The 72,089-nt window shown below is 36.5% G+C and overlaps 1 pseudogene; it reads left to right on the top strand.

Moving 5' to 3' along the window:
* The first annotated feature begins 41,943 nt into the window (after positions 1 to 41,943).
* Positions 41,944 to 43,692, top strand: LOC141582991 (testis-specific chromodomain protein Y 1-like; annotated as a pseudogene).
* The last annotated feature ends 28,397 nt before the right edge of the window (positions 43,693 to 72,089 follow it).

Raw genomic sequence — 72,089 nt, 5'->3', positions numbered from 1 at the left:
ACTAAATACAGTATGAAATTATTTGAACAGATTATGCAACCACTTCATAACTTAGGTTTTCTTCCATATCCTTATTTGTCTAATTATTTGAAGAACAATGTTGAAATTAAATTAATTTTGCTCTACTTCTGAATATATACTCCAAGGATAGAAAATTAGTAAGTCAAAGAGATATTTACACTCCTATATTTATGTTACCATTATTCACAATAGCCAAGACAGAAAAACAACCCAGGTGCTCATCAACAGATTAACAGATTGTGTGACACATACACAATGGACTATATTATACAGCCTCAAATAAAAGGAGGAAGTTCTGTTATTTATTTATGACAAAATAAATCAAGTTTGAAGTCATTATGCTGAGCGAAATGAAACAGGCACAGAAATACAAATATGGTATGATCACAAATATGTGTGAAATCTAAAATAGTTGAACTCATATGCCAGGTGTGGTGGTTCCTGCCTGTTACTCTAGCACTTTGGGAGGATGAAGTGGTTTTAACACTTCACATGACAAGTTTGAGGCCACAGTGAGCCACAGCTGTGCCTCTGCACTCTAGCCTGTGAAGCACAAGTCCCTGATTTTTCAAACACTCAAAGGGTAGTCAGGGATTGGAGTATGAGGTGGTGATGGTAGTGGTTAGGGAAAATGAAGATGTTCATGCAAGGGTAGAAAATTTCAGGGCGACATACAGAAGTTCTGGTAATCTGTTGCACAGAATAGTCATCACAGCTAATAAACATACATGTCAAAATTGCTGGAAACGCCAGGCATGCTGTCTCAGGTCTGTAATCCCAGCACACTTGGCAGCCATGGCAGGCAGATCACTTGAGGTCAAGAGTTGATATCATCACTAATTCCACAGAAATACAAACTACCATCAGATATTACTACAAACAACTCTATGCACACTGGCCAGTAAATCTGGATGAAATGGATAAATTCCTGGACAATTGCACTCTCCCAAGACTAAACCAGGAAGAAGTTGAACCACTGAATAGGCCAATAACAAAGAATCTATTGAGGCAGCAATCAATAGACTACCAAATAAAAAAAGTCCAGGTCCAGATGGGTTCACAGCCAAATTCTACCAGACATACAAAAAGGAGATGATTCATTTTCTTCTGAATCTATTCCAAACAATAAAAAAGAGAAAATCCACCCTAACTCATTTTATGAGACCAATATTATCCTGATAACCAAAACCTGGAAGAGACTCAACTGAAAAAGAAAACTTTAAACCAATATGCATTATGAACATTGATGCATAAATCTTCAATGAAATACTGACAAACAGCATTCAATGGCACACCAAAACGTTAATCCATCATAATCAACTTGACTTCATCCCAGCGATGCAAGGCTTGTTCAACATACACAAATCTATAAATGTAATCCATCACATAGACTGAACCAAATACAAAAACCACACAATAATCTTAATAGATGCAGCTAATGCCTTTGAGAAAATTCAACAATGCTTCATGCTAAAACTTTCAATAAAATAAGTAGGAATGATATAGATATCTCAAAATAATAAGCCATTTATTACAAACACACTGTCAATATTGTACTTAATGGGCAAAAACTGGAAGCATTTTCATTGAAAACTGACAAAATACAAGGATATCATCTCTCACTCACTACTCAACATAGTATGGAAGTTCTGGATAGAGCCATCAGTCAAGAGAAGAAAATAAAGAGGATTTGAATAGAAAGAGTGGACATTAAATTGTCTCTGTTTTCAGATGACATGATCTCAGTCCAAAATACCCTTAAGCTGATAAGCAACTTTAGCAAAGTCCCAAGATACAACATCAATGTGCAAAAATCACAGGCATTTCTATACACCAATAACAGACAAACAGGTAAATCATGAGTGAACTCCCATTCTCAATTGCTACAAAGAGAACAAAATACCTAGGAATATAACTGATAAGCAATGTGAATGATTTCTTCCAGAACTACAAACCACTGTTCAAGGAAATAAGAGAGGACACAAATGTGGAAAATCATTCCATGCAAATGGATAGGAAGCATTAATATTGTCAAAATGGTCATACTGCCCCACACAGTTTATATATTTAAATATATTCTCATCAAGCTACCAATGACTTTCTTCACAGAATTGAAAGAAAATTGAAAAAAAAAAAAAACAAAAAAAACCTTAAATAATCTTTTCTTTAGACATACTACATAATTAACCTTTAGACACACAAAATAATTAACTTCTATACAGTTAGATACTACAACTACTGTGACTTTAAGGATTTAGTGAGAAAAGCCTTAGAAAATCAGATAAGGGTGGCACTGGGTGAATGGGTTGAGAAAATGTACACAAATCGCAGACAAACCCCAGAGCATGTATTTTCACAAGTGGGAGCAGGTAAGACTGCAGGTAGTTGAGTGAACTAAATGTGAGAGGGAAACAGGCAAAAGCACTGGTGAGTTCTGCATTCCTTTTCTTAGGTTAACAGAAAACCACTGTCAAAATTAAATTAGGAGAGTGACAAGGTAAAATTCGTGTTTGTATATGAATATTTTGCTATTATTATGTGAGACCACCAGTGGTGCCAGGATGGATCTGTACTCTTCCAGGGGGCTGCACTGAGGAAAAAAGTGCACCATGCAAGTATATCAGCCAGGAAGGTAAGCTCTGTATCTGTTCAGAAAAAAAATATTCTAGATAGAAGGAGCTTGGAGTCATAATTGCTCTTTATATCTGCCAAGGCTGTGAAAGCTGAGAATGCATCTCAGGAACAGTTTCAGAGAAAAAACATTGGGCTAACATGAAAAGAAATATTTTTCTCCCAACTGGGGCAGGTGTTAAAGTGAAATAGGTCTATGGTTAGTACTTCCATGTAAATATATATATATATATATATATATATATTTTTTTTTTTTTCCTGATTTGGTAGGTATGTGGTGGTAACCTGGGACAGTATTCCTGCTCTTGGTAAAACAAACTGGGTGATTATTCACGAAGCTGTAAATCTAGCACAGCCAAAATTAGTGGGGAATTTAGTATGAAGAAAAGATATACTAAATACTATTGTAAGATTTCTAGTAGTATAAAACTATTGGAAAGTAAACGACTTTTTACTTAAAAATGAAAAGGTTAATATCATGTCACTAAAGCAGAGATGGCAACATCAAATTTCATTATAGAGACTAAATTCAACCCCAATATAGCTGGGTGGAATCTGTAAAACCAAGTGCCCAGGTAAGGTTAGAAATGCTATGTCGGTATTACAGGTGTCACATATGTATGACAGGCATTAAATTAGTAATTATATGTGTTATATTAGTTTTATTATCTCTTTGTATTACAAATGCTATATTACTGAGTGTTATGTGAGTATTACAGATGTCAGATAAGTATTATAGTTGATTTATTAATATCACAGTTTTTACATTTGTATTGTAGATGATATATTGGTATTATGAGTATTACAGTTGATTTACAGGTATCAGGACAGCATTACAGATGCTACAACAGTGTTACCAATGTTTAATTTGTATTGTGTATTGTTTATTTGTATTGTATCACAGTTTGATTATGGGTTTTAGATAAGTAGTATGATTGTTATATTTGTATTGTGAATGGTACACTAGTGTCATGAGTGCTCTTATGCATTTATGAGTATTACATTTCTATTAGGAATGTTATATCACTCTTACAGGTGTTACATTTGTATTATGCATGTTAAAACTATGGATGTTAAAAATATGGATGACCGAATAGCAACAGCTCTGGAGCCCAGTTTCCAGTGAGAGAGATGCAGAAGTGAGTGATCTCCACATTTCCAACTGAGGTACCAGTTTCATTTCAATGGGACTACACTAGGAGGGCAAAATAAGGAAGGGTGGGTTGCCCCACCTGGGAAGTGTAACTGATTGGAGGATCAGGAACTTTAACTTCTCGGCAATCTGGTTCAGATAGTGTGTTTCTTCCATGGCCATTGCAAACCAGAGTCCAGGATAATGCCGCTAAGCTGAAAAGCATCCTAAGTTACTAACACAGATCTTAGCAACAGCCATGGCTGGCCAGGTACCAAGAGTTCTTGGCACAGATCTGGGCAGAGGCTTTGACTAGTGACAAGAGCACCAGCAGAATGGAACTACCTGCCTCCCTGAAAGAAGGAGAGCTAAAGGCAGGGAGACAGGTGATATGGGTTGGCAGGTCCCACCCCCACAAAGACCAGTAAATTGAAGCCCTCTTGTTTGAGAGTTTCACAGCCAGCACAACAGTTCAAACTTGACCTGGGACAATCAAGCTCAGTAGGGAAAAGGGCATCCATCATTGCAAATGGGGTTCTAATCTCACCACTGCCTATGTAGCTAAAGTCAGAGGAAGCCTAAACAGAAGCTGAGCCAAGTCTGAAGCAGCCCAGTAACACCTCTGCAGGCAGACAAGGGACAGACTGGTTCCTCAAGAGGCTCCCTGACACTTGATAACAAAAAACCTCATTCAGCAGAGGAGCATGTTAGAAGAAAAAAATAAAATAAAATAAATAAATAAATAAATAAATAAATAAATAAATACTTCAATATAAAAGGAAAGAACATTCACTCACAGATTCCTTTTGAAATCACTAACTTCAAAAATTAAAAGCAGATACATTTGCAAAAAATGGGAAGAACCAGAACAAGAAGAATGAAATAATCAAAGTCCACAATGTCTCTCAACCTCCAATGAATCACAGCTCCTCAACAGCAAGCAAACAACACTAGATGGAGAACATATTTAATGAATTGACAGAAGCAGGCTTCAGAAGGCGGGTAATCACAAACTTCTCAGACCTAAAGAAAAATGTTCTAATTCAATGCAAAAACCTTTAAAAAATTAGAGAAAATGCTTATGAGAATAATCAAGTTAGAGAAGAACATAAATTACATGATGGAGCTGATAAACACAGCAAGAGAATTTCTTGAGGCATTCACAAGTTTCAACAGTCAAATCAATCAAGCAGAAGAAAGGATATCAGAGATTGAAGATGAACTCAATGAAATAAAACAAGAAGACAAAATTAAAGAAAAAAGAATGAAAAAAAATTAGTTCAACCATTGTGGAAGACAATGCTAATTTCTCAACGATCTACAAAATAGAAATTCCATTTGACCCCACAATCCCATTACTGGGTATTGACCCAGAGGATTATAAATTGCTCTATTAGAAAGACACATGCACACGTATGTTTGTTGTGGTGCTGTTTACGATAGCAAAGACTGGAACCAACCCAAATGCCCATCAGTGAAAGACTGAACAAAGAAAATGTGACACATATACACCTGGAAATAGTATGCGGCCATAAAAAATGATGAGCTTATGTCATTTATAGAGACACGGATGAATCTAGAAACTATCATTCTCAGCAAAGTGATGTAAGTACAGAAAACCAAACACTGCATGTTTTCTCTCATAAGCAGGTGATGAACAATGAGAATAGTTGGGCACAGGGAAGAGAACAACACTCACTGAGTAGGTGGGGGGAGGGGAGGAAAGAAGAGGGACAGAAGGAAGCAAGAATGATGAGGAGGGATAACACTTGGAGAAATGCCTTATGTAGGTGATGTCGAGAGGTAGGAAGGAGGCAGAGAATCACCATGGCATATATGTACCTATGCAACAGAAAACCACCATGGCATGTATGTACCTATGCAGGATGCAGGACTTGCACATATATGGCAGAATTCAAAGTACAATTAAGAAAAAAAAAAAAAAGAAAAAGAAAAAAAAAAAAAAAAGAAAAGAAATGAACAGACCTCCAAGAAAATGGGATTATGTAAAAAATCTTAATCTGCTCTTGATCGGTGTAACTGAATGTGACAGGGAGAATGACTCCAAGCTGGAAAACATTCTTCAGCATATTATCCAGGAGAACTTTTCCTACCTAGGAAGACAGGGCAATATTTAAATACAGGAAATACAGAGAATATCACCAGGACATTCCTCAAGAAGAACAAACTCAAGGCTTACAATTGTCAGATTCAACAGGGTTGAAATCCAAGAAAAAAAATGCTAAGGGCAGTCAGAGAGAAAGTTTGGGTCACCCACAAAGAGAAGCCCATGAGACTTACAGTGGATCTCTCAGCAGAAACCATACAAGCCAGAAGTGAATAGAGGCAACATCTTAAAATAAAAGGTTTCAATCCACAATTTTATATCTACCCAAAGTAAGTTTCATAAATTTCTCTTTCACTTATGAAGTGAATAAATGCAATTATTTATGGATAATCAGATTTTTTTACCACCAGACCTGCCTTAAAATAGCCTCTGAAGAAAACACTAAAAATGAAAAGAAACAAACAGTACCAGCCACTACAAAAACCTACCAAATGGTAAAGACCAATGATGCAATGAAGAAACGACATCACCTAATGGGCAAAGCAACCAGCAGTAACAAAATGGCAGGATGAAATTTACACATAATAATATTAACGCTAAATGTAAATGGCCTAAATGCCCCAGTCAAAAGACACATACTGGGAAACTGAATAAAACGTCAAGGCTCATCAGTGTGCTGTATTCAGGAGACTCATCGCATGTAGAAAGGCACAAACAGACTAAAAATAAAGAGATGGAAGAGTAGTTACCAAGTAAATGGTGAGCAAAAGCAAGAAGGGGTTGCACACCTCGTCTCTGATAGCATGTACTTTAAACCAACAAAAATCAAAAGAGACAAAGAAGAGTATGACATAATGATAAAACAATCAATTCAAAAAGAAGAGTTAAATATTCTAAATATGTATGCACCCAATACAGAAGCACCCAGATACATACAGCAAGTTTTTAACGACCTAAAAAGCGGTTTAAACTCCCATACAATAATAGTGAGAGATTTTAACACCTCACGACTGATATTAGACAGATCAACAAGACAGAAAATCAGAAAGGATATCCAGGACTTGAAGGCAGATCCAACCAAAAGAATCTAAAAGACACATACAGAACTATTCTCCCCAAATATACAGAATATACATTCTTCTCACCACCACATTGCACTTACCCTAAACTTGACCACATAGTTGGAAGTAAATTACTCCACAGCAAATGCAAAAGAATGTAAATCATAACAATCAGAATCTCAGACAGCAGTGCCATCAAATGAGAACTCAGGATTAAGGAACTCACTCAAAACCTCATAACTACATGGAAACTAAACAACTTGCTCCTTAATAAAGACTAGATGAAAAATGCAATAAAGTCAGAAATAAAGACTTTTTCAAAACCAGTGAGAATGAAGACACAACATACTAGCATCTCTGGGACACACTTAAAGCAGTTCTAGTGCTAGAGAGAAATTTATAGGATTAAATTACTACCAGAGAAGTGAAGAAAGATATAAAATTAACACCATAAAATCATGAATAAAAGAACTAGAGAAGTAAGATCAAACAAATTCAGAAGGTAACCAGAAGAAACAACTAATATTAAAGCAGAATTGAAGGAGAGAAAGACACACTAACAAAACTCAAAAAATCAATAAATTCAAGAGTTGGATTTTAAAAAAATACCAAAATCAACTCTTAGCCAGACTAATAAAAAAGGAAACCACAGAATAATCAAATAGATGTAATAAACAATCTTAAAGAAAATATCACCACTGATCCCACAGAAATACAAATTATTATCAAATATTACTACAAACTCCTCCATGCAAGTAAACCTGTAAATCTAGAAGAAAGTGATAAATTCCTGGACACTTACACCCTCCCATGACTAAATCAGGAAGAAGTAGAGTTCCTGAGTATATCAATAACAAGGTCTGAAGTTAAAACATCAATTAATAGACTATTAACAACAACAACAACAAAAAACAACAACAACAACAACAATAATCAGGAACCAAACAGGTTCACAACTGAAAATCAAGCTGATACTATTTCTTCTGAAACTGTTCCAAATAATACAAAAAGAGATAATACTCCTTAACTCATTTTATAAGACCAATTATATTCTGATGCCAAAACCTGGTAGAGGCACAGCTAAGAAAGAACATTTCAGGCTAATATCCACGACAAACATTGATGCAAAAATCTTTAATAAAATCCTTCAAACTGGATCTAACAGCTCACCAAAACGCTTATCCATCAGGATCAAGTTGGCTTGATGTCAAGCATGCAAAGCTGGTTCAACTTTCACAAATCTATAAATGTAATCCATCACATGAACAGAATCAAAGACTGAAACAACAAGATTATCTCAATAGTTTCATAGGAGACCTTCAATAAAATTCAATAGCCATCTTTGCTAGAACTTTCAACAAAATTCAGTAGTTTTTTTATGATTAAAACTATCAATAAATTAGATATGGATGAACTGTATCTCCAAACAGTAAGAACTATTTGTGAGAAACCCCCAGCCAATATCATACCTAATGAGCAAAAACTGTAAGCATTCATTTTGAAAACAGGCAAACAACAAGGATGTCCTCTCTCAACGCTCCTATTCAAAATAGTATGGGAAGTTCTGGCTAGGGCTGTAAGGCAAGATAAATAAATGAAGCATATTTGGATAGAAAAAAAGGATGTCAAATAGTTTCTGTTTGCAGATGGCATGCTTGTATATTTAGAAAACTCTGCTGTCTCAGCCCAAAATCTCCTTAAACTGATAAGCAACTTCAGCAAAGTTTCAGGATACAAAATCAACAGTTAAAAATAGCAAGCATTCCTATAAACCAATAATAGGGTCAAATCATGAGTTAACTTCCATCCACAATTGTTACAAAGAGAAGCAAATACTTAGAAATACAAATAACAAGAGACGTGAAGGATTTATTCAAGGAGAACTACAAATCACTGCTCAAGTAAATAAGAAAGAACACACACACATGAAAAATCATTCCATACTCATGGCTAGAAATAATCAGTATCAGGAAAATGCCCATACTGCTCAAAGTAACTTACAGATTCAGTGCTAACACCATTAAGCTACCAATGACTTTCTTCAGATAATCAGAAAAAAAAGATCCTTAAACTTCATATGGAATCAAAAAAGAGCTCACATAGCCAAGAAATTCTAAGGAGGGGTAAAAAAAGAACTGAAGCTATTACCCTACCTGACTTCAAACTGTATTACAAAGCTACTCTCATCATAATAGCATAATACTCATACCAAAAACAGAGATATAGTCCAATGGAACAGAACAGATGCCTCATAAAGAATGTCACAAAACTGTAACCATCTGATCTTTGATAAACCTGACAAAAACAAGCAATAAGGAAAGAATTCCCTATTTATTAAATGATGTTGAAAAACCTGCTGAGTCATATGCAGAAAGCTGAAACTGGATTCCACCATTAAACCTTATACAAAAATTAATACTAGTTGGACTAAAAGTTTATACATGAGACTTAAAAAGCACTTGAAGAAAACATAGGCAATGCCATTGAGGACATAAGCAAGTACTGCATGACTAAAACAGCAAAAGCAATGTCAATAAAATCCAAAATAGACAAATGGGATCTAATTAAAATAAGAAACTTCTGCACAGCAGAAGACACTATCAACAGAGTGGACCAGCAACCAACAGAATTTATATATATATATATATATATATATATATATATATATATATATATATATATATATATATATATATAATGCAATCAACCCATCTGACAAAGGGCTAATATCCAGAATTTAAATAACTTAAATTTACAAGGAAAAAAAACTCCATTAAAAAGTGGGCAAGGAACATGAATAGATACTTTTCAAAGACAGATATTTGTGCAGCCAGCAAACATGAAAACAAGCTCATCATAGCTGGTCTTCAGAGAAATGCAAATCAAAACCATATTGAAATACGATCTCATGCCAGTTAGAATGGAGACCATGAAAAACATCAGTATACAAGAGATGCCGGAGACAATGTGTACAAATAGAATGGCTTTTACACTGTTGGTAAGAGTGTAAATTAATTCAACAGTTGTGGAAGACAATGAGGCAATTTCTTAGAGATCTGGCACTGTTCACAATAGCAAATACCTGGAACCAACACAAATGTCCATCAATGGTAGACTGGATTAAAAAACTGCATCACATATACACCATGGAATTCTATAGAGCCATAAAAAATATTAGTTCATGTCTTTTGCAGGAATATGGACAAAGTTGAAAAGCATGATTCCCCACAAACTGACACAAAATCAGAAAAATAAGCACTGAATGTACTCATTCATCAGTGGGTGTTGAACAATGAGAACACATGGACAAAGCAAGGAGAACATCACACACCATGGCTTTGTGGTGCTATTGGACGAATCACAGCAGGGGGAGATATTGGGGAGGGATAGCATTAGGAGAAAAAGCTAATGTAGATGACAGGGCAATTTATGTAGGAAACCACTTCCAAAGCACGTGTATATCTGTGTAACAGACCTGCACGATCTGCATAAGTACTCCAGAACTTAAAGTACAATAAAAAACTTATATATATGTATTGATATATAGAGATATATGTATATGTGCATATATAAGAAATAAAATAAAAAATATATATTTTATTATACTTTTGGTTCTGCTATATATATATATATATATATATGTATATATATAGAGAGAGAATAAAATAGACATAGATAAGCTTATATATACATTTTTATATAAATAAATATATATATACATATTTATAAAAATAAATACATGTATTTATATATACATATATAAGCTTATGTATATAAATATATTTATATAAATAAGCTTACATATGTATATATACATATATTTATTTATATAAATATATACATATATAAGCTTATATATGTCTATATAAATACATATATTTATTTATATAAATATAAATAAAAGACATATATAAGCTTATATATATGTATTTATATATGTGTATATATGTATTTATATACATATATATATAAGATTATATATGTATTTTATTATATATCTATACCTATCTATCTCTATATGTTGCTGAAGAAAGGTAGAAAGGGTTATTAAGCCATATCTGAGTAATAATGCTGCACTCTAAGGTGGTGTGGCAGCCTGAAAGCCAGGTGGGTCTTGTAGCCAGAAGCCATTTTCTTTTTTTTTTTTTCAGTGAGTGCACAGAAAGAAATATAACCTAATCGCCAGTGTGATTTTAAAAGTCAATTTAGCAGCTGATGCTGGGTTGGCTGTGAGATCTGTAAACCACGCCTGCCCCCACAGTATTTGTTACACCATGTTGACCCTGCCAGAATCATGTGCAAATTTAGGCCACAACCTGAGCAGCTGCCTCCCCTCTGCTTTTCTCTGGCCCATAGGCAGGAGCAACTGTGGCTGCGGCATGTCCCCGTGCCCACGCATAGAGCTGAGCAACGATATTCCCAGTCTCAGCTTCTGGCCAGCAAGGATCAAAAGGGCCCAGGGGAAGTGCTGGCCTGCTTTGCCCAACAGGCACCTGCAGGTTTTTGCCCAGAGATAACAGTCACAGAGTAGAGAAGGAGCAGAAAGCAGAAAGCAAAGAGGAACACTTAGCTTTCCTGTGAGAAAGTATTTTCAGACTTTTGGTCTCTCACTCATGGGAGACGAAACCAGCATGGGTAAGTTAATAAGAAAATATCAGACTCCAAAAGGTTTTTACGGATAAATAATTTTTTTAGGACAAAAAAAAAGGCCGAGGCGGGGTGGGGGTGCCTGGGGGGAGGGGGGCGGGGGATGGACAAATTTACCAGAAAAAAACATTATCCCATTTAAAACTGAGCAAAGGATATAAACAGATAATTTTTAAAAGGAGACATATATGAGGCCAAGAAATATATATTTAAAATGCTTAACATTACTAGTCATTAGAGAAATGCAAATAAAAACTGCATTGAGATACCATCTCACACCAGTTAGAATGGTGACCATTAAATAATCTGGAGACAACAGATGCTAGAGAAGATATGGAGAAATAGAAACACTTTTACTTGGTGGGAGCGCAAATTATTTCAACCATTGTGGGAGACACTGGCTGTTCCTTAGGGCTCTATAAATAGAAATATTATTTGACCCAGCAATCCCATTATTGGGTATATACCCAAAGGATTAAAAATCATCCTCTTATAAAGACATAGGCGCACATATGTTCATTATGGACTGGAACATATGTGTTCCAGGCAAAGGCCTGGAACCAACCCAAATACTCATCGATGATAGACTGGACAAGAAAAATGTGGCACACATACACCATGGAATACAATGTAACCATAAAAACAAACAAACAAACAAACAAACAAAAAAAACGATGAGTTAGTGTTCATTGCAGGGACGTGGATGAATCTGGAAACCGTCATTCTCAGCAAACTGATACAAGAACAGACAATCCATCACCACACAGTCTCACTCATAGATGGGTGTTAATAAATGAGAACACATGGACACAGGGAGGGCTTCATTACACACTGCAGTCTGCTGGGGGGCTTTGTGATGGACAGTGGGGGATAGAGGGGCTGGGGAGAGATAACACGGGGAGAAATGCCAGATATTGGTGATGGGGAGATATAAATGTACGTACCTATGCAACAATCCTGCATGATGTGCACATGTACACCAGAAACTAAAGTACAGTAAAAAATATAAATAAATAAATAATAAGAAATATATTGTTTAAAAGTTATATTCTAAGACTAAAATTGTTTTAATTATATACCTGTTTGATACCAAATGTTAAGCTAGTGATCAAAAACAAAAACAAATCAAATCATGTTATTTTTTTCTAAATAAAAAATAGAATTCCAAACAAAACTATTGTTGGTGAACAAAGGCAGCTTTATAATTTAAAATATGAATTAGTTATTGCTTTGTCTATGTAATATATTTCAGTCAAACAGTCTACTATCTTTTTGAGGTTCTTTACCTATCCAATAGCTAGTGCTACAAGTAGAAGAAAAGCAGGATTGATGGTAGTGGGTGAACTAAAGACTGGAACAGCTGACTTTGCTCTTAGTTAATTACTTTTTACATATTCTTGGTGAATTTTTGATGCAAGGATGATGAAAACATCAATTAATGTTTAGTAAGTGAGTAAGAAAAACTAATCACAATATTATTAGTAGAAATCTTAGGTTAAAAACCATGTATTTTCAAATAAAATACTTTTAATTTTATTGGATATAATTAAGGATATTTTTGCATCTTACAAAAATTTTGCGTTTTCTCACATAAAAAAAAATTCTAAAAAAAGACCTAAGTAGTAATCAATAATGTAACTATTTTTTCCAGATTAGATTTTTAAGGACAGTTTTAAAACCTGAGAACTTTACCCAAAAGAAAAATAACATTCTTAATTAGCCTCCTCTTTTGATTGTATGCAAATGGAGATACATTTATTTTTAATAGAAAGTGAGTAGGTTAAAATTACATTATCTTGCTTGAATTATGAAACAGAATTAAAATGATTCATGTAAATATAGTACAAAAATAAAGTTTTGCAAGATGAATACTTTTATCAATTAGAAATTCAATCAAGGTCAAGTCATGATGGTTTACACCTGTAATCTCAGCACATTTTGAGAATAAGGCAATCAGATTAGTTGAGGTCAGAGGTTTGAGACTAGTCCGGCCATCATGATGAGTCCCCATAGGCACTGATGGTGCACAGCTCTAATCTTAGCTAATTAAGAGGCTGATGCAAATAAATAACTTTAACCTGAGAGGCAAAGGGTTGCAGTGTACCTGCCTTTCAGTACTGCAATCCAGCCAGAGGGACAACATGAGATTCTCTTCTAAGAATAAAAGAAAATATACTCAGTCAACTAAAAATTGAAATTTACAACTTATTTACTGTCATTCCAGTTTTTCAAAATTCCAATTTGTTGTTATGTCACAGTGTCTCAAATGAATTCTGGCTAAGATTTCCAAGTTACTATAACCTCTTCAAAAATGAATGCCTTTAAGTTTTATTTAATGACATTTCATATTTTGTTTCATGTCATATATGCAGGTTTATTTTATTTTTAAACTCTTTTTTTCCTTTCTCCTGCAGACCTTAGTTTGTGTTGTTCCCCTTCCTCATCTACGTGTCTTCAATGCTCAGTTCCAGTGTGTGAGTTTATATATGCAGTGTTTGGTTTCTTTATGTTTATTTGTTTCTGTGTTAGTTTGCAGAGGGGAATGGCTTCCAGCTACATCCATGTCCCTTCATAGTACCTTATTTTATTATTTTTTATTACTTCATAAAATTTCATTGTGTATATGTTCCACACTTTCTTTATCCACTCTGTTATTGATGAGCATTTGGGCCAATTTCATGTCTTCATTACTGTGAATAGTGCTGTAATAAACATACACAGGTCTGTATTCTTGTAATAAAATTACTGATTTGGGGGTGGACATTTACCCATTAATTAAATTGCTAACCTCAATGATATTTCTAGTTTAGATACTTGAAGAATCAACACACACATTTTCACAGTATGTATACTTATTTACACACTGCATAACAGTGTAAAAGCACTCCTATTACTGCACTGCCTCACTACAATATCTTGTTTTTGAGTTCTTAGCACCATTTTGACTGGCTTCACATGATATCTCACGGCAGTTTAGATTTACATTTCCCTAAAAATTAGTGATGTGGGGCTTTATGAGATAAAGACCAACAACTCTTTTCTTTCCCCAATGTGGCCACTTTATCAGCTTTTCAACAACCATTTTATCTGTGTTCTTGACACTACCCTGCAAAATTTAAAGTATGACATGCCTAACTTATATGATAAAGATAGAAAATGACAAGATGTTAGAACACCAGAGAGTCATAGAAAAATGAATCTCATATAAAATTTCTGAAAATTTTTTTAAAAAGTGATTTCTTATTTTTTCTTCAGAACTTTTTTTAGAATAGTGAATGTCATCAGTATTACTTCCACAAGACACAAACATATTTAGGTATTTCTGCTGTGGAAAAAGAGATTACTGCTGCACTTAGTGGAAGAGGCCATAAACACTGATTATTGTTCTACAATGCACAGAAGCAGCTCCTCATTAAATAATTTATATGAGTACACAGTGTCATTATCCAGGGGTCTGACATACTGTTACATTAGTAAGCTTTATTATCTACCTTAAAAATGCTACTCTGAACCCCAACGCCATATGTTTTAGAAATATAGACTTATGGAACGTAAGACAGTAGGAGAGCATATGAAAGAGACATCAATAGAATGAATGCAAATACAAATCTTTCGAATTTAATTTTTTTAAAAATTTGAAATATAATAATTTCCAAATAAGGTTTAAAATGTCAAATTGTAAAGCACTAAGTTTCTAGTATTTTGAGATCCAGGAGAAGTAAGGCATTTAAGCACAACTAGCTGTAATTCTTTGTCATGGGATTTTTGGAAATTACTTTACCAGCTGGCAACCTCTGTGGCCAGTGGTGCCTTTGTCTAAGTTTCTGTGTAGGCATGCTCTCTTTGTTCTATTCATTCTGCCTGACAGAGTGCACTTAGCTTGCATTATAAGCAAGTGTGGGATCTAGCCACTACACATATGCCAGTTGTGGCAGGACAGAAAATTTTAAGTGGCAACATAAGTTCCATCTCACTGAGTAGTAGGATCTGGACCAGAGATACTGCAAGCAGATTTCACAGTTAATACTGGTGATTGAGGTGATGCCCAAAAGCTTACAAATGCCAGAAACTGCAAAGTCTTAAAAAGAATGTCACAGGCCTGGGTATGAGAGTTTTTAGACCTGTGTACCCTAAAAGGCCACAGTTTTCCTCTTATTTTTGTTTTCTACAATGTGATGAGCAAGGGATATCTTTTACCATTATAAGTATTACAGCTCTTTTAGCTCCACCATTAGAGGATTTCAAATAATTGTTCTGCATACAGGAAGTCAGAGGTACATGGACAAGTGAAGAGTAAGCAACATAAAGAGAAGCATTATTGAGTGAAAGAACTCAGAACACTCCCCCATTGGGTAGTTCTCCCAAGATCAGCTGTCCTAATGAAAGTGCATTTCTCAGCAGAGAGACGGTTCAGAAGTGGGTAGCTCCTCTCTATAGAAAAGGTGTCAATAATTGGTGTCCAGCTTTCAGTAGAAAGGAGATCCTGGAGTGAGTGGCTTCTCCCTCCTACTGCTTATCTTATCAGGTGATAATCTCTCCACAGAGGGAAGACCCTGGAGTGCCGAGATTCTCTTTACATCTGGTGATGCCAATAGCTGCTAAGCCTCCAGCAGAGAGGAAACAGTAAAATGGGTAGCTCCTTTTTTTTTTTTTTTTTTTTTTTGTTTTTGTTTTTGTTTTGTTTTTTTTTCCCCAGCTCTCAGCAGAGCCTGTGGTGGGTGGCTCCACTGCACTGTTCATAGTCTTCACATCACCTCAATTCTCAAAAGAGAGAAGGAATTTGAGTTTGTTGCTCTTCTCTACAGCTGGTAGTCTAAAAAGTCCTAGAGTCTGGCTGAGTTCAGAAATTTAATGTGTTTCAAAAAAAAAAAAAAAAATCTTGTGATTAGATGGTTGGGCAGCAATGGTGAAAGAAACATGGAGTTCTATCAGGCTGAATTTATCAATTAGAGCACACAAAGTAAGGACTTTGCATTTAACGTGTAAGCTTGGGATGTAGAGGATGATCCAAAATCAGTGATATTTGGATGGTGGAATGGATTTGTCTTTAGACATACTCATCTTATATAGTGGGTCTAGAATACATATTCTTGACCAATGGTTTGTGAAACAGATTTGTGAGGACAGCACCTACATCTTTGAATAGCCTTGTACTTGTTTTTCTGTGTATGTCGGATCTGACAGTGGGAACCACAGTTACTCAACGACAAAATTTAAATACGATGAAAACAACTGGATCCTGAGGTAGCAGAGTCCAAGTGACAGCACTCACCTATCAAAAGCAAGGTGGGTGTAGCTAAGGGAAAGTGCAAATTAGAATGTTCTGACTCCTATAAAGCTCTAGCATTGGGTAATTAATCACAATATTAGGGTAGTAAAATTGATAGAAAATTTACTGCATTCATACTTAAGTTATACAAATGGAAAACTTTTTGGTCAAATGGAGACTATATTATTCTGAATTATTAAAAGAAGAATTACAGTCTTTCAATAAATTTTCAGGTTAGACCCAATTTAAATACCCAGAACCACTTGAATGAAGGGGAGGCCAGATCCTTTAGAGAAAAGACCCAACTACATTACTGACAATTTTTGCAGTGAAATGTTATTTCATCTTTTCCCAAGGACACTTGCAGCCTTTTACTGAGGTGACAGTGCATAAGAAAAATAAAATAATCAGAAGTTTTAAAAAGTATTGGACACTAGCTCTGAGGCAATATAAGATTCAGGGAAACCAAAATGTCATTGTGGTCCTACAGTTAAAGTAAGAGGTGATAGAGGTCAGATAATTAATAAGGTTTTAACTTAGGTCATATTATAGGTCTTTCATTGTTTCCCTGGATTCATCCTGTGGTCATTTTCTCATTGCCAGAATGCATAATTGGCACAGACATATTTAGAAGCTAGTGGAACTCCACATTTTCTCCCTGATGTGCAGGGTGAGTGCTACTATAATAGAAAAGGGGAAATGGAAGCCAAAGAACTGCCTCTACCTAGAGAAATAGTAAGTGAAAAGCAATATTACATTCCTGAGGGTACTGCAAAAATTAGTGCCACCGTGAGGAAATTCAAAGTCTCAGGAGTCATAATTAAGAGCACATTCTCATTTAAATCTCCAATTTGGTCTGTATAGAAGACAGATGGGTCTTGGAGAATGACAGTGGAATACCATATCTTAACCAAGTTGTGATTCAAATTGCAGCTGCTGTACCAGATGTAATTTTATTACATGAGCAAATTAATATATCTCCTGTTAGCTGATATGCAGCCACTGACTTGGCAAATGCCTTTTTCTTTATTCCTGTCTATATATTACATATATGGGATGTTACTAAGTATTATGGCATATGATCACAATAGATAATATATACTACTATATATATATATATATATATATATATATATATATATATATATTGTTTTATATGTGGGAGTTTATTATATGTTATATATCATATAATATGTATGATATGAGCTTTGAAAAAAAGTTGTTATGTTGGATAACAACCATATTTCTGCTAATACAACATATATACCAATGTCTGGATTTGACACTGTTTGCAATAATGTGTCTAAAGTGAATAGATATCCATTAGTATATTAAGCCAAATGTAAATTTTGTCTTTCTATTTTAGGCATTGAATAGCAACATGCTAATCGTGGAGAAAAAAAAAACAAGCTCTATATTGGTAGGAGATGTGCCTTTTGGAGAAGTCTCCAGGATCAAGAACAGAACCTACAGTCAGATGCCTAAATGGGAATCAATTGAGCTTTAAAAATATGTATAACAGCCATGTTAGCATTTAGCCATAAATGTGATGCTAAAGGCTAACATTTGAAACAAACTTTGATCCAAGTGTAAAAGATTTTATGTTGTATAAATTTATTTCCTTTTGAAATTTATCTTAACATTTTCACGTATTTTTCTACTGCTTTACTTTCCTCATTCATTTATCTATATTTTCTCTTACTGTCTAATATGCATTGTTGTGAGTGCATTTATTTTTTATTATTTTAGAACAAGATAGAGCATACATAATTCTAATCAAAGATGCTCATTATAAAACTTCTATAAAGTATTTTTTAAACAATACAAAATACTAGAGTATTAACCTTACTCAACAACTTTAGAAAAAACATAAATGAAACTCTGACCATAATCCTTGAAATATTGATTTTTCTTTGGCTTGCTTATTTTAATATTTTAGCTATTTTCATGTCATAAGGAAAATATGTACGCTCAATGTGTATGCATAACATAGTGTGCCAATGCACATATGTGCATGTGTATTATGTATGCCTTCCAGAAGTACTCAAGATTAGCTTTTTTTCAAATGCCATGGATTGAGTTTTCTCTCTTGGTATCTACAAATAGAGGCTGCCTAGTTCAATTTACTTGAGTTTTTAAATAGTTATCCTAGCTTGAATGAACTAAGCTTGACATAAGGTTTTTAAAAATCTTTCTGATTTACAGAAACAAAAGATTGTTAAGATATCTTCAAAATATAATATCAAAATATTCTAAATATGTGTTTTAAAAATTATTTTCTGGAGAGATATTTTGACATTGAATTTCTCAAAGATGCCTGAGATTATATTTTAGGATAGTTATCAAGACTTCTCAACCCTCAGCACTAGATGCTAGTAACAAGCTTACCAATTTCACTTCGAGTCATGAACAAGGCTTAGAGTGAAATTAAGATCTACTGACCTGAAGATTCCTGGAAAATCACGTTGACTGTCTATTACCGCTATGAACAATCTATAGCTGTTCTCCTTCCATATAGTCTGCTCCAGTCACAGTGACTTGGCAAATTTTTAAACAACTTAAGTAACCTTCTACCAGGAATCATCATACTTGTGGATCTTGCTGCATGCTTACGAGTATTCCCTTATTATTTTTTTGGATATTTACTTGAAAATATGTGAGCAAATTGTTATAAATTTGTTTTATATAAACTGAAATTTACTTTGTAATAGAGAATCTTACCTCTTATATTTTATACAGAATTGATTATCACAGTTTATTAAAAGCAAACCTAAAAACTTATAGCATAACCACTAAAACAAAAATCTAACATCTAGAATCCTAAATTGGAAAAGTGAAATTTAATTTAAGTATTTTAAACAACACTTTTATGAAAAAAAAAATGTCATAAGTAAAAATAAACTTTGAGATGAGAAAACAATCAGTGCATCATAGATAAAAAACGAAATCAAAACTGCAGGGCAGGTAATTTCAAACCATTAAAAAAAAAAAAAAAAAAAAAAAAAAAAACACACACACACACACACAAAACAAAAAACATTAAAGCAATCAGAAATAGTCTGGACCCTGGATACCAATAGGTCATATGAACCAATTAAACATTTACAAAAGGCAATGGTGAATTCTTTTTCGTGTATTTTCATACTACCTCCTAGGCACAGACCAAATCTTTATAATTGAAATCCTTATTTTATATTTATATTTTTTTTTTGAGACGGAGTTTTGCTCTTGTTACCCAGGCTGGAGTGCAATGGTGCGATCTCGGCTCACCGCAACCTCCGCCTTCTGGGTTGAGGCAATTCTCCTGCCTCAGCCTCCTGAGTAGCTGGGATTACAGGCACGAGCCACCATGCCCAGCTATTTTTTTTTTTTTTTTTTTTTTTTTTTTTTTTTTTTTTATTTTTAGTAGAGACGGCGTTTCACCATGTTGACCAGGATGGTCTCGATCTCTCGACCTCGTGATCCACCCGCCTCGGCCTCCCAAAGTGCTGGGATTACAAGCTTGAGCCACCACACCGGGCCTGAAATCCTTATTTTTTAATGCAGAGCTCTGATTCCTGCTTCCAGAAAAAGTAAACAAGTCCTATGTGCTAATTTATTTTGTTTTGTTTTGTTTTGTTTTATTTTAATTTAATTTTTTGCCAGTGTCTCTTGGGGACACAAGAATAATCTATGAGACACTTATATTTCTGCTTTTCCTAGTTCAGAGCTAACTCTTGGTTGAAAATACCAGAAATTGGTTATAAATATTTAAGTTGTTGAGAACAAAGAATGCAGTTATTTTATAAAATAGAGAAACTATAAACAGGAACAAAAGTTAAGAGATATTTATTTGCAAAAAGCTGAAGATTTAAAGGCAGTTTAGTATGCTGAAAGAGTTAGAAAATTATGCACAATCTTATGACAGAAAACATTCTCTAAAAATATGTTAAACCGTAAATGTTAATTCTCCAGTTTATCTATAGCTCCAATATGAGAATAAATTGAAAGCCATAAAAAAATTATAAACAAATTCCCCTGAGAGTTTAAGGAGACTTTTAATACATATCTTGTATTAAAAAGTGAAAGTTTTATTATTTAACTTTTTATTATTATACTATAAATTCTGGGTCAGAAAATGCAGTTTTTTAATACAGTTGTACATGTGCCATGGTGGTTTGCTGCACCCATCAACCCATCATATACATAACGTATTCCTCCTAATGCTACCTCTCCCCTCTCCTCCACCCCCCTGATAAGACCAAGTTTGTGATGTTTCCCTCCCTGAGTCCACGTGTTCTCATTGTTCAACTCTCACTACCAAGTGAGAACAGGCAGTGTTTGGTTTTCCATTCATCTGTTAGCTTGCTGAGAATGATGGTTTCAACCTTTACTCATGTTTCTTTTTGGATTTACTTTGTTAATTTACAAGCAAAAGAAAGGCAAAAATCTTCAACCAGAATATAGTCAATGATAGCCACATAAAGAAACATAGTCAGTTAAGAGTGAAGACAACAAAAATGGTAAAACCAGAAAGGGATAAGTAGCTTGTTATGTTCAAGGAAGTCTAATTAAAGTTAACAGATGATTGCTGAGCAGAAACCCTAGAAGTTAGACTACAGAAGAATATCAAAATTTTAGTGGAAAAAAAATGAGCTCTAACCTGACATCTATAGCTAGTAAAATGATACTCAAGCAAAAGTATCTAGATAAAGGAAGGGTAGAATTGATGACTAACTTTTCACTAAAGAAAAAATGCTGTTATGATTAAAACCCTGACAAAGTTAAAAATTAATGGACACAGTCAATTGAGAAGAATAGAAATGTACAAGAGCAGCAAATTTTTCCATTGTTAAGATCACACTTTTGATTTTTCTTTTTTCTTTTTACTTTAATTTTATTTTTTTATTGCATTTAAGGTTTTGGGGTACATGTGAAGAACATGCAAGATTGTTGTATAGGTACACACATGGCAGTGTGGTTTGCTGCATTCCGTCCCCTCACCTGTATCTGTCATTTCTCCCCATGTTATCTAACAAGTTAGTATCATTCAAAGTAGGCTATTTTAAATTGACAGTAAAAATTGAGGTTTCAAATATAACTCTTTAGTATAAAAGTACAGAATAATATTTTAATCAAACTCCACAGCTTCTGCACAGCAAAAGAAATAGTCTTGAGAGTGAATCAGTGACCAACAGAATGGGAAAAAAAAATTTGCAGCTTACCCATCTGACAAAGGATTGATATCCAGAATTTGCAAAGAACGAAAACAAATTTACAGGAAAAAAAAAAAAAAAAAAAAAAAAAAAAAAAAAAAAAAAAGAGCCCATTCAAAAGTGGGTGAAGCAAATGAACAGACACTTTACAAAAGAAGACATACATGAGGCGAACAAATGTATGAAAAAATGCTCATCATCACTGGTCATTAGAGAAATGCAAATCAAAACTACATTGAGATACCACATCTCTCCAGGTAGAATGGTGTCCATTAAAAAATATGGAGACAACAGATGCTGGAGAAAATGTGGAGAAACAGGAACATTTTTACACTATTGGTGGGAGTGTAAATTAGTTCCACTATCGTGGAAGATAAGGTGGTGATTCTCAAGGACCTAGAAGTAGAAATTTCATTTGTCCCAGCAATCCCATTACTGGGTATATATCCAAAAGATTATAAATCATTCTAAGAAAACATGCACACGAATGTTCATTGCCACACTGTTTAAAATAGCAAAGACTGGAACCAACCCAAATGCCCATCAGTGATAGACTGGACAGAAAACATGTGTCACATATACACCATGTAATATTATGCAGCCATCAAAAACGATGAGTTGGTGTCCTTTGCAGGGACATGGATGAACCTGGAAACCATCATTCTCAGCAAACTGACACAAGAGCAGAAAATCAAACACCACATGTTCTCATTTACAGGTGGGTGTTGAACAGTGAGAACAGATGAACACAGGGAGGGAAGCTTCACACACTGAGGCCTCTTGGGTGGAAATAGGTGAGGAATGGCAGGGTGTGGGGAGTTGGGGAGACATAGCATGGGGAGAAATGCCAGATATAGGTGAAGGAAAGGAAGGCAACAAACCATGCTGTCATGTGTGTACCTATGCAACAATCTTGCATGTTCTTCAAATGTACCCCAAAACCTGAAATGCAATTTAAAAAAATAATAAAATAAAAATAAATAAATAATAAATAAAAGTTAACCACATTGTCACAATGATCAAAGGAGGATTTGAAGTACAAGTAAAGTAAAAGAAAATACAGAAAGCAAGCAAGTAAATGTCAGAATAACTAATATTTTAAGTGCATTTTATTTTAAATGTGAGATCTTTTATAAAAAGGCACAGACTGGCACAAGCGCACCTTTAAAAGAAGAATATATTTATATTATTTACATGCAAGTCTTACTTTAGGTGCAAAGAGACAGACGTCAAAAGTAAAATAATGTAAAGTTGTAGAAAATGTATGACAATGGACTACACAACCCTATATAGCTGTCTCTTCAACTATAAGATAAGTGCAGTGGCAGAATCAGAGTGATGCAATTATTTGTAATCCCAGAGTCTATCTGAACGTTTACAGCTTTCAAAAGAAGACTTTTATACTAAACATCAATTAAATTTTATTAAATTTATAGCACCGATTAACTGCAGCTACTTACTCTTTATTAACCATCACTGAGAAATGCTGCCTACAAATATTAACCACCACTGAGGTAAGCTACCTTTTGCAAGTTTCTGGAGAAGCTTCTGGAGAAACTTGCAAAAGCTATGATAGAAAGAAAGAACCCTGCCCTTCAAACCTCAGGAGAACTTGCAGAGTGAATGCAGCTTCTAATATAAAGGTTCCAACAGAGGTAGTCATTGTTTTAGTTCCCAAACTTTTTTCAGGCTTTTTCTCCTGCTGCTCAACCAACTTTTAGAAGATTTAAATAACAAAAACATATTTTTTTTCTAATTTTTCTTTTATTTCTCTTAAGAGTTTAGACATTTGTGAACAAAAACATTCAAAAATAAACACATATAAATAAAAATTCAGAATAAATTGAGATTATAACCTTATGTGTCCCCAGTCAGTGCAGAATAAAAATTAAACAAACAAAGAAAACAAGAAGTTTAGTAACACTGATTTTCTGGGCAGAAAGAACCTATATAACGAATTTTTAAAATCTAGTCAAAAATAAGGGGAGAAATCTGATTTTCAATCTTACAGCATTTAAAAATTCAAATGCCATGTATAAATACAAATAAAATCATAAGCCAAGAAGTGAAATATGAATCTACAGTTCACTGAAGAAATAAAAATACATAAATAACTACAAGAAACTTGTTCTGGACAGCCCAAATAGCAGGTTTACTAAAGAATAATTTTTGGGCCAGGCATAGTAGCTCATGCCCATAATCTCAGCACCTTAGGAGGCTGAGACATTCAAATCACAAGGTCAAGAGATCGAGACCACCCTGGCCAACATCGTGAAACACCATCTCTATCAATAATTAGCTGTGTGGTAGTGCCCCTTTGTAATTTCAGCTACTTGGGAGGCTGAGGCAGGAGAATTAGAAAAAAAAATATATAGCAAATATAATGAGAGAGGAATTGAAATTATTGTCAGAAAAAAAAAAACGTAAAAAATGTAAACATTGTCAAAGAGGCATACATAAGCATTTTGGAAATTTAAGGGCAAAAAACAAAAAGTCAGGGAGACTACAAAAAAAAAAAATGGTCAAGTGTGCCACAAATCTGAGAAAGGGAAAAACAGCAAAGAAGGTTAAAAAAACTTCAAGTTAATACAAACTCAAAGTAACACATTCAAACCTACATGATTATCACCACCAATTACACAGAAATACAAGTTATCATTAGAGAGTACTACAAACACCTCTATGCATATAAACCAGAAAATGTAGAAGTGGATAAATCATATTCATGACAAAGTTGCAATTGCCGTGCTGAAGGTTTCATGGTAATTGGCTGGTAGATTAGCAAACAAAAAGAACAGCTTTACAAATGTCTATAATTAAGATTGAAATAAAATTGTATTGATTGAAAATCAAGTTAAAAATACATAACTAACTTTTTAAAACAAACAAAAAAAATCTTGCAAGAAGCAAGATAAGTGATTACATGTTAATAAGGCTATCACAAATAAACGGCAGGTTTATTTTCTAAAACTCAGCAACCAGAAAGCAGTAGACGAATATGTTCCCGAAGATGTAAGAAAAATTCTTCAAACAGAAATATTGTGTTAAAACAATGTTTTCATTAAAAGTGAAAGAGATGATTACATTTTCAAATAAAAGCTGGGGTTTATTACCAGCATACTACACTTTAAGAAATACTTTATGGCATACTTCAGGATAAAATGAACAAACACTAAACAGTGTATATATAAAAAAAAAAAAAAAGATCAAGGTAAATATAAACACTTTGACAATTATAAAGGATAAAATAAATTTAAAATGTGTACTATCACAATTTGTTCTCCAGATAATTTAAAACAAACACACACACACACACACACACACACACACACACACACACATATATATATATATATATATATATATATATATATATATTTATATATTTATATATTTATATTTATATATATACTAAAACCATCACTATTCGGTTTTTGACATACAATGCATGGAGGTATAATTTTGAGAATGGAATAAGTGAAATAATAGGGGTCAGGCTATACAGGAATAAGGGTTTTATGTGTTATTGAGGGTAAACTAGCATAACATTAAAAATATAATTTTAGAAGGTTTAATGTAATTATTATAGCAACCACAATAGAAAGTGTAACAGGAAAGTAGAAAGCTATCTGCACTACACAACAGAGCAGGAGCTGTGAATTCAGCTACTATTAACTGAGGCTAATTAGCCAGCTATCTTGGCACTATGAGATCAAACTCAAGCTGTGTCACCTGGAAGTAAGTGTGAAGAGCCTAAGTCACATAACATAGCTGCTTCCTCACACAACTTTTAGTACATAGGAGGCCACTAAGTGGAAGAGGCTTATCTATGCCAAACACCTAATAAAGAACTGGAGGTAGAAAAAAGTGCCTACATGGAGACTCAACTGATAAAATGTTGGCACAGCCACTGCCTCCATTCTGTCTTTTTCTTCATGACTTCCCAGGATTTTATGTTGAAACTACTCTTGATTAAAAAAAAAAATAAAATACAAAAATGGAGACAGAGTATTTAGTTCAGTGCAATGGTTATGATGAATAGAATGACACTTGGGAGCCATAGCAGAACCTTGTGAACTGTGAAGTACATATTTTTTGCTTTAACAGGTGACAGACTGAAAAACAGAACAAAAGGACAGAGACTGGAACAAGTAGATTTTTTTTTTTTTTCAAATAATGCCAATAAAGGAGCTTCCAGATCTACCAACAGCAGTTTTCTAAGAACTCTCCCAAAACATCATCGATTGGCAGACATAACAAATCCAAAAACAGCCAGTGTTTTTCTGCCGACCAGAACGTTAAAAAAACACTTCAACTGTCTGAACTAAAAAAATATGGAGCTGATAAATTGAAGTGTCAGGACACTTGCCCCTTAGATACTCTTTAACAGCAAGAAATAAATAGGTACCTTTTATGAACCCAAGAAACTGGATTTCATTGCACCAGATAAGCAGGACAAGGTGTTTAAGATGGCAGCAGAGGAGCTCATCAGAGTCTCATCATATCCTGGTGCAGAACAGCCTGGAATAGAAAAGAGAACCCAGACACACCCACTAATATATCAGATATCTAGCTTGGTTACTGCTTCATGGACACAAACTCAACTAACCTGGAAGGTGTATTGGTATTAACGGACCCCTTTATAGCCAATGGAACAGCAAATATGCATATATCTGTCTGAATGGTGAGAAATAGGCCAAGAAATATTATTAGTGAAGGGAAAAAAAAAACAAAAAAACAAAAAAACACACTAGCCCTTTATCAAGAGGATGCATTTCACTATAAGACCAAAAGAAACTGCCAGCAGATACAGAGGCATCCTGGTAAAAAAAGATGATAAATGACCCAGATATTGCTATCTACTTGACTGACAGTAAAAAAAAAAAAAAAAAAAAAAAAATGCAGTGAATACAGAGGCAATTACAGAAATCATGAAAGCTCTGAAAAGGGCTACTGCAGATGACAGCAATCTCGTGCTGTTCAGCAGAGCTGGCAGTGTCTTCTGCTGTCGCCTTGATTTGGGATACATTGTGAGACCTTTAAGGAATGACAGAAACAAAACAAACATTGAAATGGAGGACAATACCAAGAACTTTGTGAACATTCTATTCAATTTTAAAAGCCTGTTGCTGCCTTAGCCAATGGCCTAACTATTGGACTAGGTGCATCCATGCTGACCCTTTGTAATTTGGTTTGAGCTAAAGAAAAGTCTTGGTTTCCACCACTTTATAAGACCTTTGAACAGAGTCCAGATGTCTGTGCTAATGTTACATTTCCAAATATCATGAGTGAAACCTCTGCCAATGAAAGATTCATTGGTGGGTGAAAGCTGACAGCATGGAGGCATGTGCCAATGTCCTTGTCTCTCAGGTGTTTTTGACTTCAACTTCCACCTAAGAGGTTCTGATTCAAATTAAGAAGCCTGCCTCTTGTAATCCAGTTATGCTGGAGGATATATGGCCCTTGTATACTGTAATACTAAATGTAATTTGCTCAGGCCAGTGAGAGACAGTGTGAAATACTAAAGAAAATTTGGAGCTCAGCATAAATGTTAGAGTTCATTTTAAAATATGCGCAAAGAAATTTGATTTTTAATTGAGTTTTAATTGTCAGTATATCTGCTCAGGACACAATAACAGCTGTGTGGAATTCATCATTAACTGAAAGATGCCCCAATCCATCTCTGTAACTCCCCAAAATTTCAATTATAACTAAGGTTTTTGAAAAAGAACTGAAAATTTTTAACCCATTTGTTTAATATAGTACAGATATCTTTAACTACTATGCATTTAAAATAAATAATAAACGGACTTCTTTTCTCAAATGTCATAATTTTATGTACATTTAAGCCCAAATATAAAAGCAGACTGTTGAACACTAGCCTGTTCTTTCACAAAATTGTGTTTTATTAGAATTGAGTGACAGAAAAATCTGTAATAGTGTTGATGAGTTTTACTTTATAGTGACAAAAATACTGCAGAAACAAAAAATTCTAAATAAAAAGACTTGTATTTTAGAATAAAAATTTTCAACACAAAATTTACTGATGCTCTTTCATCCAAACTGAACATATGGTTGACTTTATCCTGAGATAACAATTGATTTTCTTTTTCTTCATAAAATTCTAGCTCTTACCTAGTTAACAACTTCTTTTATAAAAAGACAAGAAATCTAAACTGTATATAACATTTAAAATTATTGATGTCTACTTTTAGGTGCATAAGATTTTCTTGAACACTCTACATGTTTAGTTATCCAGAAGCTGTCTGAATCTTGTTCTTGGATTTTTTACGGAGGCTCCATTACATTAACATAATTGCATAATCCACTGGCCACTGGTGATCAATGTGACTTTTGTCACAGGACCTTCAGGGTGTTGATTCACCAGCCAAAAATCTCTGTGAATTATGGCACCATTGCTCAAGTTTCTCGTGGCTGTTAGATTTACTTCACTCATTCAATTTGGCAGGTTACCTACAACTCAAACTTCAGGTTGCATGTAGCTAGGCCCATACGCTGTGATAAGCTGACAAGGTCCAGGTACCAGCACAGGTTTTCTGCAAATTTGTGGCTAAATTAGACATATCACTAGTTGATTCCCATGCAGGCACTGGGGAATCCAGTTGTGCTGACATCCAGAAGTCTAGAAATGTCAGAAATTCAGAGCTTCCAAAATGATGTCACAGCCCTGGCTTTGAAAAAGTTTAGGTCTGTGTTCTTTCAAGGGCTGAAGCCCTGCATTCTTTTGTTTTATTTTTATTTTTATTTTTATTTTTGGTAAGCAACAATATGGCCATTTTGTGTGTTTTAGCCCTATGTGTTCAACTAATTTTTCAGTTTTGCCATATATGTGTGAGTCCTTGTGTCACATTCACTAAGAATGAGGTATGTGGACAATAGAAAAGTATCTCATGAGACCCAAAGTGGTAGTTTTTCAAAAGAAGAACATATTTGCATCTGTCCAACACTCAATAAAGAGGAGACACAGAATGAAGAATTCCAATCTTGAAGGTAGGTTGTGCTGACATCTCTGCAGACCTCAGTAAAGAGAAGATGCATAGTGCATACTTTCTATATGCAGGAAGATTGTTGAGATGTGTATTACAGCCCTTAGTGGAGAGAAGACCTATCTAACTACAGACTTGTAATCCCAGTAAGTGTACAACTCTCAGTGGAGGGGAGACCCACAATTAATAGCTCCACTTTTCAAGCAGGTTATTCCATGATCTGCTTGAGTCTGAAGTTCATATGGGCTTTATGTAGTAGAAAGAATGTGCCTCATTTTTCGTGGGTGGCCATGGGAGGGAACAGAAAGAGGCATTAGTTCTCCCTATAATTTCCAGAACATGCAGCCTGCTGCCTGGACTTCAGACAATCCATTACTTAAACACTCCTTTAGGAATGGTTCACTAAGAAACTCCTTGTTTCTGCCTAGGTGCCTGTCTATCTCCTGCTACACTTCATGGTGCCAATACTGTTAACACAGAGATACCTCACAATAATAGATTACTACATCATCGTACATTAACGAGTCTGAAATGATTACAGTCTGTTAATTAAACTCTGGAATGCTTCAATCTGCTGAAATATCTGGGAAACTGGCCACACATTGATGCACATCTTTGGGGGATGTTCAAAATATATTAGTCACCAACACAGGCTGGAAAGCATAAAAATAGCTTAATTTTTTTGCCCTAGCTGTTTTTTCTAAGATTCTGTGGATGTCTGTAACTTCTAGGACATCATTATCTATAATTCTTCCCCTTCTATAGTCTTTTCCAGCCACAGTGACCTGGCTATGTTTTAAACAATTTAAGCAAGCTTCCATCGGGTATCACCATACGTGTTGCTCTTGCTGCATGCTTCCATGATTATTCCCTTATTACTTTATTTAGACATCTACTTAAAAGTTACTATGTAAGAAAATAATTGTACATTAGTTTTACATAAAATCAAAATTTATAATAGAAAATTTTGCTTCATATATTTTTTATGGAATTGATTACTTCAGTTAATATAAAGTAAACAAAATCTTTAGAACATTACCACTAAAATAAAAATCTAACGTCTAGGATTCCAAATTAAGAGAATAACATGCAATTCAAATATTATAAACAACATTGTTAACAGACAAAAACATAAATCTCATACATAAAAATAAACTCAAATTATAAAAAAAAAAAAAGTTACTGCTTCATAGATAAAAATAAAAGCAAAACTGCAGGGCTGGCAACTTCAAACTATTCAAAATAAATAAATAAATAAAACCAATCAAAAACTGCTCCAGAATTTTTCTTTCTTCTCAATTTATAGTATTGTCTCTGATTATCACTGTACACATGGAAAATTTATTAATAGTTAGCTCTGCCAGGGTTGTAATTGTAATAGCATTTTTATTTTAAAAAGGGATACTCTCAGTTTTCTTTTAGCTTTCATTAATCTACTCATTTTTGCTTAAGTATCATTTTACCACCTACAGATGTCAGGTTTGATAGCATTTTTTCTGATATCTGACAACTATCTGTCTTCTGTGGTTTTTACTGAACAGTCATCTGTTAATTTTAAGGATGACATTCCTGTACATAACAAGTTGCTTATACCTTTCTTCTTTCACAATATTATTTTGTTTGGCTCTTGATTGACTATAATGGTTTTTGATGTTTTCACATAATTTGATTTTTAATTCTCAGACTGTTATTTCAGTTTTCACTTAATCAGATTGTCTGAATGTTTACCTGCTCAAGTCTGGTGTTAAAATTATATACTGTAGATTTTATTGCAGTCATTGTGCTATTTACTTCACATCTTATATATTTTCTTTTACAAATTTTGTCACTAATGCTCTCATGTTGTTTTTCATCCTTTATCTTTTTACTGTAATGCTACTTAAAACTGTTCTTTTAAATTCTTTGACTGTAAAACTTGGGACAGATTCAGTTTCTGTATTTACTTTACATTGGTCATAGGCTTCTGTGTATTTTTTTTTTAAATATTTATTTGTTGTTGTTGTTGTTATTCAGAAAACTATAGTTAAAATATAATAATGTGCTAAGTAAATTATAGATTTGCTTCATCTCTCCAAGGAGTTTCTTACATATTAAATACTTACCTTACATTTTATTATCATTTTCATTAAGAAAAATGTAAAAACTATCACTTTTAAAAACTGGATCTATATTAACACTCTTTAACATTCAGGGGGATTGCTCATACTTTTGTCTTAGCCTTCAGTTTCTTGTCAGATTGGAGCTATGAAATTAATGTATATTGTTTTGTTTCTCGGTATGTTTCGTATCATAACATGTGCATTATTTTTTAAATTCTGCAATATATTAAACTGCTTTAAAATATTCTGATCTTTGCAAGTATAGATATCTTTAACTTTTTTTCCTATTTATTGTTTATATATTGTATAAAATAAGTATTTTTTCTGTTCCCAGCAACTTAAATGTTGTGACAAATTCCTGGCATTTTCAACTGAGGGTTAGTTTGGAGTTAGGTAGAACAGAAATGTGTTTCACCAATTCTTCACATATCTCTTTAAGAGACTAGAAAAAAAAAAACACAGTAAGTTAGAATATCAGGGCTTCTTGACTCTTTTTGGAAGCAGGAATCAGGTCCTCATGTTGACAATAATATATCTCAATTTTAAAGCATTTGTCTGTCCCAGAGAGGTGCTATGGTAAGCCACACACACAAACAAGCTAATTATGTTAGAATTACCTCTCCTTATTGTCTACTTGTTTGATATAAACTCTTGATTTTTAGTGTCAAGACTGATTTGACTGATCCAACTTTCATTTTTCAATGGTTCAAAGCTATTTGCCCTGTAGTTTGTCTCCATTTTTATCTACGAAGCATTTTCTCTATTTTTAAAATTTCATTTGTGTGTAAGACTCATGGTTTTATCCATTTAAAATGTTGATTAAAATTCTTAAATTGAAAACACTTTCAATTTGGAATACTACATGACAGCTTTTGGTTTCAGTGGTTATTTTATAAAGTTTTTGGTTTACTTTTAATTAATTAAGGTTACAAATTTTATATAAAATAATTAAAGCAAAATTACTTATTATGAAATAGATTTTGGTTTCATGTAAAAAAATATAAAATAATTTGCTTACAAAGTGACTTCCAGCTAAACATCTAAAAAAAATGATATTTGAATAATAAATATCTAAATAAAACAGATTTTTAAATAAGAATGTCCAGATAAGTTAAAGCTAAAAGAAATTGTGGCTAACTCATCTCTTGAAAAATGCTGGAGGAAAGCTGGGAAGATGGCTGACTAAGAACAGCTCAGGACTTCAGCTCCTAGTGAAATTGCAGAGGGTGACTGGACACTGCATTTCCAGATGAATTTTTATTGTCTACAGACCAGTAGGTACCCAGGAAGAGGGGTCGCCAGCACTGCTCTTCCGGCTGGTGCGCTGTTTTGCCCCCCACGGGGCTGCTTTGGCCCGCACAGCTGCTATGACCATGCCCTGTTGGGGCAGTTCTTTGTACAAAAGCCACTGGTCTCGCAGCCCTCTTAGCTGGAGAGCCCTGAGATGACAGAGTTGCCCATTCATCTGAAATAATGAGACAGGCAAAGCGATTCCTAGGCAGAAACACCGCCAGGAGACTTGGAGCCGCTGTTTGAGCTGACTCAGTGAGTCGCAGCATGGGAGATCCCGGCACCTTTTCAACAAGCGACTGGAACGCTGTGTCATTCAACTTAATAAATAAAAAGAAGACACTGAGTCAGGGAGCCAGGTGATCAGGCTTGGTTGGTCACACCCCTCACCCCCAAAAACAACAACGAAAACAAAAACAGTAATTGAAAACAATCCGGGTTGAGCATTTCACAGCAAGCACAGCTGAACCTGGGAAGGTCCAGCTGTGTGGGGAAGGGGCGTCCACCGTTACTGAGACTCTCCACCACTAAGGAGGCTGGCCGCCATTGCTGACGCAACCCAACGTTGCCGAGGCAACCTGCCACAACAGAGAGAGTCTGCCATAACAGAGGCGGGGCCACTGTTACCGAGGCAAAACTCATAAAGCCCTAACTCCCTGGGACAGAGCACCTGTGAACAATAGCGGTTTATGAGTCAGGTGCAGCAGAATTAAACATACCTGTCCAGCAGCTCTGAATGAACAATGGAACTCACAGCTCAGGATTTCAGCCCCAATAAAAGCTAGACTGTCTCCTCAAGTAGTTCCCTGACCCCCATAGATCCAAAGAGTCACCTCATAAAGGAGAGAACGGACTGACAGTTGGCAAGCATCCTTCTGGGATACAGATAGCAGAAGAGGAAACTGGTAGCAACACTTACTATTCTGCAGCTGCTGCAGGTGATCCTCAGGCAACCAGGGCCTGGAGTGGACCTCAGCAGTCCTAGATCAAAGGGGCCAGACTGTTAGAAGGAAAGCTTATATATATACATATATATGTATATATATATATATATATATATATATATCTTCAGCATCCACAAACTAGAAGCTGATTCAAAGACCCAATCTGAAAGACAGTAACTACAAAGACAGCAGGTGGATAAACACACAACAGATCTCTCAGCAGAAATCCTACAAGCCAGAAGAGATTGGGGGCCAATAGTCAACATCCTTAAAGAAAAGAACTTTCAACCCAGAATCTCCCATCCAGCCAAACTAAGCTTCATAAGTGAAGGAAAAATAAAATCCTTTGCGAACAAGCAAGTACTCAAAGATTTCATCACCACCAAACCTGCTCTACAAGAACTCCTGAAAGAGGCTCTACACATATAAAGGAACAACCAGTAGCAGTCACTCCAAAAACATACCAAATGGTAAAAGAGCATCAACACAATCAAGAATCTGAATCAACTAACCAACAAATCAGCTGGGTAGCATCAAAATGACAGTATCAAATTCACACAAAAGAATACTATCCCTAAATGTAAATGGACTAAATGCCCCAATCAAAAGACACAGACTGGTAAATTGGATAAAAAGCCAAACCCATCAGTGTGCTGTATCCAGGAAACCCATCTTACATGCAAGGATACACAAAGGATCAAAATAAAGGGATGGAGGAAGATCTATCAAGCAAACGGAGAGCAAAACAAAAGCAGGAGTTGCAATTCTCATCTCAGCTAAAATAGACTTTAAAGCAAGAAAGATCAAAAGAGATAAAGAAGGACATTACATAATGGCAAAAGGATTACTGCAACAAGAAGAGCGAATGATCCTACATATTTATGCACCCAATACAGGAGCACCCAGATAGATAAGGTGAGCTCTTAATGACTTACAAAGACACTTAGACTCCCACACAATAATAGTGGGAGACTTTAATACCCCATTGTCAATATTAGACACATCAACCAGACAGAAAATCATCAAGGATATCCAGGACCTGAACTCAGACCTGGAACAAGCAAACCTAATAGACATTCACAGAACTCTCCACCCCAAATCCACGGAATATACATTCTTCTCAATACAACATCACACTTACTCTAAAATTGAGCAAGTAGTTGGCAACAAATCACTGCTCAGCAAATACAAAAGAACGGAAATCATAAAAAAATAGTCTCTCAGACCACAGTGCAATCGAGTTAGAACTCAGAATGCAGAAACTAACTCAGAAGCGCACAGCTTCATGGAAACTGAACAACTTGCTCTTGAATGTTGACTGGATAAAAAATGAAATGAAGGTAGAAATAAAGATGTTCTTCAAAACCAACGAGAACGAAGACACAACATACCAAAATCTCTGGGACACATTTAAAGCAGTCTCTAGAGAAAAATGTATGTCAATGAGTGCCCACATGAGAAGAAAGGAGAGATCTAAAACTGACACACTATCATCAAAATGGAAAGAGCTAGAGAAGCAAGATCAAAAAAAAAAAAAAAAAAAAAAAAAAAAAAAAAAAAAAAAAAAAAAACTCAAAACCTAGCAAAGACAGGAAATAACTAATATCAGAGCAGAACTGAAGAAAATAGAGACACAAAAAATTCTTCAAAAAACCAATAAAAAGAAAAAGAAATAAAGCGTATTCAAATAGGAAAAGAGGAAATCAAATTGTCTCTATTTGCAGATGGCATGATTGTATATCTAGAAAACCTCATCGTATCAGCCCAAAATCTCCTGAAACTGATAAACCACTTCAGCAATGTCTCAGGATACAAAATAAACGTGCAAAAATCACAAGCATTCCTATACACCAGTAACAGACTTAAAGAGAGCCAAATCAAGAATGAACTGCCATTCACAATTGCTACAAATACGTAGCAATTGTGAATAAAATACGTAGGAATACAACTAACAAGGAAGGTACAGCACCTCTTCAAGGAGAACTATAAGCTACTGATCGACGAAATAAGAGAGGACACAAACAAATGGAGAAACATTTCATGTTCATGGTTAGGAAGAATCAACATCGTGAAAATGGCCATATTACCTAAAGTAATTTACAAATTCAACGCTGTTTCCATCAAGCTACCAATATCCTTCTCCACAGAAATGGAAAAACAAAAACAAAATAAAAACAAAAACAAAAACAAAACAAAACAAAACAAAAAACCCTTCAACTTCATATGGAACCAAAAGGGAGCCCTCTTAGCCAAGTCAATTCTAAGCAAAAAGAACAAAGCAGGAGGCATCACACTACAGGACTTCAAACTATACTACAAGGCTACAGTAATCAAAACATCATGGTACTGGTACCAAAACAGAGGTATAGACCAATGGAACCGAACAGAGGACTCAGAGGAAATACAGCATATCTACAACCATCCGATCTTTGACAAACCTGACAAAAACAAGCAATGGGGAAAGGACTCCCTGTTTAATAAACGGTGTTTTGAAAACTTGCTAGCCATGTGCAGAAAGCAGAAACAGGACCCCTTCCTGACACTTTACACCAAAATTAACTCCAGATGGATTAAAGACTTAAACGTCAGACCTAACACCATAAAAACCCTAGAAGAAAATCTAGGCAAAACCCTTCAGGACATAGGCGTAGGCAAGGACTTCATGATCAAAACGCCCAAAGCAATGGCAACAAAAGCCAGAATTTACAAATGGGACCTAATCAACCTCCACAGCTTCTGCACAGCAAAAGAAACAGTCAGTAGAGTGAATCGGCAACCAACAGAATGGTAAAAAATTTTTGCAGTCTATCAATCTGACAAAAGGCTGATATCCAGAATTTACAAAGAAATCTGATCTACACGAAAAAAAAAAAAAAAAAAAATCTACACGAAAAAAACGAACTAGCCCTTTCAAAAATGGGCCAAGGATATGAACAGATACTTTACAAAAGAAGACACACAGGAGGCCAACAAACATATGAAAAAATGCTCATCATCACTGGTCATTAAAGAAATGCAAATCAAAACCACATTGAGATACCATCTCACACTAGTTAGAATGGCAATCATTAAAAAATTCTGGAGACAACAGATGCTGGAGAGGATGTGGAGAAATAGGAACACTTGTACACTGTTGGTGGGATTATAAATTAATTCAACCATTGTGGAAGACAGTGTGGCAATTCCTCAATGACCTAAAAATGGAAATCCCATTTGACCCAGCAATCCCATTACTGGGTATATATCCAAAGGATTATAAATCATTCTACTATAAGGACACATGCGCACGAATGTTCTTTGCAGCACTGTTTACAACAGCAAAGAAGTGGAAACAACCCAAATGTCCATCGATGATAGACTGGATAGGGAAAATGTGGTACATATACACCATGGAATACTATGCAGCCATCAATAACGATGAGTTCGTGTCCTTTGTAGGGACATGGATGAACCTGGAAACCATCATTCTCAGCAAATTGACACAAGAGCAGAAAATCAAACACCGTATGTTCTCACTCACAGGCGGGTGTTGAAAACAATTAGAACACATGGACACAGGGAGGGGAGCACTACACACTGGGGTCCGTTGGCATGAAATGGGGGAGGGATGGTGGGGTGGGAATATGCAAAGAAATAGCATGGGGAGAAATGACAGATACAGGTGAGGGGAAGGAAGGCAGCAAACCACACTGCCATGTGTGAACCTATGCAACAATCTTGCATGTTCTTCACATGTACACCAAAAACCTAAAATGCAATAAAAATAAAAATAAAAAAAGAAAAATGTTATTCGTATTAAAATGCAAAGTAAACAATTAATGAACACTCGGTGTGTACAAATATAATCTGAGACAGTATTATAAAATTAGAAAAATTGAGAAGTACAAGAGCACCATACTTTACATCATTCACTTTACACTTCAGATTACTCAGACAGATTAGTATTATTCAAAGTAAATTCTTTTAAGTTGATAACAATAACTGAAGCCCTAAATATAAGTACATATAACATTTCAAATACAAAATTTTGAACAAAAAATATTTATAATACTTTAAGTTCTGGTGTATATTCAAAGATTGTCGAGGTTTATTACATAATAATACACATACCATGGTGGTTGTTTGCTGCATCCATTGCCCCATCATCTGCATTATACTAGTGCTATCCTTTCCCTATCCCCCCAGTCCTTTCTATTCTTTCATAGTCTCCCAAACCGGCTCGCCCTGGTGTGTGATGATTCCCTCCCTGTGTCCATGTGTTCTCATTGTTCAACACCCACATATGAGTGAGCATATGCAGTGTTGTGTCTGTTTGCTGAGGATCGTCGTTTCCAGTTCCATCCATATCCCTGCAAGGGACATCAACTCAACATTTTTGATGGTGGCATAGTATTCCATGGTGTGTATGTGTAATATTTTCTTTATCCAGTCTATCACTGATGGGTATTTTGGTTGGTTCCAAGTTTCTGATATTATAAACACTGCTATGATGAACACATGTGTACATGTGTCTTTATAAGATAATGATTTATGAACATTTGGGTATATACCCAGTAATGGTATTGTTAGGTCAAACTGTATTTCTATTTCTGAATCCATGGGAAATTGCAACATTGTTTTCCACAATGTTTGAACTAATTTACACTCCCATCAACAGTATAAAAGCATTTCTGTCTCCACATCTTCTCCAGCATCTCTTGTCTCTTGATTTTTTAATTATCACCATTCTAACTGGGGTGAGTTGGTATTTCACTGTGTTTTTGATTTGCATTTCTCTAGTGACCAGTAATGATGAGATTTTTACATGTTCATTGACTGTATACATGCTTTTTTTTTTGAAAAGTGTCTGATCATATTCTTTGTCCATTGTTATGCAGAGTTTTTTTTTTTTTTTTTTTTTTTTTTCAATTCGTTTAAGTTCTCCATAGACTCTGGATATAAGTTTTTTTGTCATATGGGTAGATTGCAAAACTCTTTTCACATTCTGTTGTTTGCCAGTTCACTCTATTGATATTTTCTTTTGCTGTGCAGAAGTTCTTAAGTTTAATTAGATCTTATTTGTCTGCTTTGGCTTTTTGTTGTCATTGTTTTTCTGTGTTTGATCACAAAGTCCTTGCCCATGCCTGTGTACTGAATAGTATTGCCTAAGTTTTCTCCTAAGGTTTTTATGGTTTTAGGCTTCATGCTTAATCTTTAATCTATCTAGAGTTATTTTTCCTATGTTGTGTAAAGAAGGGATCTCATTTTAGCTTTCTGGATATGGCTAACCAGTTTTTGAGACACCGTTTGCTTATTTATTTTTTTCCTTTATGCATTGCATTTTAGGTTTTGGGGTACATGTGAAGAACATGCACGATTGTCGTATAGGTACACACATGGCAGTGTGATTTGCTGCCTTCCTCCCCTTCACCTATATCAGGCATTTTTCCCCATGCTATCTCTCCCCACCTCCCCACTCCCCGTTCCTCCCCCAATTTTTCCCCTACAGATCCCAGTGTGTAGTGCTCCCCGTCCTGTGTCCAGGTGTTCTCAGAGACACCATTTATTAAATGTGGAATTCTTTTCTCATTGTTTCTTTTTGTCTAGTTTGTCAAAGATCAGATGGTTCTAGTTGCGTGGCATTCTTTCTGAGGTATCTGTTCTGTTGCATATTTCTAGATCTCTGTTTGGGTACCAGTACCATGTTGTGTTACATACATAATCCTTTTTTAAATGAACAAAAGCGAAAGTGAGGATCAAATAAGATAATAAACATGGAAAACAAGAAAGTAAATATTAGCATAATTACTTTTATAATTGTAATAATTTTATACTCATAATAATCTTAAACGTGTTCTTGCTTTAAAAGGCACAGACTGGTGCAAATGCATTATTAAATGAATGATTCATTTATATAGTTTCTATGCTAGTCTTACCTCAGGTGAAAATACTCAGGGGCCAAAAGTAAAATAATACAAGTTTCTAGAAAAGGCATGACAGTGGACTGCAGAGTACTGTATGTGTCTCTCTTCAACTAAACAATAGATCTAGTGGCAAAATTAATCTAAGGTAATTATTTTGGAATTCCAGAGGCTATCTGAAGGTTTACAGCTTCAAAAAGAAAATTTCCATAGTAAACAATTAAATTTTCTCCATTTTATAGTACAGATCAACAGTAGCTATTTATTTGTTATTAACTGTCACTGTGGCATGCTAATTGCAAATGCTTTGGAAGCAGCTTGGAAGAGGCAGAGAAACAGAAAGGACTCTGACTTAAAACTCTCAGGAGGATTTGTGCACTGAATGCTGCTTTTAATCACAGAGATCCCAACAGATGTGAATAGTCATTGTTTCATTACCAAACGCTGTGTAGACTTTTCCTCCTCCTATTGAAGCAACTTTCAGAAACTTTCAGAATATAATTTAAAGAGCCAGGACACACATTTCTCTCTCTCTCTCTCTCTCTCTCTCTCTCTCTCTCTCTCTCTCTCTCTTTCTCTTCTCTCTCTATTATTCTTCTTCTTCTTAAGAAGTTAGAAATTGTTAGACAAAAAACGTTCAAATTAATACATATATATGAAACTATAAATAAATTATATCATAATGCCATGTACCCCATAATAGTGCGGGCTCAAAAAAGACCTCAAAATAAATTTGGTAGGACTGATTTCCAGTACAGAAAGAGCCTAAACGATGAATAAACAAAACCCTTTTCAACCACAAAGAAAAAGAAAATCTGATTTTTAAAGTAACAGCATTTTAAAATTTAAATGCACTTGTTCACCATTAATAAAATCACAAAACATAAAATGAGGGAAAAAAAAAAAGAAAAAAAAAACTACAGCTCATTCTAAGAAAAAAAAAAAAAATAAGTAATAATAATATCAAACACAAGGTTTCCCTAGACAACCCAAATGGCAGGTTTACTTAAAAAAATGATTTTTAAAATTAATGTTCATAGGACGATAATAGAATAAATGAAAGAAGCACAGAAAAATCATGGAAAAAATAATTATTAATAAAGGGTATAAAATTATTTTAATGACTTAAATTATACAGATAAAAGTTAAACAACTGAAATAAATATTCACTATAGAATATTAAAACTATATTGAATAGATAAAAGAAAAATACTGAATAGAGGAAAGAAAAAAATATCAGCCAACCTAAAGAACAATTAATTAAAATTATTATGTAAGAAAAAAAAAAAAGAAAAGCAATTAGGAAATGTGAACACAGCCTAGAAATATCTTGGAAACCATCAAGTGGCCATAGTTACATATTTTGGAGGTTCAAAGGAAGAGACAAGAAATCAGGAAGTGTATTTAAAAAGCGGTGGGAAAAAATGACACAAATTTTAAGAAGTAAATAAACACCCAAACGCTCCACAAACCTCAAGTGAGATAAACTCAAAGAAACACACTTAAATTTAGACGACAATTTAACCATTTAAAACAAAAACAAAGAGATTCTTGAAAGCAGCAAAAGAAATGAGCAGTTATTTAAAACAACTCTCAAAAATAATCATTTTTTTTAATCTGAAAACTAAGAGACCACAAAGCAGTAGATTAACACATTTCAAGTGATGTAAAAAAAAAAAACCTTTTTTTTTTTTTTTTTTTTTTTTTTGAGACGGAGTTTCGCCCTTGTTACCCAGGCTGGAGTGCAATGGCGTGATCTCGGCTTACCGCAACCTCCGCCTCCTGGGGTCAGGCAATTCTCCTGCTTCAGCATCCTGAGTAGCTGGGATTACAGGCACGTGCCACCATGCCCAGCTAATTTTTTGCACTTTCAGTAGAGACGGGGTTTCACCATGTTGACCAGGATGGTCTCGATCTCTCGACCTCGTGATCCACCCGCCTCGGCCTCCCAAAGTGCTGGGATTACAGGCTTGAGCCACCGCGCCTGGCGCGAAAAACTTTCAAACAGAAAACTTATGTGCAAAGAAATTGTCCATCAATAGTGAGGAAGAAATCATGACATTCCCAAATGAAATCTGGGGCCTTTTTTTGGTAGATGATTCTTTAAGAAATGCTTTGTGGAGTTATTTAGGGTAAAGTGAACAGAAGCTAAATAGCAATATAAATAAATAAAAATTAAAATAAAGACAAATAAATAAACAATTATAAAACAAACAAAAAAAATTAACAATGTGTAGCTCCACAATCTGTTCTACACAAAATTTGAAACACTAATATAGTTAATAAAAATTTATCACTAATATTTTACATGTATTTTTGACATACAATAATTACAGGTATAATTTTGAGAACTGAATAAGTAAAATAACGGGGACCAATATATAGAGAAGTATGTGTTTTCATGTTGTTGAAGGTAAGGTAGTATAACTTTAAAAATGTTATAACTTTAGAATGTTCAATATAATTGTCATGGCAACGACAAAAGACAGTAACAGGCAGGTAGAAAGCTTTGTGCACTGTGTAAGTGTAGGAGCTGTGGATTTAGCTAATCTTACCTGAAGCTACCTAGCAAGCTATCTTGGCATCATAAGACTGAGTCCAATCTGTCCCATCAAAGAGTAAGTGTAAAGAGGGTAAGGCTCTTTGACTGCTTCTTCACACAACTTTGGTCACGAAGTGGAAGAGACTCATCCATACCTAGCACCTGGTGAAGCATTGAAGGCAGAAAGATGTGGCTATGATGAGACCCACCTGAAAAATGGTTGGCACAGCAACTGCCCAATTCTGGCTGTTTCTTCATGGCTTCCCAGGAGTTTGAGGTGGAAGCTATTGTTGACAAAAGACAAAACAGAAAAGGGAAGACAGAGTATTTGGTTCGGAGGAAAGGTTATGACAAACAGGATGACACTTGGGAACCAGAACAGAACCTCACAAACTGTAGAGAATGTATTTGTGGCTTTATCAGACAACAGACTGAAAATCAGACAAAATGGACATGGACCAGAACAAGTAGAATTTCTTAAAACAACGTAAGGAAATGAGCTTCCAGAACTTCCACATCCAGGTTTTCTAAGAAATCTCCTAAAATGCCATTAACTGGCAAACACCACAAATCCAAAAACAACAAGTTATTTGCTGCCAGACAGAACATTAGAGAAAACACAGCTTCACTTCTCACTGACCCGAAAAATTTGGAGCAGAAAAATTCAACTATCAAGACACTTGTACCTCATAGCCCAGTTAACGACCAGAACACAGTTAGGTCTTTTCTGAAACCTGAGAAACTAGATCCTGTTGCACCAGTTCAGGAGGACAAGGTGGCATTCAAGGTGGCAGCAGAGAAACCGAATCTGAATCTGAATTTCATCAGATTCTGACACAGAAGATGCTGGAATAGAAAACAGGACCCAGACACAACCACCCATGTCTCAGATGTCTGACTCAGTTACTGCTTCCATGGCCACAGAGTCAGATAACAAAGAAGGGATAGTGGTATTAATGGACCCTTCATCAGCCGATGGAATAACAAATAAGCACACATCTGTTTCAAGAGTGAGAGGTGGAAAAAGAGAGATTATTGATGATAGAAAAGACCAGCCTTTTGTGAAGAGGATGTATTTCACCATCAAGTTAAAAGAAAGTGCCAACAGATACAGAGACATTGTTTACAAGAAAGACGATGGATTCACCCAGATATTGCTCTCTACTATATCAACAGAGAAAAATGCATTCAATACAGAAGTCATTAAAGAAATCATAAATGCTCTGGAAAGGGCTGCTGTGGATGACAGCAAGCTTATGTTGTTCAGCGCAGCTGGCAGTGTCTTCTGCTGTGGTCTTGATTTTGGGTACATTGCGAAGCATTTAAGGAATGACGGGAACAGAATGAGCACTGAAATTGTGGACACCATTAAGAGCTTTGTGAACAATTTTATTCATTTTAAAAAACGTATTGTGGTATCAGTCAATGGTCCAGCCATTGGACTAGGTGCATCCATATTACCTCTTTGTGACTTGGTTTGGGCTAATGAAAAGGCTTGGTTTCAAACCCGATATACGACCTTTGGACAGAGTCCACATGGCTGTGCTACTGTTACATTTCCAAGGATCATGGGTGAAGCAGCTGCCAATGAAATGTTGATTGGTGGGCGAAAGCTGACAGCACGGGAGGCATGTGCCAAAGGCCTGGTCTCTCAGGTGTTCTTGACTGCAACTTTCACCCAAGAGGTTATGATTCAAATTAAGAGGCTTGCTTCCTGTAATCCTGTTATACTGGAGAAGTGTAAGACCCTCGTTTGCTGTAATATTAAGATGGAGTTGGAACAGGCCAATGAGAGAGAGTGTGAAATGCTGAAGAAAATCTGGAGCTCAACAGATGGGATAGAATCCATGTTAAAGTATGTTCAAACAAAAATTGATGAGTTTTAATTACCAGTAAAGTATGTTCAAACAAAAATTGATGAGTTTTAATTACCAGTCTGTCTGCTTAGGACACAAGAACTGAGTTTAGCAGAATATATAATTAGCTGAAGATGCTCTAATTCATTTTCATAGCCCAAATTAATTTCAATAATAGCTAGGGCTTGTAGAGAGAATTGAAAACATCTAAACACTATTCAATATTATCAATAAATTGTTAAACACTGTAAATTTAAAATAAATGATAAAACAAATTATTTGCTCAAATATCCTTCTTTTATGCACACAAAAGCCCAAATTTAAAAATTAGTGAGCACTAGTTTTTTCTTTCAAGCTCTAATTTTTATCAATGACTACTATAAATCAGGTGAGACTGGTGCTCTATTAGATTCAAATAACAGAAAAATTTTTGATAATGTTTGTTTTTTCTTATTTTTACGTTCTAGAATGCAGAGTCAATTGTGTCAGTCTCTGCTCCCCTACCCCAGATAACACCTGAGTTGGTGCCTCTGACTTTACAGTGGCACAAACACCTCAGAGACACACAATTCTAAATTAAAAGAACTTGTATTTCAGAATAATGATTTCCAATATACATTTCACTCATGATTATTCTTCAAAACTGAACATATGGTTACAATTTATGCTGAGATAATAATTAATTTTTATACATGTCTAGTTGTTACCCAGTTAAAATAAATAAACCTTTACTTTTCTAAAGTAAAACCTGCTGTACCCTATTAGTGAATCATGAATTCATTAGGTAGAAATATCCAAGTTTTATTATGTGTAGTTTTAACTTAATTTAGAGTATGTTTCACTTAGTAGATTAAAATTCTGGAACATATATATATATATATATATATATATATATATATACACACACACACACAGAGTCTCATTTTGCCATCTGTACTGGATTGCAGTGGCAATCTTAGCTCACCGCAACTTCTGCCTCCCATATTTAGCAATTCTCCCTCAGCCTCCTGAGTAACTAGGATAACAGGGCCTGCCACTACTCCTAGCTAATTTTTTTTTTCTTAAGTGGAGAGAGGGTTTCATTATGTTGGCCAGGCTTGTCCTGAACTCCTGACCTTGTGATTTGCTTGCCTTGGCCCACCAAAGTGCTGGGATTACAGGCATGAGCTGCCACACCTGGAATGGACACAATTTTAAAGGCAGAAACTTCTTTCCAAACAAAGGAAAGACACCTACACTGTATCTGAAATTTAAAATTATTGGTTTCTGCTTTTATCTGCACATAATTTTCTAGAACATGCTACATGCTAAGCTATCCAGAAACTCTATAAATCCTGTCCTAATGGGTTTTTATGGAGGCTCCATTACATAGGCGAGTAAATAATTCACTGGCCACTGATAATGTGACTTTTGTCACAGTGTATCTACAGTGTTGATTCACAAGGCAAACATCTGTGTAGATAATGTCACCTTTGTCTAAGTTTCTGTTGAGCCTGCTGGACTAATTTTGCCCACCCATCTTCTAGCTTGCACTAAGCTGAAACTAAGTACTCAAATTCCATTTCTGCTATGGATAAGCCAGCCACTGAATAAAGAGAGGTGCATGAGTGAGTGACGATTGAGTCCAGCCACTGCACATAGCTAGGCACATTTGCTCTGATGAGGTGATCAGGTCAAGGTGTCAGCACAGGTGACAACTTGCTGCTGCAAGTCTTTGACTGAATGAGGCATATCACAAGCTATTTCCTCTGCAGGTGCTGAACAATGCCGTAGTATCCAGAAACTTATAAGTGTCAGAAACTGCACAGCCCCAAAAATGGTATTACATCTCTGACTTGGGAAACATTTAAGACTGGTCTGCTTTAGAAACCAAACCTCTTCTGTCTCTTTTTTTTTTTTTTTTTTTTTTTTTTTTTTCCTGGTAAGCAGCAATGTGGCAAATGGGGATTATGTGTTCCAGTCTTTTGTGTTACTAAACTTTCAATGTTGTTATTCAGTGAATGCTGTCTCTTATCCCATTAAGAGGAAAAAAAAAAAAAAAAAAAAAAGAGAGAGTTATGTGAAAAACTGTAGAAAAAAAAAAAAAATAGGTGCCTTATTTAGTGACAGTACAGTTTCAGGACTCCCAAAGTTGGAAGATCCTTTTCACAAGCAGGACATAGTTGTCTCTGTGCCACACTTGGTGAAGTGGAGAGCCCCGAATGAAGAGATCTAATCTGCAAACAGGTTGTGCTGACATCTCTGCAGTTCTGAGTAAAGATGACATGCAGAGTGGGTAGCTTCTGTCTGCAGGAAGTTTGCTAAGATGATTCTGTAGACCTTACTGGAGAGTACAGCTATCCAAGTATAGGCATGTAACCCCAATAAGTGTGTAACTCTTAGTGGAGAGGAGACTCACAGTTGGTAGCTTCACTTTGCAGGCATATATAATTCCATAATTAGACTGAGACTGGAGCTCATGTGGGCTTCAAACGGCAGAAATAATATTCTGATTGCTACATGAGTGGTCAGGATTGGGCCAAGAAAGAGACAAAAGTTTTTGCCATGGTCTCCAAAATATGCAGCCTGGCATGCAAGCTTTAGACAGTCTATGGCTTGAAAGTGGGGCTTCACAGAGGAACGTGAATTTCTGCCTAGGAACCTGTCTCACTTCTGCTACAGTTCACAATGTGAAGACTTTATTTTTCTTTTCTTTTTTTGTTTTTTTTTTTTCTTTTTTCTTTTTGGGACACAGTATTTCTCTGTCATCAGGTGCCACGCTGAATTGCAGTGGCATAAGTTTGGCTCTATGAAGAAAAATCTTCAGGCCCATACCAGGTTTCCCTCAGTCACTATCCAACTCTATAAGCCTCCTGTGCTCATTAATGCCCGAGGACTAGAGAAAAATGAGGTGGCAGAAGGCCATTGTGTCAGTACCACCTTAAGAGTAAGCACGCATGGCCAGGTCATGATAGCTGGGCTCAGCCAAAAACTTGTTTTATTTTCACAGAGGTGCCATGAGAGCTGAGGGGATTCAGGCTAATGGAAGCAGATACTTCAGAGCTTTTTTTTGGGGGAGTGGGGAAGGATAGCTTCCTAGGCTCTGGAAAGCACAGGGATGCCTGAGTCTGCACCTGTGGCTACGTAGCTGCAACTGCTTCTTAGTAGATGAGGTTTCTTCTAATTTAACTTGAATGTGGGTGTCACTTCTACCTATTCTTAGTTCCCATCAGCTTCACAGAATGCACAGTCCTGGCTGCACCTTTCTCAGACACCTGGGGTCCTTACAGCAGCCTCTTAAAATGGACTGCAGCTACCATTACCTGCAGCACATTTTGTATTCCAGAATAATGCAGAGTGAAGCTGAGAGTCACTACACTTTACTTCATGCCTTTGTCTTATCATTGAAAAGCCTCAACCTAAAGCTGTCCAGCACCTTTCACATATCAAAAGAAAACACTTCAGAAATTTCAAAGATTTTAGGAATTCTATACCAGAAAACAGAGACAAACAGCAAACATATTTAGCAATCTCACAGCACTGAAAATAAAACCCCAGAACCAGAGTGTTCAATGGTTGAATTAGAACAAATGGTCTAAGAACTCAAACAATTTATTTTCTTTTAAAAAATTATTTACTTTAAAAGAAAAAGGTACAGAGCAAACACTGCTAATAGAAGAATTGTACTTACTCTAATGTGAAACTTGATTGATGATGTGATACAAGTACAAGACTCCACAGAAAATTTTCTAATGCAAACTTTGTTCCATATACAAAATACATAAAATTACCTCCATGAAGATGAGGGCAAAAAATTACCTTCATGAAGGTGAGGGGAAAAAACAAGAAGTTGGAAGGATTTTTTGTACGGTTATTTTAAGCAGAGGAACAATTAGGCTACAGACATTGATAAAGGATGTAGCAGAGGAGGACAGACTAAAGATATGTCCACAGCTGCAGTAATAAAACATGAAAAAAGTAAAAATGTCTTTGTCATTTTTGCTAAAGCATATCCACAGGTACACAGATCCTGGCTCAATGTCCCAGACAAAGCTTTTACTTCACCCCTGAAGTAGGCCACATCTTGAATAGTGCTTTCTTTAAGACAGCTAACAGACAGCTCAGAATATTCTTTTTTTCCAGTTTGTAGACACAGCAGCCCCAGCCTGATAGTTAAATCTCCCATGAGCTCCATCTTTTCTCTGGAGAGCTTTCTCTTTATTTTTGGTTATTAAACTTATTTTCCTACTTGAATTTTGCATCCAATCTCCTTAATTATCTTGACCATGATCCATCACTTCAGCCTGTGATTGGTCCCAGACCAAGCTTTCACTTCAGTTCGTGCTTGGTCCAGGACCAAGGCCTAAGACTAAGTTAAGTCACATAAATGAATTATCACTTCAGTTCCTGGTGAATACCAGGTAAAGGTTCAGGGTCAAGTTGAGTAATACTTGCTCCAAGACCACTAACAATATTTCTTTTCTTCTCTGACTTTAGAAACGCTGAAGCCCAACCTCATAGTAGGCAAACTACTCACATCCTGTCTAAAAAGTATAGAGCTTTTTACTTATAAAACTTTTGTTTAATCATATTTGCATTCATCCTCTCTAATTTTTCTGGCCATGAGACAAAGAACTCTGTGTGATGTCTCACAATGAGAGATCGCTACATTGTGGTGCATTAATGAGACTGCAATGATTGAAGTCTGGGAATTGAGCTCTGGAATCTATTAGTCTTGTGGTATCATCTGGGAAACTGGCCCCACGTTGTGGTGCACACTCCTGGGGGCTGTCCGCCATGTAGTGGTCATCAATATAGGTTTAGAAAAGTCAATATGGCTTTCTTTTTTTTTTTTTTTTTTTTTTTTTTTTTTGCCTTAGCCATTCTTTCTAAGGTGCTTTGATTTATCTCACTGGTAGAAATTCACACATGCATCTCAAACATATTGCGTAGTTGGGACACTAGCGCCTTTGTCTTTCTTTTGTTCCTCTCTTTTTGCCTAGGCTCTTCCTGGGTCCTATCATTAAAGACAGAGAAGGCTATCTTCAGGAGGTTTTCCAAGGTACTATACAATTCCAGAGTCTGCTTTTGTAGTTATCTCCTGGTATCAGGGGCTGCCTGAGTAATAAATAGTCTTTTAAGATTATTCATGTATTAATTGAATAAGGTTATACAAATATGTGTTTTATGAATGTCTCTTTTTGCCTTTTCATAAAGGCCAAGAATTTTTTTCTCTGGTGTCTTATTCAATAGGAGTAGTTTAGAGTCATTAAGAGGTTTGTGGTTCTGGTTCTTCATCAACCTTTTAATATGCACATCAAAAAGTTTCTTTTCTTGTTTCTAATCTATGGAATTACTAATGCTCAAAATATGATTTTTAAAAGTCTCTTTCTTGCCACTGGAATTCAGAATCTTGTCTGTTATTTGCTCATTTTATTGAGTGCTTTAACATTTTTATAAATGACTATAGAAGACCTGCAGTTTGTCCCTGAATCTCTGTTGCCTGTGGGGTTGTTTCTCAGAAGCAGGTAGAATTTGCCTTAGGAGTAACACAGCATCTTCCCATGTAGGAACAAACACTTTGCGAGGCTGAGGCAGGTAAAACATAAGGTCAGGAGTTCAAGACAAGTCTGGCCAACATAGTGAAACCTTGTGTTTACTAAAAATTTAAAAATTAGCTGGGTGTGGTGATGTGTGCTTCTAATCCCAGCTACTTAGGAGATGAGACAGGAGAATTGTGTGAACTCGGGAAGTGAAGGTTGCAATGAACCAAGATGGCACCATTGCACTTCAACATGGACAATGCGGCAAATGGCCTAGCGATAATAAAGGTTCCATATATTTATTGAGGGTATTAGAAAACTTGATTGAGTCTTTATTTGTTTAGGCTACTGTAATGAAAAAGAAACCTGCACTTCACTGGCACCTCATTCATTGGATATTTCCTATAGCAGTGGCAGTGGACTTCTGGGGTTGGGAGTTAAAACTGAAAAAGCTGATAGCGATGTGACTAGAAAATTGTCTAGATAAAGAAAATGAGAAAAGCTGAGGTAACAACAACAAAAATGCTTTTTCAGATTTTCCAGGGGAAACTTTTTTGGACTTTGGAGAGTTTTGTTTGTTTGTTTGTTTGTTTGTTTTTCCTGTGGGCTTTTCTGTTATGACTGCTTTGAAGACATGCACAATTTTACAATATTTACACAAGTTGGGAATGTTTCACAGAACAAGTAAGTGTTGCAAATAGGGCTGCAGAACCAATTTGTCCTTCTAACATCAGAAAATATCTAACTGTTTAATAGTATTGAAAGACCAAACTACATGGTTATGGTAAAACCTTGGTAAAATTCCTCTAAGCAGAGAAAGCCTGAGAAATCAAGTTGTAGGCACAAATGTAAACAGTCTACACTAACCTGTGGTACACTCAGACAAAGAAACAGTCCCCAACATTTTTTGTATGTCTAAGACATGGTCACAGTTATCAAAGAAAAAAAAACGTTTTCTCTTTAAAATGTAATGTCCTTTGTATAACCGGTGGGCTTTCAGGAAATAGCATCTCCTGTTTTTTGGACATGCACAGATGTTACAACGAATATTTTATGTTACTGAACGTGCCTTAAACTTTGAGCCAAGCTTTTATAAATGATCACTTTAGCCTCTGGTCTCAGAACAAAGTTCTTAGTTATACCTTCTCTGAGATATTGATTGGTTTAAGGCCATGTCCCTAAGCCAAGATGAGTCATTTATGAGCCATCATTTCAGTTCCTCTTTGGTTCTGGGAAAAGTTGAGTAATCCTGTCTTCAAAATTAGTTAATATGTTTGCTCTCTTTCGTGTTCACAGAAACATCAAATTCTTCCTCACAGAGGGTAACTCACTCTTCCACCCTTGAAGTTAACGCATAAAAAGTTAGTTACGGCCAGGCGCGGTGGCTCAAGCCTGTAATCCCAGCACTTTGGGAGGCTGAGGCGGGTGGATCAAGAGGTCAAGAGATCGAGACCATCCTGGTCAACATGGTGAAACCCCGTCTCTACTAAAATTACAAAAAATTAGCTGGGCATCGTGGCACATGCCTGTAATCCCAGCTACTCAGGAGGCTGAGGCAGGAGAATTGCCTGAACCCAGGAGGCGGAGGTTGCGTTGAGCCGAGATCGCGCCATTGCACTCCAGCCTGGGTAACAAGAGCGAAACCCCGTCTCAAAAAAAACAAACAAACAACAACAAAAAAAAGTTAGTTACAATTTCACCTTTGGCATTCATGACTTTGAATGTTCTTGGTCTTTAGATTTAATAGAAATCTATGTGACACCTCACAGTGAGAGACTGATATACTGTGGTGCATTGGGAGGTGGCAACACATGTTTTGGTGTATGGACTAGAAAGTAGTTTTTTCTTTTTTCTTTTTTTCTTTCTTTCTTTCTTTCTTTTTTTTTTTTTTTTAAAGCTGAGTAGAAGTACACTTCAAATTATTTACATTCATTTCTGAGACTTGTTGCATCAAAGTTTTATTTTTCCTTTTCTTTAATTTTTAAAACCCAATAAAATGGATGTGATTCTCACCAGACTCAGAAGAAAGACATACCAGGAAACACTTTGGCAATTTTTCTTTGCCTGCAGGCCACATTTTGTTGCCTCTGTTCCAATCCTGTTCCCCACACCCACCCCTTGCAGAGAAGCTAGTCATCACATCAAAATCAAATAAATTTAGGAAAACTGAAAGTTTCTGATTAAGACTCTGAACTAACTCTAGTTTCTGAAAGTCCATCAGAGTGTTGCCATAAACAAAAATCTAGACTTTTCTGTTACATTTTTTGGGGTTACTATATCTCCTATTTCTTCTCTGTATGTAATATTGCAACCTGCACATATCTTACTGGGTAAAGTCAGCTGTAATCTTATAATTAGGACTGTTTTATAATAGTTGCAATTTTGAAGTTATCTAAAAGCACAGAATTTAACATTGTAGTTAAAAAAATTATATTTGGTAAAGCTTTATTTGTCCCCCAATGATAAACATTTATGGCACTGCATGGAAGGTATACATTAAGAAGAACTCTTTTCCTTTCAGGTGGTTATGTCTCTGTAAAGAGTTCTGCACGGTGATATAAGTCTAAACAGTTTCTTTATCTGACACATTACTTTTTTTCTCCAGTGACAAATACTGTGGGCGCAGTCTATAGAGCTTCAATTCTAACTTTTGACTCTGAAAACCTTGGAGTCAGATTTTCCCAATGCCACCTAGTGAGACATAACTTTTATCTGTAGGAGGCATTATCAGTACTTTGCACCAAACCCTGACTTTTTAACTTCTCTTACTCGTATGTCTCTCTAACAGTAATAAGACTTCATGCCCTATATATAAACAAATACCTCCACTTTCAATAGTTGGAAAAAGTTGCCTTTGAGAGACATCTTTTAGCTCAGTGCTGTTTTATGAAAGCCAATCAACACCTTGAACATCTTCTGGGTTGAGTAGGCTTACAAGACCAACAAAGAATCCCCAGTGGAGATCTAGGGCCTTGTGGAGGCAAACATCACTTCTCCTGCTGGCTACCTTCTCTGGAAACATGAGTGAAGATTACGCTTTCACCCATGGAAGACACATATGTTAGTTGCCAGACTCAGAAAAGACAAGAGAATGAAAAACAAGCAACACGCTTTCTATCTTTCTTTTCACTTGGGCTTACTTCAAAAATAGGAAGAAAACTATGGGATGCTTTCTCTTTCTTTCCTTCTTTCTTTATCTTTTTTTTTTGTTTGTTTTTTTGTTTGTTTGTTTTTTTGTTTGTTTGTTTGCCTGGGGGCTTGACAATCTTAGCAGGTCCAGGACAGACAGGCCTGGCTTTCTGGGAAAAGTATGCATTTTAATGATTGAACAACTAGATATTTTCTTCAGGTCACAAAGAAAATAGTTTGAAATGTCCTATGTACAAACTTACTTTGATTTCAGAGACAACAAAGAGTATTGCCAGCATTTGTAAAACTGACTTTTTCCTCTTGGTAGTCATATTAGGTAAATCTAAAATAGATAATTCATTAAAGTCAGAAACAAACCCCTGTGGAACCCCCAAATGCAACTTCTGAATGTCCTAGTTACTGCTACCCTTATCCAAGCTCTCCGATAGCCATTTCAACATATTGTCTTCCTTTGTGACCAAAGACACCCTCAACTTAATTGTTGCCCCTGGAGGACATTTTCAATACAGGTGGTGCTACTAGAGTTCAAGTTTCCTTCTTATCACAGGAACTTAGACAAATAATGTGCAACATAGGCAAGTCCTCTGACAATTGTGATTGATACTGATATACAGAGGCTTTTCAAAAATCTATCCCATGTGTTTAATTTTACTTGAAAAATTCTACCTTATTCCTAAACTGAATCCTAACTGTTGTTCTAAAGTAGACAGTATTACAGACTGCAGAATTATTCATGAATAAATCACGTCTCCTATAGCCAGCCGAAAAAACTAGAACATGAGAGACTGAAAAAAAAAAAAAAAAAAAAAAAGTTTTAACATATAGAAGAATGCTTATGTTTAAGAGTAAGGGAGGCAAAGTGCCTTGAAAACTCAGTTGAAAACTTAGTGATCTGGGGGCCGGGCGCGGTGGCTCAAGCCTGTAATCCCAGCACTTTGGGAGGCCGAGGCGGGTGGATCATGAGGTCAAGAGATCAAGACCATCCTGGTCAACATAGTGAAACCCCGTCTCCACTTAAAATACAAAAAATTAGCTAGGCATAGTGGCGCATGCCTGTAATCCCAGCTACTCAGGAGGCTGAGGCAGGAGAATTGCCTGAACCCAGGAGGCGGAGGTTGCGGTGAGCCGTGATGCCGTGATCGCGCCATTGCACTCCACTCCAGCCTGGGTAACAAGATCGAAACTCCGTCTCAAAAAACAAAACAAAACAAAACAAAAAACAAACAAACAAACAAACAAACAAAAAACTTAGTGATTTATAGATGAGCAAAAAGCAAACAAAGAAATAATTTCTAATTTGCATACTGAAGGCATATTAGGGAAAAGGGCACAACTTCTTAATTACTATAAGCTACTCACAATAGATTAAAACCAAATAAAATTAATTAGTCTTTATTGAATAAGTGAGTGGCTTCAGTGAAACACATTTCTTCTATCCACCTACTCAGCTGAGAGAGTGTTAATCTTACAATAAATGTTTATTACTCAGGCAGCTGTTGACATCAAAAGGAAGCTCCAAAAACATGTCCTAAGTTTGGATAATGCATCAGGATGTTACAGTCTTTTGTTTTAATTTGAGATAAAACCCAGAGTCTTCTGTTTTAACTTTAAGAAGATTCAAGGTTGTAGACACAAGAAAGAGATTAAAGCAAAAGATTAAATAAGTGACAAAAGAAGCACTCTGCCAGCAGAGATAAAAGGTAAATAAGTTGTTCACTGAGCTTAAAAGTTTTTATGACAAGAATAAAAAAGAAAGAAATATGCTTAGTTTACAAGCTGTCTTGGATAAAGTGTGACTTAGATTTACCCGGGCCCAGAACATGTTAGACAGCTTAACTCAGGAAACCTGCCTGAGAGCAATCTGAGAATGAAGTAATAATTTATAAAGGCTACTTAGCTTGGCCGGTAAACTATTAGGAGCTGAAGTAAAAGCTTGGCCTGAGATGCTGGCCCTGAGCCAATCAGGCACTTGAGTGATTATTTATATGGGCTAGGTAAATAATCAAAAAAGAAAAGTGCCAATCAGTAACTACCCAGAGCCCACTGGGTTTATGCTCTCAAAATAAAAAGAAACTTTTTTTTTTTTTTTTTTTTCTGGAAGCCCATAGAGTATACAAAAAACAACATTTCTATGTCAGACATTGTTTTCCCATCTGAGTCAACTGGAGGTTTTTGCAAGTTTTTACTAGAGTGGAGGGCAGGTTCTACTATCTATGTCACTGCAGGAAGGTCTTTAGTCACAGCTCTCTGTGCTAGATCTTTTTTTTGTTTTGTTTTGTTTTCTTTCTTTCTTTCTTTCTTTCTTTCTTTCTTTCTTTCTTTCTTTCTTTCTTTTTTTTTTTCATTGCGTTTTAGGTTTAGGGGTACATGTAAAGAACATGCAAGATTGTTGCATAGGTTCACACATGGCAGTGTGGTTTGCTGCCTTCCTTCTCCTCACCGGTATCTGTCATCTCTCCCCATGCTATCTCTTCCCACATTCCTACCTCCCCATCCCTCCCCCATTTCCTGCCAATGGACCCCAGGGTGTAGTGCTTTCCTCCCTGTGTCCATGTGTTGTTCTCATTGTTCAACACCCGCCTATGAGTGAGAACATGCGGTGTTTGATTTTCTGCTCTTGTGTCAGTTTGCTTAGAATGATGGTTTCCAGGTTCATCCATGTCCCTACAAAGGACGCAATATCATCGTTTTTGATGGCTGTGTAATATTCCATGGTGTATATGTACCATATTTCGCCTATCCAGTCTATCATCAATGGGCATTTGGGTTGGTTCCAGGTCTTTGCTATTGTAAACAGTGCTGCAATGAACATTCGTGTGCATGTGTCCTTATAGTAGAATGATTTATAATCTTTTGGATATATACCCAGTAATGGGATAGCTGGGTCAAATGGGATTTCTATTTTTAGGTCATTGAGGAATCGCCACACTGTCTTCCATAATGATTGAATTAATTTACACTCCCACCAACAGTGTAAAAGTGTTCCTATTTCTCCACATCCTCTCCAGCATCTGTTGTTTCCAGATTTTTTAATGATCTCCATTCTAACTGGTGTGAGATGATATCTCAATGTGGTTTTGATTTGCATTTTTCTAATAACCTGTGATGATGAGCACTTTTTCTGTTTTTTTTTTTTTTTCTTTTTTTTTCTTTTTTTTTCTTTTTTTGTTTATAAAAGCCATTGGTACATTTCAAATTCCCATTTATTTCCTGTTTACAAATTTTTAAATTTAAATACTTATTTTTGATATTATAATAATGAGATAGATTTCTTTTTTATTTTTTATTTACTTATTCTTTTATTGCATTTTAGGTTTTGGGGTGCATGTGAAGAACACGAAAGATTGTTGCATAGGTACACACATGGCAGTATGGTTTTCTGCCTTCCATCCCCTCACCTGTATCTGTCATTTCTCCCCATGCTATCTCTTCCCACCTCCCCACCCACCTGCCTGTTCCCCATTTCCCCCCAATGGACCCCAGTGTGTAGTGCTCCCCTCCCTGTGTCCATGTGTTCTCATTGTTCAACACCCGTCTATGAGTGAGACCATGTGGTGTTTGATTTTCTGCTCTTGTGTCAGTTTGCTGAGAATGATGGTTTCCAGGTTCATCCATGTCCCTACAAAGGATGCAAAATCATTGTTTTTGATGGCTGTGTAATATTCCATGGTGTATATGTACCATATTTCCCTGATCCAGTCTATCATCAATGGGCATTTGGGTTGGTTCCAGGTCTTTGCTATTGTAAACAGTGCTGCAATGAACATTCGTGTGCATGTGTCCTTATAGTAGAATGATTTATAATCCCTTAGATATATACCCAGTAATGGGATTTCTGGGTCAAATGGGATTTCTATTTTTAGGTCATTGAGGAATTGCCACACTGTCTTCCACAATGGTTGAATTAATTTATAATCCCAACAACAGTGTACAAGTCTTCCTATTTCTCCACATCCTCTCCAGCATCTGTTGTCTGCAGATTTTTTAATGATAGCCATTCTAACTCGTGAGAGATAGTATCTCAATGTGGTTTTGATTTGCATTTCTCTAATGACCAGTGATGATGAGCACTTTTCCATATGTTTGTTGGCCTCCTACGTCTTCTTTTGTAAAGTGTCTGTGCATATCCTTGGCCCATTTTTTAATGGGCTTGTGTGTGTGTGTGTCTGTGTGTGTGTGTGTGTTTCTTGTAGATCTGTTTTAGTTCTTTGTAAATTCTGGTTTGCAAAAAATTTTTTTCACATTCTGTTGGTTGCCGATTCACTCTACTCACCATTTCTTTTGCTATGCAGAAGCTGGGGAGGTTGATTAGGTCCCATTTGTCTATTTTGGCTTTTGTTGCCATTGCTTTTGGCGTTTTGGTCATGAAGTCTTTGCCTACGCCTATGTTCTGAATGGTTTTGCCTAGATTTTCTTGTAGGGTTTTTATGGTGTTAGGTCTGATGTTTAAGTGTTTAATCCATCTGGAGTTAATTTTGGTATAAGGTGTCAGGAAGGGGTCCTATTTCTGCTTTCTGCACATGACTAGCCAGTTTTCCCAACAGCATTTATTAAACAGGGAATCCTTTCCCCATTGCTTGTTTGTGTCAGGTTTGTCGAAGATCAGATGGTTGTAGATATCTTGTATTTCCTCTGAGGCCTCTGTTCTGTTCCATTGGTCTATACCTCTGTTTTGGTACCAGTACCATGCTGTTTTGATTACTGTAACCTTGTAGTATTGTTTGAAGTTTGGTAGTGTGATGCCTCCTGCTTTGTTCTTTTTGCATAGAATTGAATTGGCTATGCGGGCTCTCTTTTGGTTCCATATGAAGTTTAAGGTGGCTTTTTCCAGTTCTGTGAAAAAGGTCATTGGTAGCTTGATGGGAATAGCATTGAATTTGTAAATTACTTTGGGCAGTATGGCCATTTTCACGATGTTGATTCTTCCTAACCATTAGCATGAAATGTTTCTCCATCTGTTTGCATCGTCTCTTATTTTGTCGAGCAGTGGCTTGTAGTTCTCCTTGAAGAGGTCCTTTACGTTCCTTGTTAGTTGTATTTCTACGTATTTTATTCTCTTCGTGGCTGTTGTGAATGACAGTTCATTCTTGATTTGGCTCTCTTTAAGTCTGTTACTGGTGTATAGGAATACTTGTGATTTTTGCACGTTTATTCTGTATCCTGTATTCTTTTTCTTGCCTGATTGCTCTGGCTAGAACTTCCAGTACTATACTGAATACGAGTGGTGAGAGAGGACATTCTCGTCTATTGCCAGATTTCAAAGGGAGTGCTTCCAGTTTTTGCCCATTCAGTATGATATTGCCTGTTGGTTTGTCATAAATAGCTTTTATTATTTTGAGATACGTTGTGTCAACACCTAGTTTATTAAGTGTTTTTAGTATACAGAGCTGTTGAATTTTGTCAAAGGCCTTCTCCGCATCAATTGAAATAATCATGCGGTTTTTGTCTTTGGTTCTGTTTATGTGGTGAATTACGTTTATGAACTTGCATATGTTGAACCAGCCTTGTATCCCTGGGATGAATCCTACTTGATCACGGTGGATGAGCTTTTTGATATGCTGTTGCAATCGGCTTGCCAGTATTTTTTGAAGATTTTTGCATCTATGTTCATCATGGATATTGGCCTAAAGTTTACTTTTCTTGTTGATTCTTTACTGGATTTTGGTATCAGGATGATGTTTGTCTCATAAAATGATTTGGGAAGGATTCCCTCTTTTTGGATTGTCTGGAATAGTTTCAGAAGGAGTGGTATCAGCTCCTCTTTGTATGTCTGGTAGAATTCGGCTCTGAACCCATCTGGACCTGGGCTTTTTTTGGGTGGTAGGCTCTTTATTGCTGCCTCAACTTCAGATCTTGTTATTGGTCTATTCAGGGTTTCGGGTTCTTCCGTGTTTAGGTTTGGGAGGATTCAGGTGTCCAGGAATTTATCCATTTCTTCCGGGTTTACTAGTTTATGCGCATAGGGTTGTTTGTAATAATCTCTGATGATGGTTTGGATTTCTATGATATCTGTGCTATTATCCCGTTTATCGTTTTTTATTGCATCAATTTGGATATTCTCTCTTTTCTTTTTTATTATTCTGTCTAGTGGTCTGTCTATTTTGTTGATCTTTTTGAAAAACCAGCTCCTGGATTTATTGATTTTTTTGAAGAGTTTTTTGTTGTGACTCTATTTCCTTCAGTTCTGCTCAGATCTTGGTTATTTCCTGTCTTCAGCTAGGCTTTGAGTTTTTTTTTTTTTTTTTTTTTTTTTTTTTTTTTTTTTTTATCTTGCTCCTCTAGCTCATTCAATTTTAATGACAAGGTGTCGATTTTAGATCTCTTCTTGCCTCTCATGTGAGCACTCATTGCTATATATTTTCCTCTAGAGACTGCTTTAAATGTGTCCTAGAGATTCTGCTTTTTTGTGTCTTCATTCTCGTTGGTTTCAAAGACAATCTTTATTTCTGCCTTCATTTCATTGTTTATCCAGTCAACATGCAAGAGCAAGTTGTTCATAAAGCTGTGCGGTTCTCAGTTAGTTTCTGCATTCTGAGTTCTAACTTGATTGCACTGTGGTCTGAGAGACTTTTTGTGATATCCGTTCTTTTGCATTTGTAGAGGAGTGATTTATTGCCAATTATGTGGTCAGTTTTAGAGTAGGTGTCCCGACCTGCAGGACAACAACAGGAGCTCGAGGGGAGGGAGTGGGGATGGATGGGGACAGGAGATGCGAAGAATGGAGACAAGACAAGAGTCTGATCAAGTCTCGTTTATTGTTGCTAAGCTCACAGCTTAAATAAGCGCAGGCAGAGAGGCGGGCAAGGGTAGCTTGCAGTAGGGAAATTCCGGCCTATGTAAGTTTCAGGAATCTGAAACTTACCAGCAGGAAACAGAAACTGAAACATTACTGAAACTTATCAGTGGGGTAACAGAAACTGAAACATTACTGGAACTTATCAGCAGGGAAAACAGGAACTGAAACTTTACTGAAACTTATCAGCGGGGAAACAAAGACTGAAACTTGTCAACAGGAAGCATTAAACTGAAACTTATCGGCAGGAAATATTAAACTGAAAATTGTCTACAGGAAACATTAAACGCAAACCACAACATGGCTGAGTAGATCACAAAATGGTGGCTATTGCTGCCCAAAGGACCCCCTTTTTTATTTTATTTAGAAATTAGGCTGAGGGGTAGTTATGCTCATGGGAACCGTGCCTGTCTTAGGTCAGAGGACCCCACATGAGAGAACATTGACTCCTTATCCATCATGAATAGGGGAAAAACGTTTTCCTCCCTATCTTAGGCGGAGTGTCCTTACTCATGCTCCTCAGTTGCCCATCATTGGCTAACCAGTTCAGCTCGCCAGGTGACCTGAGAGGAAAGGTATAAACTTTGTGTTTTATGAATCAAGCCCCATCTCTAGGTCTGCCATTTCCAGCCTGTGGTAATGGACCTGAATGGGCTGCATCTCTTTGGCCTCAACTTGTGATCTTAAGAAGCTCATGAGTTTGCTAGATGAATAATATCATGTTGTTGACTCCTAAAAAGGAAAAAGATAGAAGACCCTCAGGGCTCGGTGTTGTCCCTGGGTGGAGTTGGTTTTTCGGATTTTTTAGTATCAACTTGCTTTACAAGTCTCTCGGGAAGCCACCTGGCCGAATCGGCTTCCTCGGCATAAATGCACACCGATCCTCGACCCCAAATCAGGACTGGGTCCAGGCCATGCCATGCTCCCGTCATAGGATCTTTCCACATTACCGATGCATAACGGCTTTTGGATTCAAAATGCCAGTGTCGATCAGCAGCAGAGTGTCCTTCTTGATCCAGTGTTAAAAAATTTAAAATAAATGAGTGTGATAAAAGGTTTTTTGGTGATCCCTTACGGGGGTACCATTCCCCCTTTTTTATTTTATTTAGAGTGGTTTTTATGGTGAGATGAGCTCTTTCTACTATGCCTTTTCCCTGGGGGTTGTACGGGATGCCTGTAACATGTTGAATGTTTAGGCAAATACAGAATTGAGTGAAGGCTGTACTGACAGAACCAGGCCCGTTGTCAGTTTTGATTTTACATGGACACCCCAGGGATGCAAAGGCAGTTAAAATATGAGCAATAACATGTTTTGTGGCTTCTCCGGTTTGCAAAGTGGCAAAGATATATCCACTACAAGTATCAATGCAGAAATGAACATATTTAAGATTTCCAAATTCTGGGATGTGGGTGACATCCATTTGCCAAAGGGTGTTAGGTAGGAGGCCTTGAGGGTTAACTCCAAGATGTGGGACCTGTAAGTGAGGGGCACATCGTGTGCAGGACTTTACTATTTGTCGGGTTTGTTCTCTAGTTATGTGATGGAGTAGTCTCAAGGATTGAGCATTAAGATGATGCAAGTTGTGCAAATGTTGTGCTTGAGCTAGAGGGGCGTTAGGGAGTTGAACTAACAGAACACAGGTGGCTAGGTCTGCCGTGGCATTTCCAGAGGCTAATGGACCGGGTAAGCCTGAATGGGCACATAAATGCCCAATGTAAAAAGGTTGTGTTCTGGAAATTTATAACTTTTGTAGTTGAGAAAATAGTTTTATAGTGGTTGAGGTGTGTTTTATGAATGGGGCTGTTTCTAAATTTGGGACAGAGGTAGCAATGTATGCACTGTCTGTATAAACATTGAGAGGATCATTGGGAAACATGGAAAATGCAGCTATAACTGCATGTAGCTCTGCTAATTGGGCAGACGAAGATTGGGATTGAAAGCCGATAGTTTGGTTTGGGGTTACAAAGGCTGCAAACCCTGTGGATGACCCGTCAGTGAAAATGGTAATTCCATTTGGAAGGGGATGAAGTCTGGTATTTTTAGGAAAAACGAAATCATGTCTGTTGGCAAAATCTAGAAGCTTATTGGGAGGATAATGATTACTGAGGTTGCCAGTATAAGAGGCAAGTGCAATTGGCCATGCTTCAGTATTCTGCATGAGCCAATGGATCTGCTGTTTGGTATAAGGTTGGACAATGTTGTTAGGTTCCTGTCCGAAATATTCCTTGCCTAGGGTTCTTCCTTTGGTAATTAGACTGGCTACCATAAGGTAGTAAGGTTCAATGACTTTAGTGGGCATATTAGGAAGATGGATCCACATAAGTAGAGCAGTTTGCCAGAACACAGCTGTGGGAGATAATGAGGTATGACATATAATAAATCGGAGTAGTTTGTCAATATCAAAAAAAAAGGTGATGGTTTGGTTATTGATAGCTTGGTTAACTAAGTTGATAGCTGATTTTGCTTCAGGGGGGAGTTGTCTTAAAGAAGTAGGACTGGGATCCCCTACCGATGTATAATATAGGGGCTTGAGATCAGCTTTGCATAATTTTAGATAAGGTAACAGCCAGTTTATGTCTCCTAATAATTTTTGAAAATCATTGAGGGTTTTTAAACAGTCTAGCCTGAGTTGCACCCTTTGAGTCGATAGGCGAGTTCCACTTAACTGAAATCCTAGGTAGGTGTAGGGATCAGTAAGTTGCACCTTCTCTGGGGCGATGACTAATCCATTAGCAGTAAGGGCAGTTTGTAGACTTTTGAAACAAGACAAGACCACCTCCTCTTTTGCTGTTGCTTAAAGTATATCGTCCATATAATGGATTATGTATATATCCTTCCAATTTTTTCTAACTTCAGCAATGGCGATGGCCATATATGACTGACATAAGGTGGGACTGTTGGCCATGCCCTGAGGCAAAACCTTCCATTGATGTCTCTTCATAGGCTCTTTAAAGTTAATTGCGGGAAGGCTGAAAGTGAAATGCTTACAATCATCTGGATGGAGAGTGATAGTAAAGAAACAGTCTTTTAACTCTACAATAACTTTGTAGAATCCCAGAGGTATGGCTACTGGGGAAGGGAGGCTGGGTTGTACACAAATATACACCACCCTGTTCCAGGGTGCCCAGGGATGTTAATTACAGCCAAACTTGGTTATACTCATTTTTTTATACCACAAACATATTTATAAATGAAAATGTAGCATCAGCATAAACAGTTGAAGCTAGACTATCTACAGACAAAATTAGCAACAAATCTGATGCACTGTAAATTCAAGTCCTCAGGACAACAAATGTGATTAAGCAAGACCTCAAGTAACAATGTTAATTTCCATTTTTGAAGGAAAAAAACTGATACAAAAACATTAAAAACCTGAATATCACTTGGCATGTAAGGGGAAAAAAAAAATTAGCCAAAAGGTTCATAAACACAAGGTCTTATTTTCATTACACAAAGCTCAGGTGTTAGCCTTGAACGTAACTTTCAAAATACCTTCAAATATATCCAACTCAGATCACAGAATTTTGGTATTGAGCCGCTTCATCCTCAAGATCATCCCAATCAATACCCTCATCAATGCCTTTGTCTTCTGAATTACTGGCTTGACTGGCTAGCCATACAATCCTCTTTCGATATTTCGGATTAGCTAATTTTTGTTTAAGTCCTGCGGCCACACGTTCAGCAAATTTCTCTAAGGAACACACAGGCCCACCGCTCTCCGCGGGTTTTTGTTCCTCTTTACCAGAGTTGCTATCAAATGACATTAAGTCAGCTTCCCCTGACTTTTTCTCCTTGCCCTCTTTGGGTTCTGGTTTTTCCAAAACTAAAGAATCCTCTTTTAAGGGGGGGGGGGGGGGGTTATGGGACAAATTTTTGCATGAGTCCCTCAGGCAAGTTTCCCCTTGGGTTATGACATTAGCAATGACTGGATCATCATGTTTTTGGGTAATGATCTCATTTATCAGATTCCAGTATGAGAAAGTAGTTACAGGGACCTTTTGAGGCTCAAAAGCATCATAATAATTTTTAGGGGATCCCCTACTCTTTTCCAACATCTTTGATCTATGGTTCCTTCTTGAGGGAACCAGAGGCAAACATCCTTAATATAATCAAAATATTTGATTAACCAGCTTACTTTCACCTTTACTCCTCGCACCTTTAATGCTTTGCTGAGTTCTTCAACAAATAACTCATGCTGACTAATTTCCTGACCCATAATATCATCGTTCACTTATCAGAGAGCAAGGCCGCAGCAGGTTCCCATGGTGACTCCTTCTCTGGATTTCTACCTTCAATCCAGCCGGCTTCGACAACGTCCCTCACAGTGTCCCTCTTACTTCGAGCCCCACGTTGGGCACCAGACTGTCTCGACCTGCAGGACAACAACAGGGACACAAAGGGAGGGAGTGGGGGTGGATGGGAACAGGAGACGGGAAGAATGGAGACAAGACAGGAGTCTGATCAAGTCTCGTTTATTGTTGCTAAGCTCACCGCTTAAATAAGCGCAGGCAGAGAGGCGGGGCAAGGGTAGCTTGCAGTTGGGAAATTCCAGCCTAGGTATGTTTCAGGAAACTGAAACTTATCAGCAGGAAACAGAAACTGAAACATTACTGAAACTTATCAGCAGGAAACAGAAACTGAAACATTACTGAAACTTATCAGCGGGGAAAACAGGAACTGAAACTTTACTGAAACTTATCAGTGGGGAAACAAAGACTGAAACTTGCCAACAGGAAGCATTAAACTGAAACTTGTCAATAGGAAACATTAAATGCAAACCACTACATGGCTGAGTAGATCACAAAATGGCGGCTATTGCTGCCCACAAGTAGGTGTGATGTGGTGCTGAGAAAAATGTATATTCTGTGGATTTGGGGTGGAGAGTTCTGTAAATGTCTATTAGGTTTGCTTGTTCCAGGTCTGAGTTCAGGTCCTGGATATCCTTGTTGATTTTCTGTCTGGTTGATCTGTCTAATATTGAAAATGGGGTATTAAAGTCTCCCACTATTATTGTGTGGGAGTCTAAGTGTCTTTGTGAGTCATTAAAACTTGCCTTATATATCTGGGTGCTCCTGTATTGAGTGTGCATATATTTAGGATCATTAGCTCTTCTTGTTGCAGTGATCCTTTTACAATTATGTATTGTCCTTCTTTGTCTCTTTTGATCTTTGTTGCTTTAAAGTCTATTTTATCAGAGATGTGAATTGCAACTCCTGCGTTTTTTTGCTCTCCATTTGCTTGGTAGATGTTCCTCCATCCCTTTATTTTGATCCTTTGTGTATCCTTGCATGTAAGATGAGTTTCCTGGATACAGCACACTGATGGGTTTTTTCTTTTTATCCAATTTGCCAGTCTGTGTCTTTTGATTGGGGCATTTAATCACTTACATTTAGGGATAATATTCTTATTTGTAAATTTGATACTGTCATTTTGATGCTACCCAGCTGTTTTGTTGGTTAGTTGATGCAGATTCTTGATTGTGTTGATGCTCTTTTACCATTTGTTATGTTTTGGGAGTGGCCGCTACTGGTTGTTCCCTGATATGTGGAGAGCCTCTTTCAGGAGTTCTTGTAGGGCAGGTTTGGTGGTGATGAAATCTCTGAGTACTTGCCTGTTCGCAAAGGATTTTATTTTTCCTTCACTTGTGAAGCTTAGTTTGGCTGGATAAGAGATTCTGGGTTCAAAGTTCTTTTATTTAGGGATGTTGAATTTTGGCCCCGAATTTCTTCTGTCTTGTAGGGCTTCTGCTGAGAGATCTGCTGTGAGTCTAATGTTCTTCCCTTTGTGGGTAACCCGACCTTTCTCTCTGGTGCCGTTAGCATTTTCTCTTCCATTTCAACCCTAGTGAATCTGACTATTATGTGCCTTGGGGTTGCTCTTCTTGAGGAATATCTTCGTGGTGTTCTCTGTATTTCCTGGATTTGAATATTGGTCTGCCTTGCTACGTTGGGGAAGTTTTCCTGGATAATATCCTGAAGAGTATTTTCCGGCTTGGACTCATTTGCTTCATTAAATTCAGGGACACCTACAACGTAGATTAGGTCTTTTCACATAGTCCCACATTTCTTGAAGATTTTGTTCATTCCTTTTTGCACTTTTTTCCCTGTTCTTGCATTCTCTTTTATTTCATTGAGTTGATCTTCAACCTCTGATATCCTTTCTTCTGCTTGGTCAATTCGGCTGTTGAAACTCGTGCATGCTTCACGAAGTTCTCGTGTTGCGTTTTTCAGCTCAATCAATTCACTGTTATTCCTCTCTATGTTGTCCATTCTTGTTAGCGTTTCGTTCAATCTTTTCTCAAGGTTCCTAGTTTATTTATATTGGATTAGAATATGTTCTATTAGTTCACTGTAGTTTCTGGCTATCCACCCTCTGAAGTCTAATTCTGTCATTTCATCACACTCCTTCTCCATCTGGTCTGGTTCCCTTGCTGGTGAGGAGTTGTGATCCTTTTTAGGAGGAGAGGTGTTCTGGTTTTGGGAGTTCTCATCCTTTTTTCACTTGTTTCTTCCCATTTTTGTGGGTTTATACACCTGTTGTCTTTGTAGTTCCTGTCTTTCAGATTGTGTCTCTGAGTGAGCTTCAAGTTTTTGGATGCCGAAGTTATTTATTTATTTATTTATTTATTTATTTATTTATTTATAGCTTTTTTTCTAACAGTCTGGCGCCTCTGCTATAGGACTGCTGAGGTCCTCTCCAGGCCCTGCTTGCCTGGGGATCACCTGCAGCAGCTACAGAACAGTAAGGGTTGCTACCAGTTTCCACTTCTGCTATCTTTGTCCCAGAAGGATGCTCGCCAACCGTCAGTCCATTCTCTCCTTTATGAGGTGAGTCTTTGGATCTATGGGGGTCAGGGAACTACTTGAAGGGACAGTCTATCTTTTATTGAAGCTGAAGTCCTGAGCTGTGAGCTCTGTTGTTCATTCAGAGCTGCCGGGCAGGTACATTTAGGTCTGTTGCAGCTGAACTCATAAACCGCTATTTGTTTGCAGCTGCTCTGTCCGGGGAGTTGGGGCTTTATGAGTTTCTGTTGCACTACTGCCTTTTTTTTTTTTTTTTTTTTTTTTTTTTTCACGTCTGCCGCTCCCAGCTGGCAGCCCACCTAGCCACTGTCTGTCTGTAGAGGCTTTGCTGAGCTGCTGTGGGCTCCACCCAGCTGCCCTGTGCTCTTCCCTGCAGTGCTGTTTATATGGGAGTAGTTAGAACTGTCTTGGCAATAGTGGCCCCACCTCTGTTATGGTGGACTCTCTCTGTTGTGGCAGGTTGCCTTGGCAATGGTGGGTTGCCTCAGCAATGGTGGCCTGCCTCCTTAGTGGTGGAGAGTCTCAGTAATGGGGGACGCCCCTCCCCCACAGAGCTGGACCGTCCCAGATTCAGCTGTGCTTGCTGTGAAACACTCAACCCAGAGAGTTTTCAATTACTCTTTTTGTTTTCATTGTTGTTGGGGGTGAGGGGTGGGACCAACCGAGCCTGATCACCTGGCTCCCTGACTCAGAGTTTTTTTTTTTTTTTTTTTTTTTTTTTTTTTTTTTTTTTTTTTTTTTTTTAAGCTGAACGACCCAGTGTTCCAGTCGCTTGTGGAAAAGGTGCCGGGATCTCCCGTGCTGCATGAGACTCACTGAGTTGGCTCAAACAGTGGCCCCGGCTCCTGGTGTTTTTGTTTTTTGTTTTTTTTGCCTAGGAATCTCCTGGCCTGGCTTGCTATTTCAGATGAATGGGCAACTCTGCTGTCTCAGGGCTCTGATCGCCAGCTAAGAAGGGCTCCCCAACCAGTGTCTTTTGTCCGAGGAACCGCCACAACAGGGCGTGGTCAAAGCAGCCACGTGGGTCAAATCAGCCCCGCGGGGACCAAAACAGCTACACCGGCCGGAACTGTGGCGCTGGCGACCCCTCTTCCTGGGTATCTCATGGTTTGTGGGCAATAAAAATTTGTCTGGAAATGTGGCATCCACTCACCCTCTGCACTTTCACTGGGAGCTGTAGTCCTGGGCTGTTCTTAGGTGGCCTTCTACCCAGCATCTCTGCAAGATTTTTATCTGAATGGACTGGAGCTTCTTCTGTCTGTAAAGACATGAGTGTGTTGTAGGTAAACTTCTTGTGTTAGTTATCTTACTGGTTTCTGCAGCCTAATTTATTTAGGTTGCTTATTATGTTGTGTGTAAATGAGACACTAATTGCAGATGGGGGTTTTCAAGGCACAGTTTCTTTGATGTTTTCTTAAGTCAAGCTAACTTTCTTTTCTCAGTAATCCTCAATAACACTCTAGAGAAACTCCTGAATATGGCAACTTCAGACTTTACAATAGAAAACAGGAGGAGGTATAGCATAAAAAGAGGAAATATAAGAAAATAACAGAGACTCTGGAGACCACAATGCAGGTCTGTAAAATCCGGTTCCTTGACGGCACCTGCTTACTGTAATTAATGTGGCAAGAAGGGACACTTTAACAAGAAATTTTGAGAAAACCAAATAAAGCAACCTCTACAGTGTCCATCCTGTGGTTGTGAGTACTGAAAAGAGTATTTCTGTTTTGCTTTGGTTGTTGTTTTTTGTTTGTTTGTTTGTTTGGTTGGTTGGTTGGTTTTTTTTAGGGGCATGCATTACTAGGTCCAAAACCAGTCTCACAAATGTCCCATCAAGACTGATAGTTGGAGATATATTTCCCAGCTCTAATGGCTGTCATAATCTTCAGGAGCCTTGGATGAGTCTTGAGGTGAGAGGGAGAAAGGTGGACTTTCTTCTGAAAACTGGAGCAGGCCTCTGTTCTTCTTTACTATCTAGACTTTTTTTTCTGCCATAATGTGAAAATGATTAATATGTCAGCAAAGTTCTTTGCCCAGTAATTTTTCAGTCCATCAGTTATAGCTAGAACAACTTTCTACTTCCTCATGCCAATTTCATTATTCATGAAAGTCCCCCTACTAGTAGAAAAAAATACTTTGACCAATATAAAAGCCAATATCTTAATGGCTTCAGCACAAACACTTTTTTCCATTAGTTAAAAGCAACATTAACTAAGAAGTGTAAGATCCCAAGAAAATTATTTGCTGGACTATGACCACTGTGTTTATTCATATTTACTTGAGAATCTCACAGGGTTTTGTTTCTTTGTTTTCCTAGCTAGAAGCAGTGTTTCCCTAAGACAGAAGGGCTAGAAACATTATAGGTAGGCTCTAGGAGGAGAACCCACTGCATTTATGTGCACAAAATTTCTATAAACTACTGCCTGGGAGCCCACTGATTATACAAAAAGGGAGGTATGTTTATGTCAGGCCTAGTTTTCTTATTTTACTGAGGTTTCTGCAAGATATTTATCTGAATGGACTTTTTTGGAACCTGCAACAGTTTTTACAAAATCTCATGTATCAATCATTGAGAAACCCAATGAGAAATGAAGCTGCTTAAGAACCTTTCTATCACTACTGAGGCAGTTTTTTCACTCTATTTGGTTTTTCTTAATTCCTGAACTTTGCTAACTCAAATTCCCAAGGACACTAAATGGTGTACATTTTCAGCCCTGAAGGATGCCTTTTTTATTTATATTATAAGCACCCAGGTTCCTAATTCCTGTTTCCCTTTGAGGATCTTTCCAACCAGGCTGCACAGCTAACATGGAAAGTACTGCCACAAGGCACTTAAGAAGGCCTTCATCTCTTTTAATACATATTATCTAAAGAGTTCACTGGATTCCCTCTTTCTCAGGTTAAAGTTTTACAATATGTTAATGACATTCTCCTCTGTGCTTCAATTGAGAAGGCTTCTCAAATTTTTTAGCACACAGAGGTTATGAAGTCTCAGTCAAAGACTCAGCTTTGGCAGACTTCAGTGAAGAACTTAGGACTGATCTTATCAGAAGAAATCGGAGCATTAGTTGAGGAGATGATTGAGTCCATTTCCTCTTTTACTTTTTCCCAACTTTTAATCAGCTAAGAGGATTTTGGACATTTTATCAATTTTTGCAGATTGTGGATAACCAGGTATAGAGAAACAGGTTACTCATTATATTACCCTATAAAATAAACTCGAGCAGCTATGGCTAACTTGCTGACCTGGGTACTAGAAAGTCAAAATAAATACCTTTAACCAGCTAAAACAAGCTCTACTAATAGGACCTTTCCTCTGTCTTCCCAGAAATTAGACATTTCATGTTTCAGAAAAGAAATGGATGGCCTTGAGAGTCTTAAATCAGTCCTGTGGTCCAGACAAGCAGTTGGTAAGTTACCTAAGCAATGACTTGAAGTTTGTGCCTAAAGAATACACAAACTGCCTCCAAGACATTGTAGTAATGGCCATGTTGGTGCTGGAAAACACGAAGGTAAACATGAAGAATAATTTAATTGTTTACAGTTATGTTACAAAGAAAGTTTCTGGATAACAGAAAATCTTTTTTCTAAAATATCTAGCTTTGCTGCTGAAGGATTTGCAATTTGGTTAACAACCTGACTTTGCATACAAATCACTCTTCCAAGAAAAAAGTGAGGAAGGTGAACATGATTCTATAAAGATACTATTAAAAATCTGTGTAGTAAAGGGATGTCAAAGAAACACCCTTAGAACATTTATAATGAATTATCTTTACAAATATGAGTTCTTTTTTTATGAAAGAGACACAAAAGATAGGGTATGCAATATTCACTTTAAATAACGTTACTCAGAATGTGTCTCTCTCATCATACATAAACATACAATTTGCCGAGTTACTTTCACTCACAAAAACACGCAGACAAAGACAAAACAAGTTATAACATCTATACTGGTTCGAAGTATGCTTTTATGATTATCTATGCCCACGCTACTTGGTGAAAAGAAATTTCTTGTCTCCTGTTAAACATCATCAGGATTTACATAGATTTTTCTCATGTATTTTCTTCTGTGGAAAGTAGCAGCAGAAGAATCATTTCTTCAGTACCAATTTAGAAAGACTATTTAAGAACGATTATGTTTTGCTGCACTTTATAGATATAATTAGACAAATATAAAATTATAGTTTATTTTACCACAAATTCAGCCTTATCATAAATCGTTTTTGTTTTTTGTTTTTGTTTTTGTTTTGTTTGTTTGTTTGTTTGTTTTTGGTAAAAAGGAGAAATAAAAATTATGTATTTTTTTTTTTTTTTTTTTTTTTTGAAAAAGAGTTTTGGTTTTGTTGCCCAGGTTGGCGTGTAATTGCATGATCTCAGCTTACTGCAATCTCAGCCTCCCAGGTTCAGACAATTATCTTGCAACAGCTCCCTTATTAGCTGGGATTTACAGGCATGCACCACCATGCCCGGTTTTGCATATTTAGTAAAGATGGGGTTTCTTCCTGTTGCTAAGGCTGCCCTCAAACTTCTGACTTCAGAAAATTTACCCATCTTGGCCTACCAAAGTGCTGAGATTACAGGTGTAAGCCAACTTGCCTGGACTCTATGTTTTAAATCTTGTCATACATTTGTAATTATCTTCTTGTCTCATTATGTGTATTCAATATTTGTTTATAGGCTATCCTTGTTTATTTGTATGAGCCAATCATGAATCTCCAGCTGCAGGTAAGTATAAAATACAAAAAGATTAATATTGTAAAACAATGTAACAATATCTTTATTATGGACAATTATTCTACACATATTGAAAGGTAAAGAGATTATGAAGTGTGCCCATAATTGAGGGACATTTAGTTTGGGGACATAAGACCAAAGAAGCTAAGCAAATTTAAGCCTCGGATGAACAAATTTCTCATGCATAACTATAGACCTCAGTTATCCAGATAAGTCAGCAGCCTGAGAATTAAAAAGAAATATTGTTTGTTATACTTTAAATTCTGGGTTACATGGGCAGATAGCACAGGTTTGTTACATCAGTATAGACATGCCATAGTTGCAGAAGAGAGTGAGGAAATTCTTCAAGTATTTAGAAATAGAAATATCATTTAACCCAGCAATCCCATTATTGAGTACATACCCAAAGGTTTACAAATCATTCTATTATAAAGACACAGGCACAGGTATTATTACACACTCTTCACCACAGACAGCCTAAAAAATTTTTAGCTGTGCTTTATTATCACATTTTAACTATATGTTTTCATAACTAAATGGTTTCTTCTTACATAAAAACAATCAAACTTCAAGTAGTACTGTAAATGAAACCACTTATGAAAATGCCATGTTTTAAGAATCATACCAGGACATCAGGTGGAGCTCTACTGTTGTATTTACTTGCACATCTACCCTCCCTAGCAAGAGGTAGCTAGAAAGATTAATGCCCAATCTTTCTAACAGCAGTTAGTGTCTTCCCACCTCAAGGGGACAATGAGAGATAAAATTTTCGTTGTTATGGTCCTTGGTAAAACATCTTTAAACAGAGATGCAGCCTAAAAAATAGGCTGCAGGAACAGATTAGTAAACTTACAAAAATATTCAGTCCACTCTTAGGAAGAAGCAAGGCCCAACACAGACATGTCTTTGTTATTTGTGCATAAATATACGCAGCCAACAACAGTGACTAAGAAACAAGACCCAACATTGAAACAACTTTGTCTTTGTATAGGCAACAAACTTCCAACACACAGTAACATATTTTGGGTAGTACACCTTAGGCTACAATTAATTTCAGTGTGCATTTTTCTTTTTTGTTTATTTTTCTGCACACATTTTGGACTTTAAGCTGAACTGCTATGAATCACCATGTCAGAGTCTGATTAACCCCTCCCCAAGGTCATGGACCAAGCTTTTATTTCAGCACCTGATTCAGTTCAAACAAAAGCCCAAAAGTCAAGGTGAATGATTCTTTTTTCAAGGAACAGTCATTTTGCTCTTCCATTTTTCAGTTAATGAGGATCCCAAACCCAAGAATCACACTTGGGTAGATAACTTGGTCCCCAGTGTGGAGAGCTATTTTATTTTCCATCTTAAACTCTCCTTCCAAATTCAGTTTGTGTGCCTCTTCCTTAATTTTTTTGTCCCTGAGACAAATAGTGTAC

This window comes from Saimiri boliviensis, chromosome Y, assembly GCF_048565385.1.
Source record: "Saimiri boliviensis isolate mSaiBol1 chromosome Y, mSaiBol1.pri, whole genome shotgun sequence".
NCBI classification, from domain to species: domain Eukaryota; kingdom Metazoa; phylum Chordata; class Mammalia; order Primates; family Cebidae; genus Saimiri; species Saimiri boliviensis.
This window is presented reverse-complemented; position numbering and strand designations above follow the sequence as displayed.